At 34.8% G+C, this 72,089-nt stretch overlaps 1 protein-coding gene across 1 annotated transcript; it reads left to right on the top strand.

Annotated features, from left to right (window-relative positions):
- Positions 1-27,769: 27,769 nt before the first annotated feature.
- Positions 27,770-30,846, top strand: LOC131049466 (L-type lectin-domain containing receptor kinase SIT2-like). The gene is made up of 2 exons (XM_057983523.2): positions 27,770-27,918; positions 28,636-30,846. The coding sequence occupies exons 1-2, from the start codon at positions 27,893-27,895 to the stop codon at positions 30,614-30,616; spliced, it is 2,007 nt and encodes a 668-aa protein (XP_057839506.2). The 5' UTR covers positions 27,770-27,892; the 3' UTR covers positions 30,617-30,846.
- Positions 30,847-72,089: the final 41,243 nt, after the last annotated feature.

Below are 72,089 nucleotides of genomic sequence, written 5' to 3'. Positions count from 1 at the left end.
ATATATCGTTCCTACTAGACTTGGTTTTATCAAAATCATCATCATTGCACTCTGAACTAAGCTAGAAAAACTTACAAATCTATAAATACTTGAATTATCTTTTTGTGTCATATCACTCTGTCATATCTACGTTGTCAGTTGGTCAATTATTGAAACTCATTTTAGACCATCGAATCCTTGCACAATATTCAACACACGTGTATGCCAGTTTTAACTAGAGCGCAGAGACGTAAGATCGCAAAACTGGAAATAGAAAGATTTCAAATAGCTTAAGATCATAGCAACATGGAACACAACAACGAAATACAAGAAGAAGACATAACAGATCAATATATCAAAAAAATCAAACAAGATCCTAAATTCGATAAATTTATGGAGAAAATATTAGAGGGAGAAAAATAAAAAATACTTCCTAATGTTAGCCAAATATGGTGCTACACTCCCCAATATTTTGATGTGAGAAATTTAAGAAAAAAGAGAAGTGACCCTTTCCATAATAAGGAACAACACGAGGAGATTTCAGGTCACAAAAAAGATGACACATCAATTCCTGGTAACACAAGAACTAATGAGGAAACTTTCGTTCCCAAAAAGGATGACATAGAAATTCTCAACACTGCTAAATCTAATGAGGACACAAGAAAGAGTTGGAATGATATGAGAAGAGACCAAGATCATACTAGAACACAAACTCATGGTTATGCAAGAATAAATCATGTTAATAATCCTCTGACAACTCTTACACAACAAGTACAAACGCTGCAAACACAGATTCAAGATATGCAGAGAGGAACTGTTAGAAGATACTCGTTTCAAGATATCTATCCTTACCCATTTGACAGAACTCTAAACATGATACCATTTCCTACAGGTTGTGAAACTCCTAGATACGACAAATATAATAGAAGCACCAATCCTCGGGATCATATAAGGGAATTTTGCATGATGAGTATGGAGTTTGCACATGAGGATACATACCTGATGAGATTATTTCCAAAAAACTTAAAAGTGGACTAGCTATGGAATGGTTCTCCAAACTTCCACTTGGAATTATATCATTTGCAGAATTGGTGGATAAGTTTGTTTCACAATACTCTTACAACATGCAACATAACATCACAATGCTAGACCTATGTAATACCAAACAAAATAATGGAGAGCCTTTCATGATATTTATATAGAGACAGAGACGAATAGCTTCATGATATCCTCATATGGTTCCACAAAATGAGAAAATAGACATATTCATCGACAACCTAAATGAAAAAATTAGCTATCATCTAAAAATGCAATGTCATCAAAATTTTGAAAAGATGGTTGATAATGGAATCAAGATGGAGGAAGTCATGCTAAAGAAGGGTGAATGAAAGCTATGTAAAGAAGGAGTTAATCCTCATAACAACAATACTAGAAACAATAACAATGATAAGCCCAAATTTTGGAATAGAAATTGAAATATTGTCAATGATGGGATAGTTGATAACAACAATGTGAAACTAAAGAAACCGGTTTTCAATTTATCCAATCACTCAGTAGTGGTTCAACAAAACAACAATCACCACAAATCAGCTTTCAATGATTTCTTTCGCAGGAAATTTACAAACATTGGTGAACCACTTGGGTCAACATTAAAGACGCTTCTCACAAATAAGTTAATTACCTTTCCAGAAGGAAGAAATTTTGAATCCCAGGTAAAACCTTCTTGGTGGAATGACAACCATTATTGCAATTTTCATCGAAAAAAAGGAAATTAGACAAATAATTGTCAACGATTGCAACATGTCATCCAAGATTTAATTGATAATGGTGTAATAATCATAGATAGACATACGCCAAATAAATCTCATATGACTTTCAAAACTCTGCTTCCTAACTATGAGAAGGGTGAATCCTCAGCAACACATAATGGTAAGGGTAAAGAAAAGGTGAACTATGCTCATACATATGACAATGTGGTAAACGTGATTGTGGTTAAAGAAAAACAACAACAAGAACCCACTCATCCTATCACAAGAAGAAAGACAAAGTTATTTTGCCAGGAACTACAACTAGCACATCATCCACTTCAAAACAATATATTCTAGTGGATCAACTACAGAAAAATCCCACGCAAATATCCATCTTACAACTTTCGAAACTTTCACCTGCACACAAGAAATTATAGAAAGAGCATTAGTAGATATGACTGTGTCCAAAGATCTTGATGTAGATTAATTATAAACCATGGTGTGACACCTCACAACCACTCACTTCTTATCAGTCACAAAAGAAGATGACATGTCCATGCAACATCCCCACAACACTCCCTTTCATATTGAAGTCCTTATTCATAAGACACGCATTAAACGTGTCCTAATAGATGGGGGAGCTGGCTTAAACATTTGCTCATTAAGTCTTGTTCATGCTCTAGGTTATTCTGAAGATGTAATTGATCCTCGGAAAAAGATCACAATCAAAGCATATGATGAAGAAGAGCGTTCCTCCAAAGGAATTGTAGTATTACCCATCAAAGTGGGACCTTTGCGGAAAGACACTGCATGCCAAGTTCTAGACTTATATCTATCATACGACATACTCCTGGGAAGACCATGGATACATAACATACAAGCTATTCCATCAACATATCATCAATGACTAAAGTTTCCATATAATGGGCAGGAAATCACAATCTCAGGAGATTCAAATCCTTTCCAGTACTATAGTAATTTGAAACCAGCTCAAGAGGTCATTGTTCCTCATAACAAAGAGGCATCATCTTCAAGCACACAATCCAAGGAAAAATCATTTGCCTCAATCTTGTCAAGCATTGAAAAACAAATGCAGCTAAGAGATCGAGGGAACGAAGAATATTCACTGTCGTAGTTAACACTTTCTCCTAAATCCTATGGTAAACCATCAAACTCTAAACAACAACCAATTCTGAAACATCTTCCTATATTTGATGGAGCATTTGTTAGTGCTGGGACATTATCTAAAGAAATAGAGGACAAAGATGTGCTACAATGGCTATACAAGGATGAAGAAGTCCAACAAAAGATCAATAATGTCAGAATACCTACAGAAAAATATGGAAAAGGATTTAACATCCTTCAGAAAATGGGATACACTGGAATAGGTCCTATAGGAAAAAGGAAAGAAGGTATCTCATAACCCATCCAACCTCACACTCAACAGGCTACAGACAAATCAGGCTTAGGGTATGGACAAGTTACTCTTCAAGAGGACACATCTTCAAGGCAAAATAAGATGAACATGATAACAAATGAGAGAAACTTTCAATTGAAAGAGAAGAAATATCTACCAAACAACGAGGAAAAACAAACATAAAATGGCAAAAGAAGAAAGCTTCTAATCAATAGGAAAAACAAACTAAAGGCACTTTCCAAGCAAATTTAACTCCTAATCAAAACAAAGAAGAAGCTGATACAAATCAAGGAGAGCTAATAGCAAGGTTGATAGAACTTAATATTAGCCAAAAAGAGGTTGATTATGAGAGAAGAAAAGATATAGCAAGAAAAACAAACAAAACAAATCAAACACTATATAATGAAATCTACAGATTGCAAGCTATAAGTGAGACATATTCTAATGAATGGGAATGGGATTCCTATCATTTTGAACAGTCAGCTGAATAAACTTGCTTTGAAGAAGATGTAGGTGTTGATGTAGTTCATGCGTATGTAGGACAAACGTTAAGAACTAGTCCACTTGAATTAGAATCACATTTGGTTGACTTGGACTTAATCAAGGACGATCAGGAGCTACTTGCGAGAGGTCATTCTGACAAGAGTATCAATCTAGACATTGAAATACACATTAAAAATTTTTATGCTTCTATCATGACCCTTAATGCCTTTGAAGCATCTCAACCTAAGGACGCCTTACCTCTAATCCATCCTGAACTTATTGACTGGGAAAATGAAGGACATGTTGCCATTCATACCTTTCCTAATGACCATGCCATAGCCTTATATCTTAATGCAATCAAACCCACAACAAATTCCACCAGGGATTTCACCAACACATCTTCCAATCAAGTGGGTGCCCTCCCAATTGCAAAAGTAAAAATAAAGAAAACAATATCAAGTTTAATGCTGAAAACCATTTATTGACAACATTAGACCAAGAAAAAGTGAAAAGAAAGGATGCATCTAATGGTGAAAACCTCCTCGAGGCAACGAAAGATGTGAGATTTGATACCTTACATGAATACTATCAAGAAAGGTCATCCATATTGATCAAACCAACAAAGGCAGTTAACATTGGAAGAATAGAGCAACCAAAGATTCTACATCCAACAACCTCTCTATCAGAACAAGAAATGCCACAATATATGGAATTCTTCAAAAGATGACAAATCAATTTTGCCTGGTCATATGCAGACATGCCAGGGTTGGATCCAGATCTTATAATACATCATCTAAATGTCGCTCCAGGAGCCAAATGAGTCAAACAAAAATTGAGAAAGATGCATCCTCATATAGCTCTCCTTTTAAAAGTAGAACTGAAGAAATTACTGGACGTGGGATTTATCAGACATATAGCATATCCTCAATGGATATCAAACATTGTTCTACTTCCTAAGCCAGACAAAAGTATAAGAGTATGCACAAACTTCAAAGATCTTAATAATGCATGTCCAAAGGATGAATTTCCTTTACGAAATATTGACATCATTATTGATCTAACCGCTAGACATTCCATGTTCTCTCTAATGGATGGTTTCTCTAGATACAATCAGATTAAAATAGCACCTGAAGATCAAGAAAAGACAACCTTCACATGTCGATGGGGTAATTTATGCTATAATATCATGCCTTTTGGACTAAAGAATGTAGGTGCCACATATCAGAGAGCCATGACAATGATATTCCATGACATGATGCATACATTCATGGAAGACTATGTCGACAACATACTAGAAAAATCATATAGCAGAGAAGAACATATGGAAATACCAGAAAAGATCTTTGACCGGCTAGAACAGTACAAACTAAGGCTCAATCCTAAGAAATATGCCTTTGGAGTCCCTTTAGGTAAGATATTGGGATACATTGTTTCAGCTAGAGGTATAGAAGTAGATCCGGCTAAAGTTAAAGCAATCATATAAATGGCATCTCCCAAAAATATCAATCAACTCAGGTCACTTCAAGGAAGACTACAGTCAATTAGAATATTTGTTGCTTAGTTGGTAGATAAGTGTCAACCATTTACATATCTATTACACAAGAATGTTCATTTCAAATGGGACAATCAATGTGAAGAAGCATTCAACAAGATGAAGGAATATCTCATGCAACCACCAGTACTAATGTCACCAATTCAAGGAAAGTCATTGTTACTATATGTATTAGCCAAAAAAGTATCATTAGGAGTTCTGCTCGCACAACAAGATAATGAAGGAAAGGAATGAGTTATTTACTACATTAGTAGAACATTAGTGGGATATGAGCTCTATTACTCACCAATAGAAAAAGCATGCTTAGTAGTAGTGTTTGCTTCTCAAAAGCTGTGACACTATCTACTATCTTACCTAATCAAATTGATTGCTAAAATAGATCCATTAAAATATTTTCTCAATAAGATGACATTAATAGGATGATTAGACAAATGGATCGTGATCATGAGCGAATTTGATATTGAATATGTGGACAGAATAGATATCAAGGGACAAGTCATTGCAGACCAGCTAGCAGAGGCACCACTTCAAGATGATCGTCCTTTACACATTGAATTTTCATTTGCAGACATAGTCACAATAACCAAATGGACATGGTAGTTGTACTTTGATGGTTCATACAGCCAGTATGGATCAAGAGCAGACATTTTATTCATCACACCGCAAGGACACACAATTCCAAAGGCATATAAATTGAGTTTTCCATGCACTAACAATACAACAAAATATGAAGCTTTGGTAACAGGAATCAAGATGGCCATAGAATGGAACATCACACAACTATAATTTTTTGGAAACTCTCAGCTCATCATCAATCAAGTCAATGACAATTATCAAACAAAGGATGAAAAGTGAATGCCTTATAAAAAGATGGTAGATGATTTCAAGAAGTATTTTGTAGAAATCAGTTTTGAGAAGATTCTGAGGAATGACAACAAAGAAGTAGATGCCATGGAAACACTTTCTTCTCTCCTTCAGACATAGGAAAATCAAGAGCGTTACGAATTCCTGGTGGAAGAGTTGTTTTACCTTGCACAAAATTGTCTAGATTCCCAAATTATCTGTCACCTTGTTGGGCATGGTTCCTCCCACTATGGCCAAACTTACACATATCTGAAAAATAACACCCTTCCTCATGACTTGTCAAAGAACCAAAAGAGAAACTTCATTCACCAATCCTCCCATTATACTCTTGTCGCAGATACCCTCTTTAAACACGGTCTAGACAGTACTCTCCTAAGATGTCTTGAGAAAGAAGAATCTAAGAAGACCTTAAAATGAAGTCCATAACAAAATTTGTGGCACTCATTTAAGTGGTCTTACCCTTTCAAAAAAACTCATATGCTTAGGTTATTATTGGCTAACCATGGAACGAGATTCTTTTTAGATAGCTAAAACATACAAACAATGTCATATCCATGGAAATTTAATTCATGCACTAGCACAAGAGCTTCATGGTTTGGAAACATCTTGGCCTTTCTGCCAATTGGGTCTTGATCTAATGGGAAAGATACATACTGCTTCATCCAATGGTCACAATTTCATCCTGGTAGCTACAAAATATTTTACAAAATGGATTGAGGCAATACCTCTCACAAATATCATAGGAAAAAAATTGCTTCATTTATCTTGAATTACATCATGTGTCGCTATAGCATACCCATGACCATTATCACTGATAATGGGAGACTGTTCAAAAACCAAGATTTACAAGAGCTTTGTCAGAAATTCAAGATCCAACATAGATTCTTCACACCATACTATCCACAAGGGAATGGGCAAGCAGAAGCATAAAAAAAAATAATCTTGAAAATCCTCAAAAAGACAGTGAATGATGCTAGCAGAGATTGGCATGTTCAATTAAACCCTTCTCTATGGGCCTACTGTACCAGTATCCACACACCAATAGGAGCCACACCTTTCTCTCTTGTCTATGGATCAGAAGCAATATTGCCAATAGAAGTAGAGATACCTTATCTACGTGTATTGTTAAAAGGCCTTATACCAGATGAAGAACAAAGAGTATCCAAACTGCAAGAGCTAGAATTAATTCATGACCAATGACAAAATGCTTTTGAACAATTGAAGGTATATCAACAAAGAATGTGCCGCAATTATAATCACAAGGTTAAACCAAGAGCATTCCAAGTTGGAGAACTAGTGCTAAAGGAAAATCCATGCAACCAGGCAGATCGAGAAAAGAAAGAAAAATTTGAACCAAACTGGTTATGTCCATTTGTGGTCACAATAGTATTTGGGTCAGGAGCCTATCATCTATCAATGCTAGATGAAGATCAGCTCGAAGAACCCATCAATAGCATGCATCTGAAAAAAAATTATGTCTGAAAAAGATGAAAAATCCCAAAACAGGGAAAAAGCAGAAAAATCTAAAAATAGTGAAAAAGTAGAAAAATCCAAAAATAGTGAAAATGCAGAAAAATCCCAAAATAGTGGAAAATAAAAAACAAGCAAAAATAGTGAAAAATAAAAAATGAGAAAAATTGCAATAAAAATAGATGGTGAAGACCTAGCAACAGGCGCTATTTATCAGCTAGCTCTTCCATCTATTAGTTCATACATCCTTCTGCTTGCATTCATTTCCATCAGTGTTGTTCATATCCATAAATAAGCCTTTGTGCATATGTAGGCCTTACAGGGGATTTCTCACCATGGTTTGGATCATTGGGTATATCATAGTAAATTTGTTTCTAGGCCGAGGGCAAAATCGTGCACCTAGCTGGGGCAAAATTTTTGAATGTATTGAGCATAATCCAATAGGTAGAGCAATAGTTAGCCAACACTTGTCAAGCGAAAACTGAGACATGTCCAATGTTGAACACAACATCAAACTTATCAACCATCAAGCTATCACATGTCAATCTAAGTACATCACATGCTTTTTCATGGCTGATATCTTTTGACTACTGATTTTAACATTTTGGTTCAACTTTTATATCTTGATTTTTGCTATCATGATTACTAAGTGACTCTAGGATGTCTCTGACTAGAGAAACAAGGAAGGAACATGATATTTTTCTTGTTTGTTGTCTGCAAATTAATCATTAATATGTGCAAATTTGTCTTACGACATGATCATTGGGGTATCATCAAAGACATTCTCGATTTGCATATAAAAATGGTTAATACTACTTGTTTTATGCAAACAACACTCAGGTCATCTTGGTTCAATTATACCTTGATGCTTGTGCTAACTTGCAATATCAAAATCCAAGAAAGTAGTGCTTAGGTCATCATAGTTCAATTATACCATTGATGTTTGCACTCACTTCCCACGTTTAAAAAAAAATGACACAAAGGAATAACCCAGTGACTAGTCCGATCGCAGCATTGCATTTTATTTACATTTGCATTTACTTTTAGCTTGCATTTCATTCTTGTATAGGATCACAAAATCTCATCTTATCCAAGGCCAAATCTATTGCAAAAAACATCAATGTATCATCATAGGTGTATACACAATCTGAACAATGGCTCATCTCTTTCCAGATGTCAACCCAAAGTGAATCTTATGCTACTCCCTTGAATGTGCCAACATTGGCACATTTGAATCTTCCTGCAATAGGATATCAACAAAATGTTAGTTCTTTATCCAATCAATCTTATCAATCTATCAATCCATCTCATCTAATCCATTCTATCATGTCTTATACAGGATGTATCCTTTCTAGAACCAGACGTTTTGATCAAGTCTTATATAAGATATATCATTCTTGAAACCAGGCACTTTGATCATCTTTGTCTTATACAAGAGGTGTCATTCCTGAAACCAAAATTAATCTCAATCTTATCAGTTTTGATCAATCTCATCAATCTAATCAATCTTATCAATTCAATCAAACTCTATCAATCATCATCTCAAGAACCACATCAGTGATCAAAGAACTCACATTTTTATCAACCACAGTTGCAAGAATCATCCAATAATCTATCGGGAAATCAATTTCACAAAGATCCAAAAACTCCAAAGGTCAATTATCTCAATTGATCTCCCGAGGGGGCATCATCATATCACAATTTAGCAATCAATGGTCGGGGAATCCTATCGAACAAATATCCAATCAACATCATCAAAATGAAGATTATTATTTGAATCAATGTGTCATCACACCTCGCTTCAAAGCGGGGCAAAATGTATACACCTAAAAATGGTCTAAAAATAACTAATTAAATATACAATTATTTAATTAATCCCCCTTTCCAATTTAATTGAATTCACTAGGAATTTGATTAATTACCCATTCATCTACTTACCAATAAATCTAAGGATTTATTCATTAAGTTCATTTCAATAGTCCCCTTTGATTAATTAATCTAAATTGATTAATCCCTCCCCATTAAATTCATTTCTTCTAATCCCCTAATTAATTAAAACAAATCAATTTATGAGTTTGTTGAAAGTTAATTAGCCTTTTCCTATTATTTAAATTTTTAAATTCAAATTACCCACATGACTCCTAACTTCTAACCACCTAACCTAACTACCCCCTAACCTAACCCATTCCACCTAGTCCTCAGTTTAACTAACCCTATCCTATCTTGCACACCCTAACCTCCTATGGGTTGGATATTCTCCCCTTGAGACACATGACACTTTTGCCACATGTCTCCTCCCTTGGACACTTGCCCTCTTGTGAGAAAGATTCCTTAATGCTTGTCACCACATAGATGACAAGTGTCCCTCCCTCCAACCTCTTCTCCAACCTTCTCCAATTTGACCCTTGATATCTTTAGATTCAATCTTGACCGTTGATTCTTGCCACCTCACCCTTGACCTTGAAAATCCTATAAATATGCCCCATTTTGGAGCACAAAGGATCCCATCTCATTTTCATCTCAAGCATGGTTATTATAGGCATATCATTTCTTGCATTCTAGTTTAGCCTTGTTTATCATTTATTGCATCTTAGATCTAGCTTAATTTGATCATCTTCTAGCATAATTGTTGAATCATATAGCATAATCAATCTCTCATCTAACTTAATTGCATCATCATTTAGCATAATCATGCATATCGTTAGAATAATTGGCTTCTTGGATCAATCTAGCATAATCATATATTCATCTAGCTTGCACATTATATCATTTTAAATCCTCCATCTTGGTGTAGTCAAGTCACTGCAATTGCTCATCTAGATCTGAGAGCAAATCCACACTCGCATCTCTTAGGAGGCGATAGGTCGCTTTGTCATGGTTCATCTTTCATTTGATTTCAATTTGCTAACAATGCTTGTAATGATCTATTGAGTGTTTGTGTTACAGCTACAAATATTCTACTTCACACTCACGACAACAATCTTTCCTTTAACCATCCCCTACCATTTCAGTTAAAAAATAGTCAACATCATTATGATTTTCAGTGCTTTTTAACAACCGTAATTTTATTTTCACAATATATTAAATATCTAAGTTCCTTCAACAAATGATGATAGAAAGATAAAGAGATTTGAGGGTAAAAAGGAAAATAATGGGTGAAAGTAATAGGATTTTCCATGCTCATCATTCCCCCTAGTTATACATTTTGTACGTCCTCATGCAAAGGAAAAGTAACACAAACTAGTAAATTATAATCGGTCCAATTTACATCTCATATTTGTGCTCCTACTTTAGGGTGTCACATTTTCATTCCTCGTAGGGTTTTTTTGGCCCCATTTTGCTCCAACCCTGATGCCACTTGTTGACACCACTGCATCGGCCCCATCCTGGATCTGTCCTCCCTTAGGCTCCTAGTTTTTGGTCCTAATTTTGGAGGACCAGGGTGTCCCCAACACCTTATTCTTGGATTAGGGCACCTCCTGGTGCCCCAATCCTCCTTAATTAGGTCCTAATTTTGGACAGGGTAGGCACTCCCCTTCCCCAATGGCATTTGGTCCCCATGACTACACTTGACCATTGGAGGTCATCCTAATTGGTAATTTACCTAGGGAACCCTATATAAATATATCTTATCAATTTATTTTAGATCCACTAAGACTCTATACCTAGTATTCATGAATTCAAGCAATCATCATCAAGCATTTTTAGAGATTCAAGGCAACATTTTATCCTTCAAGCATTATGGAGAACAATTACAGGTGGCTGCAAGAAGTCGAGTCTCACTTTTGGGCAAAAAGTGGAATTGTTTTTCTTATTTTTCAAATTTTGTGTTGATTGATGTCAAAATTTGAGGCACTTAGAGATTGAATTTGAAAAAACTTTAGTAATAGAAAATGTAGTGCTCAGAGTCTATTTTTCAAATATGTAATTTATTTCAATATCCACATGCTAGAAATTTCTTTTTAGTAGGCATGTTTAAAAACCACTTTTTCAAAATGCTTGTTTCAGGACCATACCACACATGTGTACGACCACCATATTTTGACGTAAATAAATGAATTTTTGTAAATCCTTTTGGGAAAAGATACCTAAGACACCAAATATTGATGAGAATATTTTTTCTTTTTTTTTTATTGAATATATTTTTTAATTAATTTTTAATTGACTATAAAGTACATTTTAAAAACATCTAGTGTACGACCACCATAATTTGATGAAAATTTCATATTTTTTAATTTTTTTGTTAATATTCAAAAGAATTGTGTGTAGATTGATGTCATATAATTTATTTTCCAAAAAACCTAAAAAAAAAAAAAGTTATTAAAGTTTTACTAAACCTCACTATTTTACATTTAGGTACCACTTTTGATTAATAAATAATTCAAAAATAGTAAAAAAAATCATATCACTATGAAATTTACATTTTATAAATCAGGAAAGTGAGAACTCTAATGGGTTTTCATTTCATCAAAAATTAAGGCAAGGAAAAAATGTGGTATTCTAGTGCCTTAGCCATTTTTTGGAGGTCCAAGCATAGGCTTGGTCCCACCAAACCTAACCCAAAGCCAAAACCGAGGCATAGGTGTGTTTCCGACTCCATCTTTTATGAAACGAGCACCCATTTTGAAATTTGTAGTATTTTAAGAAACGTGTGACCGTTTTTAGAAATGTGTACCCATTTTTAGAAACGGGTAACGTGTACCCATTTTTAGAAACATGTGCCCGTTTTTAAAAATCGTGCACCCATTTCTCTACGGTGGTCCAATCCTAAATAGGCACCCATTTTATTTTTATGGGTCGAGGACTCGAAGCTAAACGGGTGTCCATTTCTTAAAAAATGAGCACTCGTTTCTAGCGGAAAACTTTTATGCTCGCAAACTTACACAGAATTGGGAGCCAACTTCTTGCACCCACCCTTACATCAATCTTCATGTAAGCATGTATTTTTTATAGGGTTTTCATGTTTATGTGTTTTTCATGCCATTGCATTCAATATTTGTGATTACATTCGAAGATAATTACATCATCAATCATTCTATCAACAATTGTAGATCTAAGGTATATCTCCTAGCATTTACTTTAGTATTTACATTATTTAATTTAAGGCTAATTCCTAAACCAAGGTTTAACCTAAGGCAAACCCCTATCCACAACACTTTCTTCTCTCTTTATGTGTGTAGGGAATAGACTCAAGAGTTGTATTGAAAGATTTTGACAAAGTTTATTACGATGAAAAGGTTTAGATTTTGATGGAGCAAAATTTAGAGGACCAGGGTGAATCTATATTACTTGGTCCCAAAAAATCAGGCCAAACTTCTGGGTATAGATTCTAAAAGTCTTATTTTGCCTAGATCCCAGTCTATGACTGTGGGACATCTCTAGCTTATTATCTTCATCAATTTACTTTGATTATCTTGTGTTTTGCCCTAGCTTCACAATTGATATCCAATCTTCAGTTAGAAAGAGGGAGACAACAAATTGGTAAATATTATCAGTAATCTTAGCCCAATCAAATTGAGGCTAGATCTAATGGATTTAGCCCCTTCTTTTGATGTATAGTTAATTTAATTAGTTCATGGTTTTATTATCTTAATTGGTAAAAACCTAATCCAAATTACATTATTATAGGTCTAAATCCACTTCAAGGTTTGTATCTATTGTATCAATTAGTATAGATCAATCTATGCAATATAAAAACCAGAAGCTTCGTAAAATCATTGAGATTGACAATGGATGATATTGCAAGTCTATTGAGTTTAAGTACAAAATTTACATGCCATCAAAAAGTCAAATTCAAATTTAAATTCAAGTTTGAGTCAGCTAGTTGTTTTCCAACAAGAAAGAATCATAACTGGTCGTTCTTTCATCTCCATTGTAGGAGTATTATTTCTTGTGGGGAAAAAACCACTTATGATTTATTTAAAAAAATGAAATCATTTAAAGAAAAAGATAAATCTAAGATTGATATAGTAACTTGCCTCTAACATACTCAATAAAATAGAAACTTATCTTTTAAAGGTAGTTTGATAGGATTTTATTAATATTAAATCTTGGTTTTTGAATATCCACTTTTAAAAGTTCTTTAAAATATGTTTTTTAGATATATGTACAAGTTTCTATATCCATCACAAATTTGGCAAATTTATATTAAAATAATATAGAAACTTGCACATCTATAAAAAAAATTAAACATTATCTAACTCAAATATAATATATTGAGACACCAAATTATATTAAAATAATATAGAAACTTCCACATATATCAAAAAATTTAAAATTATCTAATTCGAATGTAATATATTGAGAATTATATATTTCTATTAATGGTTATTTTAAAAATTCCATTCAAGAGATCCTTTAAAGGAGAAGTCAAATCTAAGATCCATAATAACTCGCCTCTAACATTCACAATAAAATATAAACTTATCTCTTAGAGCTAGTTTGAAAGGATTTCATTGAAATAGAAACTTGTCTTTTAAAGGTAGTTTAAAAAGATTTCATCCATATAAAAACTTGGGTTTTGAATATCTACTTTTAATTTTTTTGGAACATGCTTTTAAATATATGTTCCATCATGGATTTGGAAGATTTATATTAAGATATAGAAATATAATAAAAGACTAAGAGCTAAGAAATATAATAAAATATTGAGGACTAATCTTTTATATGTTAATTGAGTCTCTTCACCATATCTTGTTCAAATCTATGTTTATAAAACATTTTTTAAGTACAATATAATTCTTAATCATAAAGCATGGTAATTGCTACTCTAACTCTACTTTATGGCTTCTCTTTCAACTATGCACCTAATCGGGCTTCTTCTCTTGTCTCAATAAATCTGCAATATCTATTTTTAAAAGAATTCAAAAGATGAGTAAAAAATATTTTTTATAAGTAAATTATTATGTAAAATAATTGTATAGAAATAGCTTCTTGTCAGGTGTGCATTTACCCTCTCTTGTAAATAATTTCAAAATGAAATATACCAAGAAATTATTATTCACATTAGATATGAATTTTTGTTTATATTATATGTTTCATTGAAAAAGAAATTTATGACATTGTAGATTTTCTCACAAGTAATATTGAGTACTTTATAAATACGGAATGACTTAAATCTCACACATTAAGTTTATACTTCTAGACTTAAATCGCACACATTAAGTTTATACTTCTAAACTTAAAAGTGTTAAATACTCAAAATTAACTGATATTTTTTAGACTTAATATGTTGCTTAATGTATGTTGTCACACTAAAAATACACTTATAGACTTAATAGTGTTAAACACTAAAAATTGACTACCATCCTCTAAACTTAATATGTTTCTCAGTGTGTATGCTTTAAGGCTGGCCACACGAACACATCCATGCTTGGCCGGACTTTTCTTATAAACTTACAAAGAAAAAAAATTTAAAACCTACCTGGTCGTGTAGGAGCACCCGCGCAAATGAGAAATCAACACCATGAAAAAAATAATTTGTTCCCAGTTTGTTTGTTTTCTCCAGTTTCAGTTTAGTTGTTTGTTTTAGGATCTCTCTGTACAATCTTTGCAGAATTTTATTTTCACATTACTGTCAGCTATGAAAGTTAGTTGATGTCATTGTTTCTGAAAGGGATCCTTGCTTAAATCTGGAGAACTAATTCTTCCCTCTAACGAAAAGTCGTATTTACCTTCAAACACAAACTGAGATATTAAGCGTAAGAAAATCACAGTGCAGGAGTTGGAATCAGTTATAACAGAGTTTGTGTGACATCTATGATGAATACGCCTTCATTATGGTCTGATGTTACTTCTGAATCTATCATGGATTGACAGATATGTATAGCATGTGTGGAAGGAACGTGAACTGTTTGACAGAATGCCTGCAAGATATAAGCAAAATGGAGGCTTTAAACACTTTCAAACGATTGGCAGGCATAAAGTCAAATTCCATAACCTTTCTCAGCATCTTCGTAGATTATTAGAAGGTTTGAGACAGGATAATATCGATGTTTAAAATTGTTATGACAGCTATGTATGCAATTTCGGTAGAATTGACAATTTACAAGTCATTATTTATGAATGCAGATATGTCTGCATTGGAAAGGCTTTTGTTTTATTAGTATTTTCTTCTAAACATATCACAACGCATTATGCGATGAGATGAAGCTTGGAAAAATAGAGTAAGAATAGAGTCATAGTTTGGAGGTGATTGCGGAAGATTAGCAGAGAGAGGCCAAATGAAAGGCCATGTAATGTAACTTTGGTTTTGCAAGTTTGATATGAATAAATTAGAGGTTGTTTTTGTGGAAATTCCTATATGTATATGTGAAGAGCAGAGTCTCTGCATGTACATGTGTTTGTATTTTAAGAGTTTCAGGCAAGAGAGTTTATATCTATCTTGCATCACCTGGTTATTCGAAAGCTAAAAGCTATGTGGTTGTTCAACAATTAAATTAAAAAAAATATTTGTAGTGTTCACACGTTAAGTGACACTTTACGTTAATTGGCAAACAAGCATAGTGTAGGGAAGAAAGAGCAGAACGGAGCAATAAAAACGATTACAGTGGATTAACAGCAAATATGGTATTGCACAGAGATCAAGAGTTACATGCTTCATCAAAATTGGCTACGTCCCAAGGAAAAGTAGATTTTATTCATTTTAAAGATTTTCGAAATTGCAAGTTTTTATTGATTTCAAAGTTATTGGAAAACAAAGGATTCTCGAACAGGCCTCTGACCAAGAATAGATGGTTGACATAGATGAGATGGAGGATTTTTCTTCTAAATCCAATATCGGAGACATAAGCATAAGCATACTCATATAATGAATGGAAGGGCAAGAGCATGCCAATCGAATAAGACAAGAAGTCTAGTTTAAAGGAGAAAGCTTGGTGCAGGGCAGGGGAAGTTCCCGTGGATGAAAAATGTAGACCTTAGTGTAAGATAGAGTCGTGTTTGATTAAGCTATGCCATTGTCATTCGTTTGTTATTTGTGCTTTATGAAGTGATGTGACACTTGTTTAGACTTCACCTTGGACATTGATTTGGCGAGGAAGGAATCTGGAAAATCTCGTCATTCAACAGTATATTTTGATTAGTGGGCTTGTTTGAATTTCTAGAAATAAAAAAATTGATATGGGAATGATTCTGCAAACTTTTTACATGAGAGGTCTTAAGTTCAAATCTCAAAGTATTGTTCAATATTAAAAAAAACTGAGAAGAAGATGATTTGATAGGGCATTAAACAAAGAGGAGTAATAAAGAGGAGTAATAAAGATGACAATGATGAAGAAGGAATCAGGAAAAGTTAGTTATTCAGATTAATATTCCTACTATTTGAGAGGAAGATGATTTAACATTGCGGATTAAACGGAGAGGCACAATAAAGACGACACTAAGTGCTCAGTGGTCATCTGGTCAACAACCATCGATAACATTTCCAGTCAATGTCGTGTACATCCCATGGGAAAATTGTTAGCCTCTATTTTGAATTCTTCATACTTTACCTTGGTCGTTAATGGTGAGGAAGGATTCAGGAAAAGATGATCATTTAGCTGTATATTCTTATATTAGTGGGCTTGTTTGAACTTTTAGTAGAAAACTGAGAGGAAGATGATTTGATAGGGCATCGAACAAAGACACATCATTAGTATGATAAAGATGACAGTGAGGAAAGCGAGGTTCTAGTTATGGCATGTTATTTACATCTGTTAAGTTACTATTTATAATTATATTATGGGGTAGGTGCAAATAAGGGTTAGAGGAGCGTGGTCATTTTGTCAATCATTCGATAATATTTTTCTAGTCAACGCAGTGTCATTATATGTTATTGGAAAAAATTATCATTCTCTATGGAGCGTTCAAGATACATCTTTCCTATGTTTATTAACTAGCAGTTGCACTTTAGTGTGCAATGGGTATGCCAATGAGATATGGAAGGTCAATTAGAAAAAAGTTCAATCATTTTTTTGTATATACTTGTGTAGTACACGGGGCCAATTGGTAGGCCATTTAGATAGAGATAGAGAGAGATGGAAGAAGGAATATGGAGAGATAGAGAGAGAGTGAGAGAGATGGATGGATAGAGAGAGGAATACATGCTTAGAGATATTGGGGGAGAGAAGAAGATACAGGGAGAGAAATAGATAGAGAGATAGAGAGAGGTAGAGGGAGAGATAAAGATAGAGAGAGATAGGGAGATAGATAGGAAGAGATAGAGAGACAAAGAGGAAGAGAGAGATGAAAAATATAGAGATATAGATGGTGAGAATGGGTGATAGATAGATATAAATATAAGGCTATATTGAGAGAGGTAGAGGGAGAAAGAGAGATAGATAAAGTGATAGATAGACATAGAGAAGTAGAGATGGAAAAATATGGATGGAGAGGTGGAGAGATAAATAGGGAGAGATAGATAGAGATAAAAAAAGAGGGATAGATAGAGATATATAGAAAGAGAGAGAGTGGGGACATTATAGAGATCTATATAGAGGGATACATAAAGAGATTAAGATATAGAAAGAGAATTAGGGTAATATGGATATAGAGGTAGAGAAATATATGGATAAATAGAGAGAGAGATATGGAGAGATAGGGAGGGATACAAAGAGAGACAAAGGTGGATAGAGAGATAGAGATAGAGAGATAGATAGAAAAAAGATAGGGATATGTGTGTGTGTGTGTGTGTGTGTGTGTGTGTGTGTGTGTGTGTGTGTGTGTGTGTGTGTAAGAGTGGGAAAATATCTCACAAAATTAATTGATTTAAATAATATAGAAATGAGGAGAGGGAGAAATAGAGATATATGAGAACTAAACGAGAGATAGATAAAGAGATATGAGAGGAGAAAAGGAGAAATAGGTGTATATATATATATATATATATATATATATATATATATATAGAGAGAGAGAGAGAGAGAGAGAGAGAGAGAGAGAGAGAGAGAGAGAGAGAGAGAGAGAGAGAGAGAGGTGCATGTAACCTATATCTAGTTCATTTTGTGTTAAAAAATATTCTCTATTAAATTTTCATTTTTTGACTATGTGAATTAATTAAACATTGAATGCTTTTTAACACTAAAACATAACAATAATTTATAAAAGTACTTTATGCAAACCCTAACAACCCAAACAAAAAAGGAAACTCCATTGTAAATTTTGATGAAGCTAGAGTGGACCATTCATTATTACTCCATAAGTTGGTCAGAATCATATGTCTATCGAGATGCTAATTTTAACCACTATACTTGGTAGGTAGTTACATTCATTGATCTCTCTCGTTCCCATATTCATTATATGATATTTATTTTTCCATATTTATATTCTAAGTGTAATGTAATTAACTATAAAATTGAATCTCAAGTTAGAAGAAGCATTTTTTCCTCAAAAAAGGTTAAAATCTTAGTCAACTTGAGATATAAAGAAAGAAGTCAATATTAGCTAATATATGTGCCTAATATTAGCTATTCCCAAAAACTAGAAGGTAATTGGTCTCTTACCAAAGAATATAAATCAAACAAGTATTTATATAGAAAAAATGTTAGTTGTAATTTTGAAAGATAAATAAAATTTAATTTTTAAAATTAAATTAATCTCATTATTATTTAAAGGGATAATTTATAAATTCAAATTATTTTTATTATTATTATAAAATAATTTTTTCTATGAGTGGTCTTTGAATGTCCCACAAATATGCTATGAAGTGTCAAGTTTTGTCCGGTATAAAGACTCAATATTTTTTAAAGAATAAGATCATGATCATGCCTCTGGTGGATTTCTTTAACTTGTTATCTACCTCAAGTGATACTATTTTTTTATTTTTTTGGCATTCCAAGTCACCTACAACCTGTCCACAATCCACATAAATAATTACGAAATAAAGATATACCTTAATCCACATAAATAATTACGAAATAAAAATATACCTTAATTGATAATTAAGAACTTTAATCTCCACTCTAAATGAATTCATCTAGTGATTTCATATCATATTACATTCAGAATTTTTATGATTAGGTCTTATATTTAAGCTCTTTATTTATGATAGATTGAAATTCATGTGGATAAATGAAACCAGTGAAGTCTTAATTGAAATACTCAATCAAATCAATCACTGCCAATCCCAGATGGACCAAGTACACTAGGTGCCTCTCAGAGGCCTTAATTGGCGTCAACAGCTAGCCATGGCGTACAACTCAGTAAGGAAGAAATGGAACGCAAGATGAAGTTACTTAGTGAGGACAGGTGACTTGACACCCTCTAGTAATGGAACTTATCCTCTGAGCATTTGTTTGGTACATACTTTTTTGCACTGACCCTCCAGATAACAGTCTTTGATCTGCAAAAACAGATTTTAAATATCGTAATTAATATATAGATGTCAATTCTCTTTCATGTTTCGCGCATACACTCAATTTTATTGATTCAAATTGAGTTGGGAGAACTGCTTTCACAATGTGGAAGGTCTTGTAGAATTTCATCCGACTTTTCTGGTCTAGATGGATCTTGCGTGGTGACAACTTACACTAGTGCTTCCATTTTACTTTTTAGCCATGCAAATGTTTTTTATTTTTAAGCTTTACAATGATCATTAGTTCTTCGGCATCTCATATTCTGATTAGAAATTTGTAAGAAACTTATTTCCAAACCTGTGCCTTCATTCCTTGCCGCCCTAACTTCCAGCCATGACCATACAACAGCCTTTACAACCATTCATTCTTGGGTTTCTAGGGCAGTACAATCTAGGTTTTTCATAATTTCTTGCTCAAATCTGCAGTTCATGAGTGGATTTTAGTTATTATAATACTAAAAATATTGCTCCAGTATTTTGTAATTAGTTTCAACGACTACAACTAAATAAAATTCATCTTAAAGGGTTCCAAATTGGTGTTTATGTTTACTGAAATAATTCAAATCTGAGATTACTTTTCAACCTAGTTGTTTGTGGTGTGAATTCCAACCACTTATTATTCAGTTCATCTTCTTGTTGTTTGAGTCTAAAATCGGTTAAATACAAAAAAAAATCAAATATTTTATAAAAATCAAATTGGGGACAGTACATTGTTAGAGACCCTTTTGACCTGGTATGAAGGCAATTACCCTTGGGTTGATCTTGAATTCTCCTTCATTGTCTTGATCATACAAGGGTAACTCATTATGGATTGTTGTCAAGATTACAGAATCTCAGAACAAAGAAAAAGTATATGTTGTCTAATATATTCCTCTAATATCGTAGAAAGAAAATAGGAAATTTAAGAGCGAATGGATGTGAACAGGAGGACTGCATGTGGGCCAGAAAGTAGCTGAAATCCTGCTGCTAAAAGAGATACTGAACCTGCATTTTACTTGTGAGCATAACCTAGCAGAGTTGGAAATGGATAAGGCAACATTGTGAAAACAATCAATAAAACTCCTGCCTCCTGCTTGCTTTGAAGCAAGGAACATTGCACGTGAGCCAGAAATATTTCAAGGAAGGACAAGATAAGAGAATCGAGAACAAATAGAAAAACATAAGTTTACCTGGAAAGTCCTCTAAAACTGTAGAAAAAATATAGGAAACTTAACAGCAAGTGGGTTTGAACTGAATTGCACTCGGTGTTGAAAGTAGCTGAAAGCTAACCAGGACAGCCTTGATTTTTGAATCTGGACCTATTGAATTTGATCTAGATTACTGCCATGCCATATCGAGGCATGTATTGTATCCATATCCAGTATGAAATACGTTACATACGTGTATTAGGGCAGGGGAGAAAAAGTATCCCACAAATGTGGCAAAAACAGAAAACATCCATATTAACTTATTAAGAAAATTCCAAATTCGTATTTTTCAAGGCTTGGCAATACTTGAAGGACAACTCACAGTATAACCAAACAAGGTGAAGAAGCCCAACAGTAAAAGAAAAGACCTGGCCAGTCTAGTAATTGAAGATCAACAGTAAAAGCAAAGACCTAGCCAATCTTGTAATTGAATGGCACCTTGCAGTATAACCAAATAAGCTTAAGAGGACCAACAGTGAAAACAAGGTCCCTGCAAGTATTGTGTACTCGAGAGATGGTAAAAGCTGAGTACCAGTGGTGCAATAGGACAAAGACTACAATCATATCAGAACCAAAATGCAGTTTCAATCTTCAAGCAAGTGGAAGACAATAGAGATGTTATATATTTCCAGATTGTTTTCTAGCAGAAATCAAGAAATGTCAAATATAAATTTTTGAATACAGTCAAAGAGGCTGCCAAAGAGATCCACCTCTTGCTCTAATTTTAACCATGTCTTCTTCTGTCTATTTGAAAACCCTTGCAGGCATCAAAGCAACTGAAAGCCTGCTTGTTATTTTAATAAATCGATTCACTGGTCTGGTGAGATCATGGAGAAGTTCTCTGTCACACTAAAAGCAATTGTTTTGGGTCGAGAAAAAAGGACAGGTTGTTAGAGATAAATTTACAAAAATTTGGTGATTGCATTATTTGATTCGAGAGCAATGGCGATTAAAAATGTTTTGCAGGTGATTGGAAACTACGGCCTCACCTTCGTCTATAAATACTTAATTTCCATCTTGTCTTCGAAGCCCAAGAAAAAGCTACACAAAGAGCTGACAAGATTGACTACAAAGGGTCCCATCTATGGTCGTGCCTATTCTAGTTCCAAAACAGATCTTTCGTACAGCGTGTTAGTGACAGGTTAGTCAATCACAGTCGTTAATTGCAAAATCGACAATGTAAAACGCGCGACAAACACGCGTGTTAGTCAATTCGTACTGTCTTTTTGGAGCAAGAATAGATACGTCCCCCATCCATCAAGATTGATTGCAAAGGGTCCCATCCATAAACTTTCGCAAATAAAAAACAATGAAGATGCAACGGCTGCGATGTTATTGATCGTCTTGCATTCCATTTCCAACCGTTTCTACCGTCGATGTCTAAAATGAGTCCATCCATTTCATATAAAACACGCCTTCGACGTAATTATTTGAAAATCAGAATACAGTGAGTCTTTTATTTTTTGACATTTTGAGTGTTGCATACACATTGTTGTGACTAGATAAAACTTAAAAAAACATAGTTTAGTGTGAGTTTTGTAATTGATTTATGGTGTGATATATTCATAATAGTATATAATAATAAATTGTATATAAATTATGTTTTCTTTTTGTAATTTAGTAGTTGAAATTGCATATAAAATTGTGGATTGTAATAATTAGATGTTGTTTTAGGGTTTTTATAGAAGGTTTGTGTCAAATATATTAGATAGAAAATATTTATTATTTAGATACATCATTTTGTAAAAAATAAATGTGTATGGTCTTGTTACTAGATCTATTCAATATATAATGTTAAATATAGTAGAATTATTAATAGTCTAGATTAATCATAAGATCTTTGATTGAATTCATAAATTAAGTCTTATTTAATTATCTTAAGTATGATAGAAGAACTATTCATGGCTAAGGCAAATCTGTGTGTTTGTTTTGTAAGACAATGAGGCTGTCTATACTTCTTCTATGGCTTGTTGTTGTCTATGACTAAGGTATATGATAATGGTCACAATATGTCATTGCAAACAAGAAGAATTTATTGATGATAAGTAATCAACCTACCCCTATATGTTAATGGGATAATCCTACAAAAGATTATGGGATGTATATACTAAAATATGAAGCAAAATAATGGAGAGGTCTAATTTAAGATATCAAAGTGTTTTCATATAGGCTTGGCAAATTGGGAACTTGGCAAGTTTTTCACATCTTATAACTTATATTAAAAGAGGCTTTTGAAGTGCCCTTGTTTATTCTTAGATAAATATTTAACCTCATTGCAAGAAGAGGCGAAAATGAGTTGGACTGGTAAAAAAGAAACGAGAGACAAATGTAGAAGAGCATGGTTGCAAAATGGAAAATTCATCATCAATGATTATTTTTCTAAAAACACAACAAAGACAAGAGAATATCAAAGAAAAAGAAAGGTTAAAAAAGGGTGGTAACGTATGTAACAAAGAAATAACGGGTGGAAAAATTAGATACTTAAACCTTTGGCCCCAAACCAAATAGAAACTAGTTCCCTTCCCCCCAAGAGCACTTAAAACTAGTGTATTGGAACTATAGAGGTTACCCATGGAAAAGTGGATCTAGGTTAGGGCATACCACTAATGGTAGAGACATAATATGTCCCATGAAAACTCATGAGCATGATGGTTGAAAGACACCTACTTTTGAAGGCTACACAATTTATAATTTAGAAGAATGTAGGTAATAATGGCAAGGGATATAATTACATAAATATCATAATAAAAGAAGCATGGGAAAGAAACATTCAACTATAGAAAATAGTCCAAAATAAGCAATACATTTGATTTAAAATTTTTGATAATGGTAAACACACCAAAATTGTACCATGTTAAATTTTGCCATCTAAGTTTCAAATTTTTCTAGAAGAAATGGGTTAGGATGTAAGGACCACTTTATAGTCCTAAAAAATATATTTCATCTTTATCTCAATACAAGGAATTTCTTAAAACTGGCTAACCTCAATTTGAGGATAGCTGATGAATAAATTAGCATAGTATACAACAAAGAGGATAATAATCCTCTATGACTTATTGAAAAGGAAAACAAAAATAGTCAAGGTGTTAATGAAGAATGTCGAATTCAATCATTTTGGTGAAGGATTAATTATATTTTGTGGTATTTTTTATTTTGTTATTTGTAATAGTATGGGTAGATAAAGAACTCTAAAATTTATGCATACAAGACATATAACAAATCAAGTATCGTTGATTATGCTACTTGTTCATAAAGCTTGATTGATAAGATAATAAAGGTTGCAATGAAAAAAAACTTAATGTACCCATTGAAAGATTGAATATATCTACTAAAGCCTATATTTTCATATCCATTCAATTTAACCTACTTCTTCATTCACTTTTCTTGTGTCCAAACATATTACAATAGTGACATTTCCATTAAAGGATTGATTTTTGATCCGACTTCTACATTCACTAGCTCTAAATCCAAATTTATTGCATGAAAAAAAGTTATCATTAAAAGATGAGGAATACATCGAAAGAGTAGAAGGAGATCTCTTGAAGTTCTTCCAATTCTAGGAGTTGCAAAGGTTCCCAATCGAAATGAAATCATTGTGATTCTTTATTAGAGTTCTTCAATTCATTCTTGATCCTTTTCTTTCCTTTATCCTTCTTATTAGATTAATTACAATATTTACCACTTTCATAGGCAATCCCTCCTTTATCTTTACTATGTTTTTGAGAACTGGGCATTGCATCAAGTACTTCACTTCTACCTTTGATTTTTAGTCCATTTTAAAACTAATCATTAGCATCTTTTAGTTCCTTCTTAAGTCTAATCACTTCTTCTTCATGTCTTGAACATTCTTTATTCTTCTCATCAAGCTTTGTTTCAAAATCATCAATTACCTTCTTTCTTTTTCAAGCAAGCTTCTTAAATAAATAATCTTTTCAATTGCTTTGTTGTGTTTTTCTCTTCTTTCTTCGAAGTCTGCCAACACAGATCTTAATTCTTATTTCATATCAACAAAAATATAAACATAATCCCAATCACTCTAACTCATTAAATCCATATCATTCAGCTCTTCTCCAAACATAGTGTTAAAATTCCTAGATCTAACTCAATGGTTAAGCTATTTCTTTAGGTACCAAAGCTCTAATACCAAGTGTTGAACACTACTAGATGCTAAGAGGGGTGGTGAATCAACATACACTAAAACTTGATTAGATTAAACAAACTTAAACCATAATATTCATTCATCAAATGTGCATGAAAGTATTTAATAACTGAAAAAATAAATGTATCCACACAAGAACGCCAATATTTTTCCATGAAAAAAACAAATTGGGAAAAACCATGTTGAGAATCAAACTCACAATATATGTAATAAGTGTTTAAAATGAGTATAGGCCATAGGCTAGGGAGATCACTACTCTAAACTTGCAAGGTAAAGGACATAACTTTAGGAAAAGATACAAAAAAAAAGAGTTGCACAACCAAAGAACACTTCTTTAGGAAAAGATGCAAACTACTTGTCTAGATACAATAATGATAACAAATTGAATTGCAATAGAGAATAGCATCTACCAATATGCAGATAGGAGTTCACAACTTGATACTCATTTGACTCAACTTCTTTCTCTACAACATAACACATCCAGACCACTGCACTATTTTAAACTCGAATCACATCTTACATACTCATCTCCATTCCATACACCTACAATACACACCTCTACCACATGTCCCAACCCAATTGATCTATTTATTATATACCAACTGGATCAATAATAATCTCTACAAGGTTGGCCAGAAGAAGATGTAAAATGTATAATTTGCATCATTGACCCAAACACAATGAATGCAAAAGGAAAAAGAGACATGTGAGGGTTCACACCAAGTCGACACACCTCCCAAATATACCAAAAAGACTTTACATGCAATTGCTCAAATCAAAACACTTAAGATAGTTCATATTGATTTGTTTTACCAAAAACACTTAATCTGGACCTAAAAAAGTATATGTGGACCATCACAAAAGTATCATAATGTGATAGAAGTATGAATTGAATGATCCACAACACCCATAGAGAACTAGCAAGATGAGTAATGCATAACATTCTGAACATAGACAACTCTTATAGTCAACATCTATCAACTGAAAAATGAAATGTAGGAAGATCAATCCACGAAAACTATTCTATACCAATCTACAAGTCCATCTAATACATATCCAATGTAGCCATACATTAACAAACAAAGATACCAGTTACCATAATAATTTTTAGATTAAGCAAAAAATGCATCAGTCATTCAGAAACACAACATATTAATATACAAAACACTTTCAAATAGTTTCCATAGTATATCCACCAAATCCTAAAAGCACCACATCATTTTACATAAAGACTGTATACAACTTTGCATCATACTAATTAGTGATAGATATTTGGGCCAACAACCAGATATAACCAATATCAAAGGCTTAACCAAAATATTGTCAAACCATATACATTTGCATTGTGATACTTTCAAACCAATAGCCAGATCAACAATAAGACTCAACAATGCATAGACAAACCAATAGCACCAACAACTGAACCACTACTAAGTTTACCAACATTGACAACCAATACTTATATGTCAACAAAAACTCAATATGTTTGATAAATACTCATATATTTAACATCAATGACAACCAAGACTCACATGTTCAACAATTTAAACCACATTGGACCATCAGTATGAGGCCTATTTAGAGACCAATGTCCCATGAGGATAAAAAATTCTCATTGCCTATTTGAGGACTAACTTGCATCATCTTCAATGTGAAACTAGTAGATGGAAAAGGCCAAAAGAGAATTGAGGATAGAGGGTATGTATCTTTTATACTATTAGGATAGTAGAAACAAAAAGTATGCTCTAGATCATGTACAAAAGTAATATAGTAGCAACATTTTTTTATGATTTATTTTATAAGGAGAAGGTTGAGAGAATGGAGGAGTTCATTATCAAATTGAATATCAAAATATTAATAGTTCAAAAAACAAAAATAGTAGGGTCGAAGTAGCTTGATTACTACGAGCAAAGAGACTCTTGTCCCTCTGGTGCCAATGAGAAGGTGAGCAACCCTAAGAGGAGGAAAGAGATGAGCGAACTTTGACCAAAGGGATTGGTGTCACAAGAGTGTTTTGTGGTATATTTGATAATGCTCAACCTTGCTTCCCCCTCAAGGTGCTACTCTTGGGTGGCCCTTTGGGGGTGCTTTTGGGTGTCTTGCTAGTGCTGCTCCTAGGTGTTTGTCAGGGGATACTTCCAAATGATTTGTTTCTAGCAAGTTTCTTTAATTGGCATTGGCTATTTCTTAGACCTATGATGAAAATAAAGAAAAATATGATGAAGATGGAACCCCTGACATCACTTTGAACTTTATTGATATATGAAAGATGCTGAAGAATTAGAAACTATCACCTACACCTACTGCTACGGCTCTCACTATAAGAATTTTATATTTATGTAATGTTTTTTATATGAACCTTAACCTTGTTTGAACTAAAATGTGATTTTCTATCCACTTATTTTTTTTAATACATGTCCTTTTATTCTCTTACATATAGAAATGTTGACGATCATTAAAAATAGTAGAACCTATTGTCCTATTGACTATGTTAATCTTGTGAATCATATTAACTATCCTATTCCTCACGCCATTGACTATCATATTCCTCACGCCAATGACGAGGACAAACATATCCACCCAGCCCAACATGGGTCCAGTTAACCTGTGAACAATATGAAAGATGATTTTTCGTGTTTACATTTTAAAGGTGAATAACCAGAGAGCATTAGAGGCATAAGGGGGGAAACCACGTAAAAACTATGAAATTTCTGCAAGACACAAAAAGGTAAGTCTGCACCCTTTTGTAAGTTTGGATTATCATATTCATTTTATAGAACGAATTATTTTTCACAATTCATGGTAGCTGTTAGTTAATGTTTTTAGTTTTATTTGTGTATAATTTGTTTTGTATTTCAGATCATATTCTTGTTGGAATATTGTTTAGTAATTCCTCCTACTTGCATAGTTTTATGCTTTTAGTTTTTCAGTTTTGTTTGAGATGATTATGCATAAAAGTTGTTTTAGTTTTTTAGTTTTAGTTTTTTGCTTTATTTCTAATAATACAAGTTCTAGATGTATCTAAGACCTCTATATAATGAGGCAGTTGTAATTCATTCTCTATCAATTAGTCTGATCCTTGATCAGTTGATCAAGAAGTCTGATCTTTGATCAGTTGATCAAGAAGCTCTTGTAATTTCTTCAATTAATAGAATAGTTTATTTGTGTTCCAATTTTATATTTCTTTCAATTCTGTCATCCATCAACAGAATTAAAGAATACTCAATAATTGTTGATGGATCACATTTCTGATCCGAAACATTGATACAAAAAAATTATAGACAATCAAAATCAGAAACATTAACTAACAAATTCATTTTATGTTTATTGCATCCATTTCTACTTCAATTTTGTTTTCCTCTATGGCCAGTTGTATTTAAACCCGCCTTGAATTTTTCTTTTGCATGATGATATTTGTCAGTCATTATGTTTTATGTTGGAACAGAAAATGGAAGACGAGCTGGAGCTTGAAAATGGCAGGAGTGAGTGTGTTCCTTTTATTCTTCCCTTCCTCGCTTACTGCACAAGTGGATACAAGTTTTATCTTCAACCAATTCGATGCTTCGACCCTCGAATTGTTTGGGAATGCTTCAGTGCAGTCCAAAGCCATCTTCCTTACTAATCAATCCCAATACAGTATCGGCCGTGCTTTTTATGGACATCCTGTGAGTATGAAAGATAGTGGGTCTCTGAGTTCTGCTTTGTCTTTCAGCACAAGTTTTGTGTTTAAAATTATTAACGCCGGTTCATGTCTCTCACGAAGCGGGCATGGACTGGCGTTTATAATGACGCCGCACAGATCTCCAGAGGGTTTTTTACCTTCTGGGTATCTTGGCCTGTTGAAAAATATTTCAAGCATGGGAAAGGCCTCTAATCATCTCTTCGCGGTTGAGTTCGACACAGTAAAGAACTTGGAATTTTTGGACATTGACGACAATCACGTTGGTGTCGATTTGAACGACCTCACATCTGTAAAATCTGAGACTGCAGGCTACTGGAATGACAACAGCCAGTGGCGAGAATTGGATCTCAGCAATGGCCAGAATATTCAGGCTTGGATTGATTATGACCATCCTCTAAACGAGCTCAAAGTAACCATCGCAGAGGCATGTTCAAATCGCCCAGAGAAACCCCTGTTATATTTGAAAAATATATCTCTGTCCGACATTCTTGAAGAAGAAATCTACGTTGGTTTCTCAGCAGCTACAGGAGGCCTGGCTGGAGAGCATTACGTAGTCGCCTGGAGCTTTACTACAAACGGAGCAGCCTCGTTCCTGAATTTGGAGCTATGTGATGTTATTACACACAGAAAATCCAAGAGCTCAAATTCCAGATTGATAGCTGGCATTGCAATCTCTTGCATCCTCCCCCTCCTGGTGGTGGCGGCAGCAACGCTTATGCGGTGGAAAAGAAATCAGTACAGAGATATTATTGAAGAATGGGAGATGGAGTATTGGCCTCACAGATTTAAGTACAAAGACCTACATATTGCAACAAAGGGTTTCGGAGAGGAAGAACTTTTGGGATCCGGAGGCTTTGGTCGTGTGTACAGGGGAGTTCTGGCCACAAACGGCCTCCAAGTAGCGGTGAAATGCATCCTCAGAGAAACTGAGGAAGGGATGAGGGAGTTCATAGCAGAGATCTCCAGTCTTGGTCGCCTTCAACATCGAAATCTTGTGCAGATCAGAGGCTTCTGCAGGCGAATAAAGCGGTTATTCATAGTTTATGACTACATGCCAAGTGGCAGCCTGGACAAGATGATATTTGGAAAGCCAAAGAAGGTGTTCGAATGGATTCACAGGTACAAAGTCCTGAAAGATGTTGCCGCGGGTTTGCTCTATCTTCACGAAGGATGGGAGCAACGTGTAGTGCACAGAGACATCAAGTCCAGCAACGTTCTGCTGGACTCGGAGCTCAATGGAAAGCTTGGAGATTTCGGGCTTGCGCGTCTGTATGAGCATAACGAAAACTCTCATACTACTCGTGTGGTGGGAACGCTGGGGTACATTGCGCCGGAGCTCATACACACTGGAAAAGCCTGCCCAGCCACAGATGTGTTCAGCTTTGGTATTTTTCTGTTGGAGGTTGCTTGTGGAAGGAGACCTGTTGAGCCCACTCTCCAACCTGAACAAGTAGTTATGGTGGACTGGGTGAGAGAGTTGTATTCGGCGGGCAATCTCATGGATGCAGCCGACCCGAATCTTGGTGGGCAATATGATGAAGTTGAGATGGAGAGAGTGCTGAAACTGGGGCTGCTCTGTTCTAATCCACAGCCAGAAGGCAGAATCGGCATGAGGCAAGCTTTGCAAATACTTGAAGAAGAAGCTCCGATACCAGGCTTTTCTGATGAGTTTAATTTGGAGATGAATGCACCCAAAAGTAGTTTGAATTCTCCTTCGTACTCCACTTCCATGTCTCTTGATTGACGATAGACTCTACGCAGTCAGGGCAAAACATCAACCTTCAAAAACTTCTTTTCTGACACTGTATAAGATGGATTTTCTTGTGTTTTGCTATTGTTCTAGACTCGTGAATGTAAGGTTTTGTAGTACTTTTGGGTGCCTGTAGGATTCTGGAGCACCAATTTAGGTGTACGTAATCCCACCTGACCTGAATGTCTTACGTATATTTTTTTATTATTAATTTTTTATTTTTATCTTCATTTTAATTTTAATGTTACTGAATTGAGTATGATACAAATCCATAGTATGAAATAAATAATAATTTTCGGGATAAGAACAGACTGCTTAATGTTCAAGGTAAGAAGTGCCTGATCTAGTCACATCTAATCAATTTTGTGCTTGACTCAGTTATGATAAAAAATGTTTTATCATCCCTGTTGAAACCAACCAGAATCATCGAACAGGATCAAATTCCATTGAAACAAGAGCTGCAAAGCAGCAAAGATCCTGCCCAGGGATGCAGAGACTGAGTTTGCATAAAAGAGCTGGTCAATGTTTCGAACAATTGAAAACTGTAAAATGGTTTTGTATTCATGGGTACACATCTCTGCAATAAAGCAGTTATCAGCTTACTTGAAAGAGGAAAATCGAGAGTTTCAAAGAGGAAAATCGAATAATTTCTGCAGCCCAACATCCAGATAAGCAAAAAGTAAAACACTCGAATGATTTGCAATTTGAATGGCGAATTCTGAACTGAGACAAGATACCTTCGTCCCACAGAGATGTATCTACATGAACATATGTTACATATTTTGTTGGAATCGCACCACAAAGCTCTATCATCGGTACCTGGTCATGATTTGCATCTTCATCACCTTTACTAGGTTGTAATGGGCATTCTTAAGATTTCAAATGAGCATTGTGATCATTCCTCCTGGAGATGCTTGTAACTCAGATTTCCCTGAGTCAGTTCCACTGGTGCATTTTTCACATGGAGATTCTGTAACAACTTCAATTACATTGCAGGAAAATACTGTATGCCATTGATGTAGCCAAAAGCATTGTCATCTAGTTTTCTGGTAGAGTTGCTATTAAACTGTTCCCAACTATAATTGCACATGCTTGTCTCCATAATAATGGTTTTTTATTTACTAACAATGCGGGTTTCATCAGAAAATATTAGTGCAGGGTTTCATGGAAGATCGTAATGCCTTTATACAAAGCCTTTTAAGTAATAGCCACAATAATAATTAGGTCTAGCGAGTGAATTTGAATATCCGTTCTGTCCTAAAACTCAGAATTCGAAGTCCCCTAAAAATAAAAATTTCAGAAGACTACTCTTTGAGTAAATTGGAGAGAATCAGGAGGTATAGCATTTCTAATCATGTCATTGAAATTATTTCTACTACTAATGAATAAATAAGCACGGTGTCATGCTAGAAATCGTGAAACTTAATGCCTGAGAAAACAGTACTGTGACGAGTATCTTTTGTCAGATTTCAAAGCTACGACAGAAAACATAGGCCTAACAGAGTGGGCATTTTTAACTACTGATGATGCAGAGCAATACAATGACCCACCAAACTCTAGAGTTTTCTTTCATGATCATTGTTCAAACAACAGCTAGGGGAAATCTTCTTCTAGACTAATTATGATGCAGGAGCATTACAATGACCAACCAAATTCTAAACTTTTCTTTCATGATCATGGTTCTCATAAGGAAAAGCTTCTTCCCGCCTGATACTCAAATGTACTTTTGAGACGTGGAGAAGAAATTAGTAGGCCAAACAGAGTGGACATTTTCAACTAATGATGACGTAGGGCATTACAATGACCAACTAAATTTTGAAGTTTCCTATAATGATCTGATTAAAAAATGCGTTCTCTCCTATCGAATTACGGTGAATGCTTTGTATCATCGAATCAGAACCCCCAGGATTGATTTTTGACAGTTAATTGTTAAATGCCGATCAATTTTCACATTGCATAAGGGAGAAATCCTCAAATGATAGTGAATTGAAAAGTCAGTTTAATCACTATTTAGTGCATGTGCCCCCCGCTATAGTTCCATATGATTTTTCTTACATATTTTATTGATGTCTAATAAAAAATTGACTTGATTTGATTTTCACAGTATTATGGACGATCTTTTTGATTGATTTGGACTGAAATGGTTTAAATCTTGCGTTTGGAATATTTTGCTATTTATGAATGTAATACAATTAATGATGTTTTTTTGGTTTTTTTCTTTTCAAAAGACATGATTATTTTATGGTGATATTTAAAACAATTAGTTGATTTGATTTCTTAAATTTTACCAAATGACTTTTAATTGTTCATAAGTTGTGGGTTGGTGGTGTTGCATGCAACTTCTTGTTCTCGAGCTAAAATATATGTTTGTACAAAAGAGAATTTTTTAGTAGAAAGTCAATGGTTCATGAATATTTTTTAAGCTTTCATTTATTATTTCAATTTTGTCTTGTGTCGAGGTGATTTAAGAAGGATAGATTCATAATCAATGTGAGGCTTATTAAATGATCGAATTTTGGATGTGTCACATTAATCATTGGCATGGTCAATTTTATCATCGCATCAAAGATATGATTAAAAATTATCACTTAAAATAACAAAAACTATAAATATTGTTGGGCAAAATAAACAACAATATAACCAATGCTCACTTCTTGCATAAGTAGATTTAATGTGTGCATTGAAGACCTAAACATTATAATTAGATATTGTTTATAAGCTATTCAATATTATTTGTGAGGAAATCTACAATGGCCTAGAATTCGACAGTCATGCCTACCTATCATATGATATTTTTTATGGTGGTTTGGTGATTTCAATGTCTTTTATTTGACGTCAACGCCAAAGGGGAAGTTTGTTGAGTTTGACGATTTTGTCATTGATGTCAATAAGTGTGCTTGTAGAACAAGATCTGTAAGTGATAGAAAAACTTTAAAGACATAGCAATCTGTGTTTGTTGTTGATGTTACAAGGTGACTAAGGCACGAATACACGTTGATAGCACTTCATTTTGATTTCATTCTTCTTTTATTCTGATTGCATCAATCAATTATGACACAATGAATAAAAGTCTCTTGGTGTGAGTTGTAGTTGTATTTAAGATAATGAAGTATATTGTGGTTGTCATCTTCTGGTCATCATCTTTTGACAATGTCAATGCTTACTTATTTGTAAAGCACATGAGCATGAAGATTAATTTGTGAATGTTGCTTAGAATCTATACTAAATATTTGATGCTCTTCCTTCATAGTGATAGAAACTTGAATCTGCAATGTTATAGAATGAGAAGTTGAGAATTCTTGGGCAATAGAAAGAACAAAGACCAGCGATAGAAAGACAAATGACACAATTTTGTCAAAATAACTGAAGAATTTTAACTAGTGTTAATCATTTGTTATCAAATTGTACTTGAAGGTTGTTATTAAGGTTGAATTCTTAATATTATTCTATGCATGGATTTAGAAGATAGTTTAACGTTTAATAGATAGCTACCCTTTTGGTCAATAGGTTTTGTGATTGCTTTCTTCTCAATACTGACTATGAAATATTTGTTGTTTTGAGATTGTATTGATAATAAAAAAAAGAGGCCAACAAAAAATGTGTGAGGAGTTTGTGAGTACACAACAATATGATTTGAGAAATATAATGAATAATAATTTTTAAATGAAATAGAACATCATTCTTAATAACGGTTACAGAAGTTGATTTTGAAGAATAGTGTTGATCGGTGTCAATGTTATTTTTCTTTTTCTAATTTCATAATGCAATGATGTTTGTTGATATAGTGAGATTTTTATAACAGTGAGTTAGACTTTTGTTTAAAAAAAGAATTGTATAAGTTGATATATTTGATTGGTTATATAGTTAGTCATGGAGATGAAGAATTTGTGATAAAATAATGAATGCAAAAATATTCTTGAAGGGAAGTTGGGTAATGTCATAAGTTGTAGAATAGAGACTTGATCTTTGAGTCAATTTGATTGTCAATGATTTGAGGAATGGTAGTGTATCACATTTTTTGTATGGAAATAGAGTAATCCTCTGAGATATGCAATTTGTGAATCTGTAAGGAGTGGATGCTTCTTCATATTGGAGTTGATATTCCTAAAGTTGCAAGGGGTTGGTGCTCTAAACTTTTTGCCAATGAGGCTTGCCGTTGCTACTCCTAATTTGTAACCAATGAGGTTTGGCTATTGAGGCCTAATATAAATCTTGTTTACAGTGGTTTTTTACCCTTTAAGGGTTTTCCACTCAAATATTGGTTTCATGGTGTTATACTCGTGTATTGAATCTCTTGATTGACTTATCCAATGATGTTGATACTACCTTATAATCTTTTGAAAATGTTAATATCATTGTGGTAAATTTTTTCATTGATTAAGAGACTTTTTGTATAGATCACTGATTCACCACCCCCCCCCCCCCCCCCCTCTCAGTGATCCTAGTAATCCAACTGATGGTGTCAAAAACATAGGTTCCTTGTAGAGGTTTACCAGGCCAAGATTGGTCCTAATAGTGGAATATATATAGCTATGGAACAAGAAGGGTCTTCAATTGCTAAAGCCCCTTTGTTTGATGGAAATGATTATGCTTTTTGGAAAGTGAGAATGCAAACCTTTTTTGTTTCTCTAGTAGTAGATGTTTGGTGTTCAGTTGTAAATGGTTATAGTGTTCCTAACACTATACCTATTGATATTGATGGTAAAAGACAATATGAAATAGATGCGAGAGAAAAGCATGTCATACTTTGTTGGCTATGAAAATATATTTTTGTTAAAGTCATGCAATGTAAATCCTCCAAAGAAGTATGGGATAGATTAAACAATATTAATCATGAAAATGATAGCGTTAAGAAAGAAAAGATCCAAACTCTTAGAGGGAAGTATGAGGAATTAAAGATGCGTGAAGAAGAAAAGGTTGTAGAAGATTAGATTTGATGAAATAGTGAATTCTATTCATGGGTCTGGAGAAGAAATAAAAGACAAGGTTGTTGTAAAGAAGGTTTTAAGATCTTTGCCATCCAAATTTGACTCTAAAATATCTTCCATAGAATAAGTAAGAGATACTAATAAGTATGCCATGAATGATCTACATAGAACACTTTAAACATATAAAATGAGGACTTTTAAAGAAGAATCCTCAAGTAGAGAGGCATAATTCAAGGTTGATAAAAAGAGTAAGGCACCTTTTGATTCTGAATACTTTGAAGTTATTAAATCTTATCTTGCAAGAAAACAAAAGAAGGGTTCAAGAAAGAATAAGGATAAACTTCCTTTCAAATTATTTAACTATGGGAGAATGGGACACTTTGTAGCCAAATGCCCTTATGGTGAATCCAATGATGATGAAGATAAGAATAATAGACAAGGTAAAAAGAAGTTCTTTAACAATAGAAGAAATATTTTCTCCAAAAAGAAGAAGAGTTTATTTGTAGATGTTTCTGATAGTGAATCTAAAGATTTTGCAAGTGAGGAAGGTGAGGTTTTTCTCATGGCAATTGGAAGTACTAATGTGGATCAAGGTTTTGTGTTTTAAATGGATAGTGAATCAAAGATGGTGGATGTTGACCTTGAGGGTGAACTGATATGTGCACACAAGGAGATTAAAAGATTAAGAAAGGAGACTTTTATTCAAAAAGACCAAGGTTTGAAAGAGAAGGAGAGCTTGATTAAAAAAAGCAAAATTTTGGAACCATTGGTTTCTAACTTGAAAATACAACTTGAAGAGAAAAAGAGTAAATGGTAGTAATGACAAAGTTTGATTTGACATCCAAGGATGAAGAGTGTAAAAAATTAGAAGTTAAAATTGTAAAGTTTAGAAAGAAACTAGAAAAATATGAAAACACCAGATTAGAAGACATGTTGAGCAAACAAGGAAGGTCCAATAATGTGACTAGTCTGGGTTTTGAAGTTGGACAGAGTTCAAATACTTATGATATTAAATAATTGCATGACATATTCAAATTTGAAAGCAAAAATGCAGATTTAGATGGTCAAGTAAAGGACAACAAAAATTCTCAAAATCCTTCAAAGTCTAATAAAAATCTCTCATTCAAAAGGACAGATATCTAAGACACCAAATGAACATGTTCAAAAGTTCGTCATCAATAAAAGGTCTTTTTAGAGGCCAATATCCTATGTGAATAAAATAAATTATTTCTTAGTTGTGGACTAAATTGCATCATCTTTAGTGTGAAACAAGTAGATGGAAAAGGCCAAAAGAGGTTTGGGACAACAAAGTGTGTATTATACATAGCTTTAGGATAGTGGAAACAAATAATCACCTTTAAGTCAAGTGCATAAGTAATATAGTAGCAACAATTTTTCATGATTTATTTAGTGAGGAGAATGTTGAGAGAATAAAAAAGTTCATTACCAAACTGAATAGAAAAATTTCAACACTTTGCAAAATAAAAAAATTAGGGTCTAAGCAACTTGATTACCATGTTCTAAGAGACTCATACCTCTTTGGCAAGGGCAAGAAGGTGAGCGACTCCAAGTGGAGGAAGAAGATTCTGGCCAAAGGGATCAGTGTTAGAAGACTGCATCATAGCTTGTTCGATAATAATCATCCTCACCTCCCCTCAATGTTTTTCTACTAGGTGGTCTCTTGGGAGAACTTTTGGGTGGCTTGATGGTGGTGCTCTTGGGTATTCATCTAGTGATGCTTTCGAATGGTTTGTTTCCAAAAAATTTCCATGGTTGGCACTGGTTATTTCTAGGACCTTTGATGAAGATGAAGAAGGATAAGATGATGTGTGGGACCCCTTGATCTCACTCTAGGCCCCAATGATGTATGGGTAGGTCAACCAATTGAGATCCACCACCTCCACCTAGTGCTACTTCTCTCACCACGTAGAATTTTTTATGTTTATCTATTTTTTTGATGTAAACCTTTACCCCATTTTGAAAATTAGAGTGTGATATTATCTGGACATCAATCATTTTTTGAATATATATTATTTATGTCCTTTATAAATAGAATTCTCATATGTATTGATACAAAAAATAATAGTCTATTTTATCATTGACTATCTTATGTTTGAAGATTAAGTCATTCTATTCTTAAAAATATCTAATTGGTCACACCATTGATTAATGTTATGATCAATGGGCATGATGGTTTCACTTGTTCCACTATAGGCTCCATCACTTTTCCTACTAAGGTTGGCACTAAGTTCTTAGATGCTACCTTTGCTATTATCCCTAATTCTGACCAATTTCATGTGAAATTGGAGCATTGGCTCTCTTCCATGAAAGGTATTCATTATACCATCCCTAAATAGTTGAATTTCCCTCATGATGAGTGTAGTATCGAAATCAACCATTTTCTTTACAAGACCTTAGCAAAAAATGGAAAATTCACCTTAGATAGCTTTTGGCCTCAGAAACTTGAACCTTCGAAGCCCTAAGAAGATCTCCTTTTCTTATCCTATCAAAAGTTCAAACATGATCAGCCTTGAGTAAACCTAAGGATCCTTCAACCATAGATATTCCTCCTCCTCAACCTAAACCTAAACTTATTCCTACTCCTTCTATTCCTCCCATATATGTTGTCGCCCCACCTCCTACATCATAGAGAGGAAAGTAGCTAGCATCCTACATTTCTCAACCTAGTGAGGTTTATTTTGTTCCTCCCCCTCCAAGGGAAGCAAATAAGAATATGTTGATTGATAGATCTAAACCTTTGTGAGTTTCAAGCTGAACCAAGAGAAATTATATTGTGAGAAAACACTGATGAAGACATCATGCCTAGGCTCATGAACTTGCTTCCCAAACCATTTCCTCCCCTAAAACGGGAAGTGTTGACTTGATCTCATTTTCCAAACCTTTTCGTAGCCCAAGGAGAGAATTTGATCTTAATCAACCATGCCAAAAATTAAAATTGTCTATGCAAAATGATGATTTATTTCCAATGTGCATTAAATATCCTATTATGATTAATTTGGATGATGATGTTGATGATAATAATGTTATTTATTTTAAATTTTTTGATGATATGTATGAGGTTATTGAGATTAATCTTGAGCTCTCTTAAATATATGTATGAGGTTATTGAGATTAATCATGAGCTCTCTTCAAGATTTTTAAAAGCATTAATCCTAGGTCCTAGTCACAAAAATAGTGACTCATCATTAGTGCATGGTCCTTGTTTGGAACTTGTCATAGCCCCATATACCATTCTTTTTATGGCTTCTCTTGCATCTTGTCAACCATCCCTAAATGGTGTTGATCAAGATTGGGAGGTAGATGACTTGCTAGTCTAGCATCACTTGTGTGGTAGATTCACTTTTGTGTGCTTGCCTGTATGTGATGTACTTCCACTGTGTTATGCTTCTTGATACTTCTTTATGTTATATTAGGGTCTCTTTGGATCCCTTGTTGCTCTATTGGCACAAGGTAATAAAGAGGCCAAACTTGTTGTAACATTCTCCTATTTGTATCTCAATTCTTTTATACATTGTATTCATGTTATGTTGTAAATGTGCTATTGTAGTAAATGTTTTTTTGTACTAACTAATTGGGAATGATGTAAAGTTTTGAGATCTCTCTTTTTGGTCTCTACAATGTTGACCCAAAAATACCTTTTTTTGTTTATCTTATGTGCTCTTCCTCTATTGTGTTTGTAGTTCCACTACCTTTTGGCGATGAGTTTAATTTAATGCAATCATACTTGATATACATGATTTATCAAATGTGCATACTGACTCCAATTAGTGGATCCCTTATGTTCTCTCTTTTGTCTTGTGCTCCATTGTTCTTGATTTGTTGTTGCTTGAGGCATATCATTGTGGAAATGTGCTTGTCTTTTGGATGCATGTATGCTACCTTAAAGTAATTGCTCCCAATAAGGTGTTGGCTATAGATTTGACATTAGAGAATGAACTCTTCTCTTTTTTACACTTTGTGCATAAATCTCAAGATTTTGTTTGTACACTTTTATCACACACCATGACATGTTTTAGATTATCTCACAAAATGAGCCTTTTCCCTATGATCTTTGCCCTGATTTTTTAGTTCAATTTTGTTTATTTTGTGACATGACTCGTAGTAAGCATTATCCTTACTAGGGAAGCTAGTCATACTCTCTCTCTTCTCCATGTGTTTCTCATTTTCTCTTAATATTAGATTGATAATATCCTAAGTCCTTGGGGGCTTGTTATTTCTTTCCTCTATTATATCTTGATGAAATGTTTTCAATGCTATTATGTACTTTAACGAGAGTATGGGTGTAGGCTCATACTCTTTCTTTAGTGGAGACTAAATGTAGCATTGTAAATTGTATCCCTATATAATTTTCACCCCCTCTTAGGCCTCACCTCATAACTCAGCCTTCCATGTTTTAACCATGTTTTATCATTCTCACACCAACTTCAAATCTTAATCTTCACCTAGCACCTCATTTTGTCGTCTCAAATTTAACCCTATTAGGCTGGAAAAGAATGTTAGAGATGTCCTCATTCTAGGACAAGGGCATCCTCGACTAGCTTAAAGGAGTCCAATTTTGGTCTCAACAATAGTCATAAGGTTTGAACGAGAATTTCATTCATGTGTAAGCCTATTTTAAAATTTAACACATGTTTGGTGAGGTGAGGTATAAAACAAAGTCTTACCCTATCATTTGAACATCTACATGATTCAAGTATCAATTCAATTCTTATCAAACAAATTCAAGTGAGCAAGGAATCAATCATTTTCAAGGCATTAACAGAGAGGTCGTGCATTCAGATTTCAAGCATTCAAGATTGCATCCATGATCAATATTATATGAAGAAATCCTACATGACAACATCAGCCTTTGCATAAAACTTCTAGATAAGTTTTATCAAGGTATCACATTCCAAGTTCAACATTTCAATTCAAATTTAGCCTCTGCGCTCAAAAGGCACACTTTGCACTTTCATTCTATTTGAATTTCAATTTCAATTATAGGGTTAATTCAATACCTAGAGTTTGACATAAGAGAGCCCTATAAAAAAAAATCCTCTTCTTTTGTGTGCAAGTTATAGGTTCAAAAGATGCAATTGTAGAATCAAGTAGAGTAGATAGAGACATTCAGATACAATCCTTGTAGATGCTAAAAATGAAGGAAAAGGTTCCCCCACACCTTCATGTTTGACAAAATTTTGATGAATATTTTGGGATAGATTCTAAGTAGCATTCTGATCCCAAAAAGGTCTGTTGTAACCTAAATCTAGCACTTTGAGGACAAGGTCACCCAAAGCATCATGTCCTGCACTTTCAAGCCCAAATTCGACATAGAATCCATTTAGCTCCTTAATTCCAGATCTGAAATTAATTTTGCATATCAAATCTAAAACTAATTGTTTATGTTAATTTATGTTAATTTTACATTTTTATCCCTAGATCTAGCATTCAACCTACATCTTTACATGTAGTCAACTTTCAACTCTAACCAAGGAGAACTCAAATCCACCATGTGTTCTTAGTCCTTCTAATCATATTTCTAATTGAACCAAGTGAATTCATCTTTCCTCTTCTTGGAATGTAACGCCTTTATGGATATAGGTCTTGTTCTTAGTTTACATGCATAAACTTGTGAACACCCCCATTTTCCTACATTACTTATATTTATTCACTTTGTTGAATTGAATATGCAAACTAATAAAATTCATGAGACTGCTAGCTTCTACAAATTTCAAAGCTTGGTTTATAAAGATTAAAATATATTAAAAAATCTATGGGAATGCCCACTTTAAAATATTCCTAAAAATATTTTCAACTCCCATTGAAATTTTCAAAGAATACTCCATCCATGACAGTCCACCTAAATCAAACATATGCATAGTAAGTTGAGACACACCTATAACAACTTCATCAATTTTCTAGCAATTTATATTTGTAGATCGAGTTCCTTTTTGTATGCTAATTTTAATTTTGCAAGCATGAATACTAGTTTTGTAGGCATTGATTTGAATGTGGGCAAGAAGCAATCAATCTACATATTCTAAGGTATTCAACTAATAATAAAGTACTTTTTACTTGAATCAATTCCTATCATCATTAGTAGTATCCTCTTCCAACTTCATTTCAATATGTCTCACATTCAATTTTTCATATTTAATAATTAAATTTATATTTATTATTTTAAGTTCCAACTCTAAAATCACTAAAATCCTATGATTTTATTTTGTTTAATTATTTTCTCTAGATGACATTATGAGTAAGCCTAATTATTCCTACACATTATTTAACAAACCTAATATTCTTACACAACCTAATGGTTTGGGGATGAAGTTCTCTTAATAAATTTGAGGATAGGAATCCACAATCTCTATTATTCATAATGTCATCTAGAGAAAATGATATAATACTCACTACATGCTCATTTCTTTAGAGAGAAGAAGCGATCATGTTAGTGTCATAATCTTGTCAAGGTAACAGGGAGTGACCTCTATAGAATCAGAACAATGTTGAGGAAAAGTGTCTATATAGATCTTTAGGTTTTGATTTAGTCTCTCTATGAACTTAATGATTTTGTCATTTGCACCAAACTGTTGGATTACATAATATTCTTTAGATATAAATATCACTTTATGTCAATTCCAAGCACTTTATAAAATTGACAAAAGGCCTTCAATTCATAAGAAGGTGGCAGATGATACTTAGTATCTAAAGGATGATAGGAGTTATCTATGCTACATTATTTTTAAGGAGCTTTGAGAGTGTAAAATGAAGAGTCTCACATAATTTAGTAGAATGTCCATTTCTCTTGGGAGGAGCAATGGAAGTAGGTAAGGTAAAAGGTGCCATGGTAGAAGTATTATTAACCATAGAAATATTATTCATAATTTTTAGTTGTTAACTCTTCTACTGCCAATTGCAGTTTCTTGAAGGCTTCTCTTTCCATCTTTGTATGCCTACCTCAATGGTTGGGACTCAATGTGACAGGCCATAGTGACTACATCGACGTATGTGTCAAATATTCTACTATCTAATTCCTTTTGAATTCCATCAAATTTTCCTGTGCCCCGCTGTTCCCTAAAAAGTTGTCGATCGTTGACGAGACGACCACCGACACCAAATATCATTGGCATACCTTAATCATACACGACCAGTGGAAGTAAAGTCTAAACTGTTGTCAAATTACTTCGAAAAACACAAATGACAGAGCTTAATCGTACACGACTTTATCTTACAAGAAAGCCCTATATGTTTGATCCAAGAAGCTTCCCCTGCCCTGCACCAAGCTTTTTCCCTTTAAAATAGACTTCTGGTTTCATTCACATTTATTTAAACTATTGAAATATGGAAATGTTGTAGGTAGACTGAGTGGTGCTAAGCTTGTTTGCGATCAATTAACGCGTGAGCAATACATATATATGATTGTTTAGTCTTTTCTTTCTAATTTTTTATTTGAACAACCAGAAAGCTTGTAATTTTCGAATGACCAGAGCGCTGTAGAGACGTGAGAAGGGACCCCGACAAAACCGGTGAAGATTTTGCAAGAAATAAAAAGGTAAATCTGCTGCCTGGTTTACTCAAGTTAATTATTTTTCTTGGGTGTATTTATATTTCAATTTTGATGGAAGATTTTATATTATTTAGAAAGAATTTTTTGTAATTTAATATAAGAGTTCAAGTTTTTAAGTTAAAATTTGAGAATCGAGAATTGAATGATATCTATTTCATCAAATTTATTTGAGGTGTGATTTTGATCTCTTTTCTTATAATGTCAAGATCTTATGATTCCCCTCAACTCATTTAAAATCATTCAATTTCATCAGTTTTTTACCTCTATAATGTTCAATTTTGGTTTCTATGGCCCTCCGCCTTTGAATTTTTCTTTTGCATTTTCATATATATTGGTTATTATGTTTAATGTTGGAACAGAAAATCGAAGTGGACCTGGAGGTCAACAATGGCAGGGGTGGGGGTGATCTTCTTACTGCTCTTTCCTTTGGTTACTGCACAAGCCTATACAAGATTATCCTTCAACCAATTCAATGCCTCGACCCTCGAATTGTTTGGGACTGCTTCAGTGCAGTCCAAAGCCATCTCTCTTAATAATCAGTCCCGTTTCAGTATAGACATACTAATTTTTTTGTTTTAAGTATAGCTTACTGAAATAGAACATTAAATATGTAGGTTCATGTTTATAAATCATTCATGGGAATATTAAAATTGATTACAAAACATATGATATCTCATTAGCTTTTTCTTGTCTCTTATTAGTGGTTGTCAATATATTTCATATTTTATGTACATTTTCTTTGATATTCAATAATTGCCAAAAAAAAAAAAAAGTGTAAGCTATTTGGTTGCATAGTCCTAAGAAAAGCCTAATACATACAATTTCTCAAACAAAACAAAAAAACAATCAATTTCAAATTAAAAACATCCAAACAATGAAGTACAAACATCACACAAAGAAATGAAAGTTGGTTTCACATTTATCCATACAAATTCTAAGTATGTTTGAAAAGAAATCAACTAGAACCTGCATTTGCTCATGCAATTGTTGTAGTATTTATAACATCATAATAAAAATAGCATGGATGTCTAGATTTGTTTCTAGCATCATATTATTGTAGTATTCACTTTTTGCATCACAATGATGTAGAAGACTAATTTCAGAATGATTCTATCGTGTCTATGTAAATTGATGGTTGTTACATGTATATTAGAATTTACAATACATCTGAAATTGTCGTGCGTGGTTTAAACAGTATAATACACATCATATGGTTGTAGTATGTTTTTCATAATTTTTCTTTGACTAAAAAAATTATAGTCTGCAAATAAATTATCATTTATAAACATATTTATTCACCAAAGAGCTTTTAAATATATTTATTTTTTATATAATTAATTTTATAATATTTAAATAAAAGTCTTACTTTTACTTTTGTATCAACAAACACCTTGAACCTCCTATAAATATAAATACTAGTTTTACAAGCTTGAAAATTACCCATTCACATATTCTAAGCTATTCATTAATATGAATTCTTTATTCTATTATAAATAAAAATGCTGACATCATAGAAATAATAATCTATTGTCCCTTTGACTATCTTAATGTCCTTCAACATTAAAAGACTTATATTCTATTCTTGAAAATATCGAATTACTCATGCCGTTGACTGACTTGTGCACTAAATAATCAATTACAGTACGGTCAAGCGACGAACTTGTGCATAGAACAAACGTATACACGTACTCCCAACATTAGTACAGTTTACGTGTCCCTCCTTGGAGAGCATTACATAGGCGCCTCGTTCGTTAATTTGAAACCATGTGATCTCATTACACACAATGGCACGAGTGAGTTTATTCTTTTTACTCTTGCCTCACTCTCTTACTGCACAAGTCTATTCAAGTTTTACCTTCAACCAATTTTATGCTTCGACCCTTGAATTATTTGGGAATGCTTCAGTGCAGTCCGAAGCCATCGCCCTTCTGATCAATCTCAAAGGAGTATTGGCCGTGCTTTTTATCGAGATCCCATGGGTATGAAAGATCTCAGATCTCTGAATTCTACTTTGTCTTTCAGCACAAGTTTTGTGTTCAAAATTATGAACAGCAGTCTATGTCTCTCACCAAGCAGGCATGGACTAGCGTTTATAATGACGCCGCATAGATCTCCAGAGGGATTTTGATTAGCTCCAGCCGCTGCCTCGGAGGAAGATGCCCCAATTCCCCAGAATCAAGAGACATCTGAGCCTAAGAAACTCACATATTAGACTGAGGCTAGAATCATCAAATTGGAGGAGAATGTAAAGCGACAAGATATGATTATTTGATGGCTCCTCTCCCAGTTTGATGTGGCAATCAGGAGAATAAACAATCTCGAAGCGGTAGATGAGGCAAGGGCAAGGGCAGATAAGTGGGTCATGCGGTTCAAAGATGAACGGTCTGGGAAGTAGAAGCAGCAAGTGATATGGACGGGAAGCTGGACAATTGGAAGAAAATGTAGAGGAGATTGAACGAGCTGTTTGAGAAGGTGACTCGAGAAAAAGAGAACACGATTGTTCAAGAATTGAAAGAGAAACAGGAGCTCCTATTAGGCAAGGTCGAGGAGATGGACACATGCAGTCAAGAAATGGTGATGAAAAATTCTGCCCCCTTCAAAGCCATACAGGATGAGATCGATTAGAGGAAAGTCAAGCGCAAGCAATATGTGTTGTTTCTTTATGCGTCGGTGGAGCCCCTTGCTTCTATGATCAATGACACCTTGGATTTCGGTACCTCTAACTCTATTCAAGAATCATTGAAGAAATTTTCCTTCTTTGATAAATTCCTGGGTAGGAAGGCAATGCTTCTGCTCAGTAAGTCATTTCTTTGTGTCTTTGGTGGTTAGCTATTTTTTGAACCTACTTTATTTTTTTTCTTTGTTCGGTAATATGGATTTTTAGCTTGGTACAATCGCCAGATCACAAATCGGGAGCTTCATTCTCGAATTCATATATGAAATATAAACACCTCTATGCATTAATCTTATCATCTTGTCCTATATCTGAAAGTACACCTTATCTCTCCACTCTTTATCACTCTACTAGCCCACCACCATCATTGTTGACTACTGGTGACCAAACAGACCACACACCACCATCATAACATGAGAGAGCCTGCAACCATTGAAAGCCATTGAAGACGAGATTTGAACAAGGGATTTCCCTATCATGACAACCATCACGTTGCAGAGTGAACCCCTATTATACTTTTTATTAATTAGAACAACCTTAATTAATAATTATTTAATTAAAACATTAAAAACAATTATTAATTAGGATTAAAGTTAAAATATAACATATTAAAAAAAATCATAATTATTTTAATTATTAAATATTAAATTAATAGGAATTATGTTTTATATATGTTCTAACTCTAAAATTAAATAGTATATATAATTTTAATTTTAGTTCTAATTATAATTCTTAAAAGATATATCTTAAATAAATTAAATATTATGTAATTATTTCTAATCTTTATTCTAATTTAGTTAAAAAATATTAAATATTATTATTTTAATTTTATTTATGTAATCATAATTATAACCCTGTCCTTAATAGTATTAATTATAATATAATATAATATAATAAAAATAATATAATGAAAATAAATGATTTTTTTAATGATTAAATGCATAACATTTCAATTTATAATTAAAAAATTAATTAAATTATTTTTAATATTAAAATAATTTTAAAAAATAAAAATTAATTTAAAAAAATATTCAAATTATAAGATTATACTAGAAAGAATGATTTTATAAAAAATATTAGAAATACGTTACAATTTTAAAATATTCTATAGGATATCAAGATAATATAAAAATATGTCTTCGGATATGTAATGTCGCGGTTAAAATACTTCGTTGGTGAAGTGGCCACTAAGGTCCAAATCCATGTTGGGCAATTGTGCTTTCGTTGGGTTGTTGTGCTCGCGGATTTGAACAAGTGAAGTGTGGGGTTGAGGGCCCTCATTTGTGGCCTCATCGGGTCAAAAGTGTTCACATGGAGCTAGAAAGCGTGTCATGCTAACATCACCAATCACATTAAAAAGTTTACTAGACATTTAAAAAAAAAAGAAAATAATTTAAAATTATTATATTATATTATTATGTTATATAATTTTGCTTATGTAAAATATAACACACAATATATAGTATAGTATAATAAAATATAATATTATTATTTAATTATATTATATATTCTTGAATTGCAGGAATCAATAGTACATGGAATAAAAAATTTAATGTGATAGATTACTTTAACACACCATGCCCTCCAATAATACTACATAGATGAGTGGATTGGATCTTGATGTGATATAATATGATATGATATTATTATAAATATCATTATTTTATAAAATATTTTTTTATTAAACATTATTAGACTCTCCACATCTATATGAAGACTAATGTTTTAGTTGATAGTTTGTGCATTATTTTGCATTGAAAGGAGTATCAATTCAAAAACCTAGAGATATTTCTCATTCTATAGTAGATTTAATCCAAGAATTCTATGCTAACTTTAAAACTAATAACTAGGTTTAAGCATTTCAATGAAAACAAGAAGATTACAAACTATAGTAAGCTCTTCCCTTTTAGAGTATGACACAAGTTTATATATAAGGGGCTATGCTTGGTGGTAGCTCTCTTAAATAGTTTATGTTCCTTGAATATGATTACATACTTTACTTAGATGTGTGCTAGGGCTAAGATGTCTTCTCCACAAAAGAGGCATGCACATTTTTATTATTGAAGAGAGAAACAAAAATTATAATTTATAAAGAAAAAGTAGAGCTAAAAATATTGAGTTTTAAGAGTTATTAGATTATTTAGTAGGAGATAATTTGTTTCTAATCTTTAGAGAAAAATATTGGATATGAATTATAATTTATTTTCAAGCAAAGGATCAACATATACATTTTTGAAACCTACTAGAAAGTCTATCCCATCGAGTATGTAACATCTATTATCAATATTATAACATTTATACTGTTGGTTTTTAAATTTCAAAACACACTAATTTTCTCAAATAACATGAAGGTACTATGATTAATCAAAACTTTCCAACCAATCACATTATTAGTTCCTATCAGGGCTGATACTGGTGCAGTCATCTAATTTGTATTTTCTTTAATTTATCCAATGATTACAAAGAATAAAATTGTTGAACAAAATTTCTAAAGTCTATATTTAATTTCTATTTAAAATCATTGAAAAAATTCCTTTTTCTTTCTTTTCATTGATGCATGCAAATGTAAAATTCAAATTTTCCAAAAAAAAAAAAGGACAACTTACTGCGTCATCTTACTCATACCGTATGTGAAGGATAAGGTAGTAGGACATATTGCATATTTTAATTTTTTATATTTTTAATATGCTATAGGATGGATTGCATGTTTTAATTTTTTAATACATTAATATGGTACGATTCCAGCTCCGCTTTGAATTTTTTATCTACCATGTTGGATTGAGGTTCATGTTTTTTCTTACATTGCAATTTTTAATTGAACATAGTTATATTATTGAAAATAATAATAGAATATTTTTAAGATATTAAATATAATTATTTTTTGGATTGACGGGCTCGATGGCGCTGCGCGAGGCTATCTCTGTGTTCGGCTAGATGAAACCCTAGCCAACGTTCTTCTTGTGGCTAAGTTTGGGGGAGATCTGCGAGTGGGGTGGGGTTTCGCTAGGTGCCGAGGGTGACGTTGGGTGCTGCAAGGGTTGTGGACGACCCTCGTTTGATTTGTGGTGGAGATATTTTCGTTTGTTGTTGTCGTAGCTTGGTTTGGCATTTGGGTGTGGCGTGGTGACAACTTTGTTTGGGTTGCTTTGCCTGGGCCGATTTATGTGGTTGGCTTTCTTTGTTTGCCTCGGTGGGTGTATGCCCTTTTTTCTTTTGGTATGGCAGATCAAGGGGCTTCTGAGGGTGAGTCTATCCCTGAGTCAATGGTTTCTTTAGATCCTCCTTTGTTGCATGCATATGATGCTAATGTTCAATCCAAACCCTTTATTGATGATTCTTCCAAAGGGTGCTTTTAAAATCAAGAAGGTTAATGGGTGTTTAGAAAGGAGCTCCGATTGTCTAGTCTTGGTGATTCAACTTGATACTATCTCTGAGGATGTCGTATATTGGAGCAATCATGCTCTAATTTGTAAGTTTTTGGGGCTACACCTATCTTTACCAGTTTTAGAGTCATGGGCTTGAAAGGTCTGGAACCTAGAAGGAGACTTTGAGATCTTTGTTGCCGCAAATAATTATGTTTAGTTGTCTTCTCATGCATGGCAGATTGAAACAAAGTTTTTAAAGGAGGTCCATATTTCTTCAATCAAGTTGGATTGTTCATCAGAAGCTGGCATGTGGGGTTTAATTCTTCTGAGGAGTTTCCCTAGCAAGTTCCAGTGTGGGTCCATCTCCCTTGGCTTCCATTAGAATTTTAGAGAAGTATTCTTCACTTAGTCGCTCTTTTGATCGATAAACTTCTTGGATCTGCATCTCAAACTGCGGATCGCAAGGTAATTTCTTTTGCACACATATGTGCTGAAGTTGATTTGAAAAAACCTTTTCCAAATTCAGTTGAGATATGTTTAGGAGCTTCTTCTTGGGTCAAGTAGTCAGGCTATGAAAGGTTACCCTTTACATGTGCGGATTCTGTCATGAGTATGGACATTTGCAAAAGAAATGCCCCCATTTTAATTAGTCAAGGGTGACACCTAGTGACCCTTCCAATTCTTCTCCAAAGGTGGATAATGGGAAGGTTCCTATGCATGTTGAGCCTTCAGACAAGGATGGTTATATTCCTATAAAGTCTTGAAACAAGGGTAGGGCTTAGAAGAGGACTTTGAGAGACATATAGAATGATGAGATCTTTAACCAATTTGATGTGTTGAATGATTTCTATTAGCAAACAAGTTGTTTCTCCAATAATGGGGACCCTTGACTCAGGGAAGAATAGCAAGGCACCTCAAGTTTTTGGTTTGTAACAAAAATCTTTAAAGAAGGGACCTGCAGAGAAGTCTCTAAAGGTAGGCCATAAAACAGACCATGAGAAAGTGAAGTTAATGGGTGATACGTTGGTGGAATCTGGGTTAGTTAAAACCATTGACTCACATTTCTCCCAAGCTCATAAATGATTGTACTATCCTGGAATGTGAGGGGTATGAATAGTGTTCCTAGACAAAATCTTGTTCAAGGTTTAATTGTGGCTCATTCTTTGAATATTATTTTTATCCAAGAGATTAAATTAACTGTAGAAGGTATGATGGATAGAGATCCTAGAATATGGGCTCATGGCTCCTATCAAAGAATTGGGGCTCATGGTAGTTTAAGCAGCTTGGCTTGCTTCTAGGATCCAAGGAAGGTGGCTCCTCTCTCGTGGATTTCAAGTTGCTCATTTATTTCTTTGATTTCTTCTAGTCTAGGGATAGGTGAAATTTTTCTATTCACTGATGTCTATGCTCCTGCTGATTTAGTGGGTAAATCTCAATTGTGGGACCATAAATATGTTGGATCTCTGGCACCCTTCCTTCCTTCGATCTTGGCAGGAGACTTCAATGTTATTTGTAGCCTAGAGGAAAAAAGAGGTGGTGTTTCCTAGCTTGAACCCTCTGCTCTCCTTCTGAATACTAATATGTAATGGTGGTTTCACTTGGAATAACAGACAATTTGGTGAGGAGGCAATAGACGAGAGGTTGGATAGATTTCTGGTTTCTTACTTTTGGATGGGAGTTACTTGGTCCACTAGTTTGAGATTTTGGATTGGAGAGGTTCGGACCACTAGCCTATCAAAATCTCAGCAGTTACCATCAGAGCTTCGAATAACCCTTCCTTCAAATTCCAACTTATGTGGCTGTGACATCCATCTCTCCAGGAGTTGACGTCTATTTGGCGACATGAAGGGAGGCCTATGCATGGTAGGGCTACGTACTCTTTTGTTGAAAGATAGCAATATTTCAAATAATATATGCTTAAGCAATGGAATAAGAATTAATTCAGCAATCTTCACTCTAATTAATTGAAGGCTCAAGCCCAGTTAGATAGTGTTACTCACTTGAGTAGAGATCAGGGGCTCACCTTGGATACACTTAGAGAGGAGACATCTATTGTTAAGGATTTGGAGGAATGAGAGTTTAGGGAGGAGATTTTCTAGAAGCAAAAGTCTCATATTGATTGGCTCTAGGAGGGTGATAGGAATACTACCTTTTTCATAATTTAGTTAAGGCTTGACAGAATGGCAATCAAATCTCTTCTCTTGAGTCTGCAAAAGGTGTTCTTCTTTCCTCCATAGGAGATATCCCATGAAGCTTCCTGTACTTTCAAGCTTTGTTTACAGAGGATTCTCTCCCTACAGTTAAAGAGGAAAGATCTATTTTGACATGTATTACATCCTTGTTATCTACAAAGATGAATGGAGCTCTCACTCAGTATGTCACTCTTCAACAACTTAAGCATGTTGTTTTTCATATGATAAAAGGTAAAGCCGTAGGCCGTGATGATTTTCCTATTGATTTTTTTCAAGAATTTTGGGAGATTATCAAACTAGATTTATCAAAGGTTATTCAAGAACCTCATAGAAACAAGCAAATGCTGAGAGCCATGAATTCCACTATCATTTCTCTTATTCCTAAAATGGAGGGTGCATTCAAACTTGATCAGTTTCATCCTATTAGCCTTTGTAATGTTGTCTATAAAATTCTCAGTAAATTGGTTGCTGACCATCTCAAGGTGTGTCTTAATGCTTTGATCTTAGCTGAACAAGGGAGATTTCTTATTGATAATTTTTTTTTTGATGGGATTGTGATTGCTGCATAAGCTATTAATTCTATGGAAAATTCTAAAGAGAAGATCATGTTCATCAAACTTGACATGGCAAATGCTTATGACACAGTTAAATGGTCGTTCCTTCAAAAGATTTTACTGGCCTTTGGTTTTAGTGTGGATTGGGTGGGCTGAGTTTTTAGTTGTGTTTCCTTTACTTCTTTTTCTATTATGATCAATAGTGAGCCTTCTGATTTGTTCAGTTCTTCAAGGGGCCTTAGAAAGGAAGACCCTCTATCCCTTTATTTGTTCATAATCATGGTTGAGGGGCTTGGTAGATTCATCTAGACCCGTGTTCAGTAGGGCTTCATTTAGGGGTGTAGATGGACAAAAATATTTACCTCCTCTATCTCACCTCCAATTTGTTGATGACAATGCGCTTATGGGTGTGGCTATAATTATTGAGGCCACTAATTTTAGAACTCTAGATATGTATTTTGCTGCTTCAAGACAAAATTAATGAGGATAAGTCATTGGCTGATCCAAGCTAGAATAGCCCACATTCTTAATTTTTAAATTGGTTTTCTCCCTCTAGTTTATCTTGGGATCTCTCTTGAGTTGGGAGCCCATTGGAGAGAGTTTTTGCAAGAGATCATAGATAAATTTAGCAAGAAGGTCAATCATTGGACCCATAGATGGCTTTCCACTATTGGTAGAGTGTCTCTTCTTGAAGTTGTTGTTCAAGCTATGCCCTTATATGGATTCTTTGTTCAGGTGGCTCCTTCTAGTTTCATAAAAGATTTTGATGCTCTTTATCGTCAGTTCCTTTGGTCAGGTAATCTTTCTTCTTCCAAGTGGAGCTTAGTTTGTTGGGACTTGTTTTGTAGGCCAAAGTAGGAAGGTGGTCTTGGGTTTTGATCAATTTGGTTGGTTTGTCAAACTTAGCTGCTAGACTATATTGGAGGTGGTGCACTTGTCAAAATTAGTTTTGGGCCAAACTTCTTACTCATAAGTACCTTCTGAGGGTTTGTGGCTCTAAGGTGTCTTGATGCAGTTGGGTGTAAAAGGGATCTATGATATGGGATACCCTTAAAAAATGGGCTAACCTCATCAAAGATGGGTTATTTTGGATTTGCAATCAGGGGTCTTTGGCTTTGTTTTGGCAGGATTCTTGGGATGGTCATCCCCCAATCATATGTGAATTCCCCCATCTTCAATCCCTATATAATATTATGATGGATGCTGGATAGAGTAAGGTGGAGCATGTTAAGACTGTTTAGGTTAAGGGTCAGATTGAAGTGACTTGCTGGAAAGACCCTCAAATGTGGCCTTTGGGCGATGCTATACAGGATCATCTTGAATTTGCTAGGATTTTAGCCAGCACACCTTGTAGCTCTCTTAAAGATGAGGATACTCTTTCTTGGGGTCCAAACCCAAAAGAGAAGTTCTCAGTGTCCTCCGGGTGTTTAGAATTGGATAGGCAAATACATGGTTCAAAGAGTGTTTCTTGGTGGAAGCAAGTTTGGAATGGATTTTCTTGGCCTAAGTGTAATTTTTTCATTTGGTTGGTTGTCTAGAATAAGTGCCTCACCTAGGAGAATTTTTACAAGCGTGATTTCTAGTTTCCTTCCATCTGTGTTTTATGTAACAGGAATGAGGAGTGCATCTCCCACCTCTTCTTTCAGTGTCAGTATTCAAGAGAGGTTTGACATCATTGGTGGGCAACGTGGAAGCATGTTTGTATCCATGCTACCTCTATTGTTGAGTTATGGGAAAGGATAGTAGACCACCAGTCATGACTTCCTTCCTTCAAGTTGCTTAGGCTATTGTCCCCTCTATCATCATCTTAAATATTTGGTTGGAAAGAAATCCTCAATTTTTTTAGGAGTCTTGCATAGGTTGTGATCACTTATGGAGGAAGATTGTTTGCAGACTCCAAGAGACTATTTCAGCTAAGTGTGATCTTTCAATGACTATGGATCCTACTGATCTAGACATTATTAAGAATTTGATGCTAGTGAATGATAGGCTATTGCATAGCCTTTGGGTGGCTGAGTCAAGCAAGACAAAAGATTCATAGGGAGGGTTGTTGCCTCCCTCCTTTTGGAGTTTTGAAAGTTAATACTTATGGTTCATCTAAGGGGAATCTTGGGCATGTTGGTGTTGGGTAAATCGAGCACGATAGCGATGGTAGTGTTGTGTTCCTTTTTTTTACCTATATGGGCCAACATTCTAATAATCTTATGGAGGCTTATGCTATCCTTCATGGGATTGAAAGAAGATGCTCTTTGGGTTGGTGAAGGATTGTCTATGAGTTTGACTCTCAGTGTGATATACTCGCTAAATGATCAGTGATTGGATAGAGTTAATTAGCAGCTAGCTTCTTTGATTAAGCAGATATTGATCTTGTGTGTTGGGGTTGATCAGATTTGTTTTTGTCATATTCCTCAAGAGTGGAATAAGGTGGTTGAATGTTTGTCTAAATGGGCCTCTGAGATCTTGGATAGGTGGGATATTCATAATCGGGGTTCCTCCCCCCTGAGTACTAAGAGATTCTTGATAGATTAGTCATGAAGGACAAGCCTAGTTATGTGCTCTTCTCTAGGATCTCTTTGGTCCCTTGTTTGGTTGTTTGTTGGTGGTTTTGGTGGGGCTTAAGGCCTTTATCTTTGTATTTTTTGTTTCTTTCTAAATAAATTTTTAACCCTCTTTTTCAAAAAAAATAAAAAAATCAATTATTTCAAATTTAATAAATAAAGTAATATTTAAATTATTTGTATTTTCTTAATATCAATGAGTTTTTAAATATTTAGTAAATGAAATAATATTTTAAAAATTTAATAATGATTGAAATATTATATGATTATATTTTATATCATAATACAACAAAAATAATAATTAATAATAATAATTTTATTTAATATATTTTGTATTTATAGTTGTTTTGATTAATAAAAGCGAGATAGGCCCATACCTTACATATCCGCAAAGCAACACCAAGAGTGCATGAGGGATGTGCAACCAACAAGAAAAACCACTACCAAAGGACAACAAAAACCCAACTAGGAAAACAGAGAAGAACTAAAACAACCAAAAACATATAAGAACCATCCAGGAGATGGTCCATTATATTTTATATTTATAGTTGTTTATTTAATATATTTTATATTGAATATATTTAATTTAAAGCAATTATTAAAAAAAATATTTTTATAAAAGTATATCAAGGTGTTATTTGTTTTTTCAAGTTTTTTCATTTCATTTTTTACTTAGACTTATATTTTGTTAATTTTTTTAGTAAAGAGTATTAATTACACGAAATCTCCAAACACTTTATTGATTAAAAAATGATAAATAGAATTTTTTTTTTAACTTTTACACACACATACATAAAGAATGAAAAATAACTACTTGATTTTATTAAGGAATTATTGAATTACTAATATAAAAGATTAAGTCAACTCTCTGTAATATCATATTCAGTAAACTATTACACATAATTATTACAAGGTTTCATGTCAACTCTAGATAATTATCAACTATCTCTATAGATTATAAAGTGACATATGTTGAAAAAAATTATAATACTCTTATATTATTTATTAGTCTACTATGTTTATTCCCCTTGAAAATTAAGATTTTATCTATTTTTATGAACACTATATATTAGTTTTTAATTTCAAGATTATTTTTTCCTATTTTAAACTTAGGAATGTATTTTTTCTTAATCTCAAGGTTATTTTTTTTCTTTTCTAAACTTAGGAATTTGAATTCCATTTATGTTGTCATGTTATGTAAATAGAAGGTTACTATGGTTTAATAATGTTTAGCAAACATAAACAAATGATATTCGTACAATGCTAAGAGGTAAGTACCCGTCACTAAACAAAGTAAATTTGCAATTATTAGCCAATTAAAGGATCTCATTTGCTATTCCAACTAATTAAAAGTTAGTTTAGACTATAATTTCAAACATTTAAATTTCAATTTGTAAAATTTAAATGAGTTTTAATAAATGCATAATCTTATTTCAACTTATAATTTGAATTATCATTTTTTTGCATATACTCTTAAGCCAATATTGAAGTAAAATTTTAATAGTAAATACACTCAAGAACAAAGATCCTAGGAAAATTGGCTTAATAAACTATTTCTTCTACGATAACAAAGATTCACAATAAATTTACAAACTAAAGCATAATTTTAATATACTAATTGTAGCCTGTCATAAATGCTCCTCCCACTAGAACTTAATATTAATCTAAAGCATCATGCTATTGGCAAGAAACTTGAGTTTGATTTGCATTTTCAACCAGTTGCTTTCCCTTGAAGAAGTTTAACTAAAATAATATTTTTTTATCTCTCACCCTTCCCCCCTCTATCTCTTTCTTCAAATATCCCTATGAGATTTTGCCAAGATCAAGGGCACAATGAAAAGCATAAAAAAGAGACAATAGTATGACAAGAACAAACTGTATTCTCATCAGTTTACAAATCATCAACTAGATTAACCAATACAATGAATATGGGCCTGCTTATATAGGTAAGGGAAAATGGATATCTGAGCACACAATCATGACATGTGGCTCAATGAGAAACAAGAGCAGGTAAGAAAAAGTAGGGGTAGGTAGGAGAAATAATATAATATTCCACAAGACGTGGATGACCCACCAAATCTGGAGTGTAACAACAAGATAAGACCACAAAAGGTGGAATTTATACTACAAGCTACATCCCTATGTGCACACTTCCCTAAGTGTCTCATATCCAAACTAAAATGAGATGCATTATTCTAAGTTAACTTAAGTAAAGTGTAATTATATCCTATAAGAATAAATAATTACACCAGCAGCCCCCATTAAGTGCAACTTAGGGGAATGAAGACTCAAGTCAACAATGCAAGATGGGTCTTGGCTACTAGGCCATGATAGGTACCCATGTATAATATGTAAATGCAAGAAAACCTATGCAAAGAAATCTCTCACAAACGGAGAAAACCCAATGGGAAAAAACTCCCCCCAAAAGAGAGAAAAATGTACAAAAGACTCTCAAAGAAGAAGGACAAAATCTCAAAGAGGAAAAAGTCCCCCCCATAAGAGAGGAAGGAGAAGTCGCACCCCCAAGAGAGCTCACAACTACTAGAACTTACTATCTGTGAAGGGTTTGGTGAATATGTCTGCAACCTGCTCCGTTGTAGGACAATACTGCAAATCAATGACCTGCTCCTGAATTAGCTCTCGGATGTAGTGCATATGAGTCACGATGTGTTTTGTCTATTGATGCTGAATCGGGTTCTTCGAGATTGCAATAACACTCTGATTGTCACAATGTAGGACTTTCGGATGTGGAGTGGAGAACCCAAACTCTTTGAGAATATGCTGAAGCCAAATAGTCTGAATCACTACATTAACAAACCCTCGATACTCAACCTCAGTCCAAGAGAGAGAAATAGCATGCTGCTTCTTTCTTTGCCAAAAAATGGGGCCCAAACCAAGGTGGAAGCAGTAACCAGAAGTAGACTTATGATCATCAAGATCGCTAGCCCAATTAGAGTATGTGTATCCAACCAAGTGAAGTCTTGTGCCTACTGCATAGTGAATCCCATAATGATGTGTACCCTGGATGTAGTGTAGGATGCATTTGGTGGCTTTCCAATGAAGCTCATGTGGTTCCTGCATGAAGAGGGAAACCATACCAACCGCAAATGAAATTTCAGGGCGTGTGTGAGTCAAGTAGATGAGACTACCCACAAGATGACGATACAATGTGGCATCGACTGGTGGAGAAGAGCACCTAGCATCAAGCTTGACTCTTAAAAGAAAGAGAGTCGATGCAGGATTATAATCAGTAATATGAATGCGTGCAAGTAGATCAAGTGCACACTTGTGCTGCGAAAGAGTAATCCCGAAAGATGACTGTAAAATCTCTATCGAGAGAAAGTAGTACTAAAGACTTAAGTCAGTCATAGAAAATCTATCATGCAAAACATATTTGACACTGCTAATGATGGATGTGGTGCTGCTTGTGATGATTAAATCATCAACATAGAGCACAAGTATCAAGTGTGAGTCATCCTATTGCAAAATGTAGACATTCAGATCAGAATGACACCTGGTGAACCCTACTGAGAGAAGGAAGGAATCCATCTTGGCATACCAATCCCTTGGGGCTTGCTTAAGGCCATAGAGAGATTTCCTCAGTTTGCAAACCAAGGAAGAATCTTGGATGAAACCTTGTGGTTGCTCCATATATATCTCCTCATCAAGATCCCCATGAAGAAAATCACTCTTCACATCCATCTAATGTACAACCCAACTATGAGTTGTAGCAATAGCAAGTGTCAAGTGAATGGAGTTCATCTTGGCTATGGGCACAAAGGTCTCAGTATAGTCAAAACCTGGAACCTGAGAGAAACCTTTCGTAATAATTTGTGCCTTATACTTATCCACACTACCATCCGCTACAAACTTGGTTCAATAGATCCACTTACATCGAACCATCTTTCTCCCCTTAGGGAGAGGGACTAACTCCCAACTGTTGTTCCTCATCAAGGAACTATACTCTTCCTCCATAGCTTGGTCCCACTCATGAACCCCTGATGCTTCCTAAAATGTCGGTGGATCAGAAGCGGTAGCAATGTATGCATGTGGAAGGTCCTGATGCTGTGATCGGGTCCTCTGTGTATCTGAAGGATCCCCAACATGAGAACTCATTGACTCAAGTGTCTCTCAAGCCCAACGAGGTCTATGTGGAGGTGGAGAATCAAGCTCCTCAACTGCAAGTGGACCTTGCAGAGGTGTAACACTGCGAGTTGGAGTTGAAGGAGTCTCACCATATGAATCACTCCCATCACTATCCACAATGGAGGAAGGTAGAGGAGGAAGAGAGGCTAAGCTAGGAGAGCCTCCCTCAAAATGAACACACCTCTCAATAAACACCTCATGTGTTTCTGGATCCATCAATCGATATACCTTAACACCCTTAGGATATCTAACAAAAATATAAGGCCTACTCTGAGGCTCTAATGCCTTGGGTTTCTGCGGAGGAATGCGAGCCCATGTTGGACACCCAAAGACTCATAAATGTCTCACAATCGGTTTCCTACCAGCCCAAGCCTCAAAAGGATTAATACCTGACAAATATTTGTGAGGAACCTGATTTTGGATGTGTGTGGCACAACTAATAGCCTCTGCCCAAAAGGCGGGATCAAGAGAACGTGCATGTATCATACAGCTAGCCATTTCTTTGAGAGTTCTATTCTTGCGTTCTACAACTCCATTCTGTTGTGGAGTGTAGGCAATAGAATGCTGAAGATAAATCCCCTCAAATGTATAAAAATCCTCAAGTCTTTTGTTCACATATTTCCTTCCATTATCTGTGCAAAGAATCTTGACCACTTTTCCTGATTACTTCTCCACATGAGCCTTGAAGTCTAGAAATTTGTCAAACACTTCACTCTTATGAACAAGAAAATAGACCCAAGTGAACTAAGAGAAGTCATCAATGAAGGTGATGGAAATGGACCCGCTACATCACTGTGAACAAGTTGAATAACTTCCAAAGCTCTCCAAGCTTTCCCCTTATCAAACTTCTCCTCGGGATGCATGCCCATGGAACATCCTGAACATAGACCCTCTGAAAAATTGATTCGAGGTAGACTTATGACTGTGTCTTTAGTGCTAAGCTGCTTAAGATAGCGATAGTTTAGGTGACCAAACCGCTCATGCCATAGCTTACTTTTTGAATTTGAATGAGTAAGCAAGGCCCTAGAAGGAGAACTTGGCACAAAGTGGGAGGATGAATAAAGTCTTGAGTTGTCATTGACTTGTCCCACTGCTACCAAAGCATCATTATCAAGTTCCTTTACCACAACTGAATCAGGTGTAAACTCAACCTTTTTCCCATTCCCATAGTGAGTGATTTGGTAGATAGAGAGGAGATTGGTAGACAAGTTAGGAACATAAAGAACATTCTCAAATGTTCCATCATCCATGTCAACCAAACCTTTCCCTTTAACCTCAACTTGTGTATCATCTCCTATGTAAATGTGAGGTACTTTTGATGGCCCCTATGAAGAAAAACTACTCCTTTGTAGAATCCATGTGATAAGAGGCACCTGAGTCAAGTATCCGCTGCTGTGAAGAACTTGTTTTAGCCACAAATGCTTTCCCTTTTCCCTTAGACTGTGAGGAAGAAGAAGATGATTCCTTCTTGTTGTAGGCGGAAGGAAAATTGATGTTCTTCTTCTTAAGGAGATGTGTCAAGTCATCAACTTGCTTGGTGTGGCATCGATGCTCATCATGACCATACTTCTTACAATAAGCACAAGTTGGTTTATCCTTCTTAGGTGGATTCCCCTTCTTGGAAGAGGATGAAAAATTGCCTTGTGATGGAGAGGATGATTGTCCTTTTTTCTATTATGGCTTTGACTTAGATTGCTTCTTCTTCTTGTTGGAATCTTTGCCTTGACTCCCTTGACTCCCTTGATTAGCCACCAAAGCCTTGGACTTTGAAGACTTGAGAATCCCCATGTTCAACAACTTAGATTGTTTCAACATCAACATTTCTACGAAAGCATCAAATGAAGGCATAGTGTAGGAACTCCTAACTGTCAAACGATGAGTTTGGAAGCTAGAAACAAATGCTGCATATTTAGGTGAAATATTGTCCAACAAGTTGAGTATCAACTGAGCATCATTTTTTTCAATTCCACAATCCTTAATCTTTTCTCTTAGCTCATTTGCTTTGGTGACATAATCTTGGATTGTATCAAAACTCTTGGGATCCAAGTTGGTGAGCTCATTGTCAATCTTGTAACCTCTGATTTCATCAACTTGACCATACAATTTCTAAAATATATCCCAAGCTTCTTTGATTGTAGAACGCTTCTTAATATGAAAAATGAGGTTATCTGATACATACTTATGCAAAGTTTCAAGAGCCATGAAATTCTTAGTGAGCCATTCTAAGTGAGCATTAGGATTAGCCTTAGGATCTGGTGGTGTTGCTATTGTTCCATATATGTAATGCGTGAGTCCTTTTTCCATTACTTTGCTCCATGCTTTAATTTTCCAAGATGCATAATTATGTGGAGTTAAAGGTGGAAATTGATGAGGACTCATAGCAACAAAATGAAAGATCACAAGGAAAGAGAGGCAAAATCACACAAGACACCCCCCAAATTCACTCAATCAAAGAACCTCCCCCAAAATGATGATTTGACACTTTATACTTAAGGCGTGTACAATGGACCACTTGCAAAAAATGGCAAAGTGGACTTCTGATTTCAACTTTACAACTGCCTCAAAGAGGCCAAAGGAGACTCAAACTTAAAATGCAAGAGATCTAAAGTAAGATCCAAGAAAATTACAAGTAACAAGTAGGCCAAAAAAGACCAATATCTGAAAGTACAATATCCACTCAAAATATCTGAAAACTGATCCAATATTATGAAAGTAGACAAAAAAATATGCACTTTAAAAAAAAATGGCACCTGAAAAGGAGGTCGTATGAGCCCAAATGAAGCCTTTCAAGTTGCAAAATTGAGGATTGGACAGGTACTGCTGAGAGAATCTAAAAATTATGAAACACTTGTGCACCAAAATCAGAAAATAACTACACCACTACAGAGAGTACAAAAAATTAGCCCAAATTAAAAAAAATACTCCCAAAAAGGAGCAAAATTGAGCAAGTTATGAGCCTCCAAAGTTCACCCAAAAAAAAGTTTTGCTCAATGGAGAGGGGTCTAAAATTTTCAAAAAGGCACTGACACAGGCTAATGTCAACAAATCACTATGTTAAATTTGATGGTTATATGACTGTCAAAATGGTTGTTTTACCCCTGACTGACTGTACGGAAATGCTGACTGGGTGTTGACTGTACAGATGATGTGGCACTATTTTTCCATGGGCCAATGGCCTCCTACCATGTGGCAGATGTGGATTCATTGTAGAATTGTTGGTGTTTTGCTACGGGAGGTTGCCAGCAGTCAGTGACTTGGCCGGTGACTGGCCGACAGTGAGCGGGGTTGTCAGAGCTGGTGGCTGGTGGCGGTGTCGGGGCTGCCATCGCTGGTGGCTAAAGCTGCTGGGAGCCGAAGCTGGCGGGCGATGGAATGGTTGTGACGAGCTGCGAAACGATCACAATGGGCTGTGGAGACCGGGAAGCCGACGGGAGGTGCAGTCAATGCCACTGAGTGAAGAGGATACTACCGCAGAGGAGGTACGACCTGTGGCATGATGCCTATAGGTGGTATGGCCTTGCGTGCTGTGCAAGGTATAGCCCCTGCCAAAACTCCTTTGCTGCAAAAATTTAATTTATTTGCTTTCAAATAAATAAAAAAGAATTTTTGCTGAGTACAATGGACCACTTGCAAAAATTGGCAAAGTGGACTTTTGATTTCAACTTTACAACTGCCTCAAAGAGGCCAAAGGAGACTCAAACTTAAAATGCAAGAGATCTAAAGTAAGATCCAAGAAAATTACAAGTAACAAGTAGGCCAAAAAGGACCAATATCTGAAAGTACAATATCCACTCAAAATCTCTAAAAACTGATCCAATATTATGAAAGTAGACAAAAAAATATGCACTTTAAAAAAAAATGGCACCTAAAAAGGAGGTCATATGAGCCCAAATGAAGCCTTTCAAGTTGCAAAATTGAGGATTGGACAGGTACTGCTGAGAGAATCTGAAAATTACGAAACACCTGTGCACCAAAATCAAAAAATAACTACACCACTGCAGAGAGTAAAAAAAATTAGCCCAAATTAAAAAAAAATACTCCCAAAAAGGAGCAAAATTGAGCAAGTTATGAGCCTCCAAAGTTCACCCAAAAAAAATAATTGTTCAATGGAGAGGGGTCTAAAATTTTCAAAAAGGCGCTGACGCAGGCTAATGTCAACAAATCACTATGTTAAATTTGATGGTTATATGACCATCAAAATGGTTGTTTTACCCCTGACTGACTGTACGGAAATGCTGATTGGGTGTTGACTTTACAGATGATGTGGCACTATTTTTCCACAGACCAGTGGCCTCCTGCCATGTGGCGGACGTGGATTCATCACAAAATTGTTGGTGTTTCTCTACAGGAGGTTGCTAGCAGTCAGTGACTTGGCCGGTGATTGGCTGACAGTGAGCGAGGTTGTCAGAGTCGATGGCTGGTGGCGATGTCGGGGCCGCCATCGCCGGTGGCCGGAGCTGCTGGGAGCCGAACCTGGTGGGCGACAGAACGGTCATGGCGAGCTGCGAAATGGTCGCAATGGGCTGTGGAGACCGGGAAGACGACGGGAGGTGCAGTCAATGCCACCGAGTGAAGAGGATACTACCGCAGAGGAGGTACGGCCTGTGGCACGATGCCTACAGGTGGTACGGCCCTGCGTGTTGTGCAAGGTACAGCCCCTGCAAAAACTCCTTTGCTACAAAAATTTAATTTATTTGTTTTCAAATAAATTAAAAGGAATTTTCACTGAGTAAAAAAATATTTTTCAAAAATCCATACCGTACTGCCCAAATTGGGCCAAAAATTCCTCCAACACCCAAAATTCAACTTTCGCCAAAATAGTTCGAGTTTATACTTTATTTTTATGGAAACGGTGTCCGAACGCAATGGTGAGGTCGAAAACGCTCTAGTTCCGCCTTCAAAATGCGCAGTACCTCATATCCCAAAATAGAAGCCTTCCAAGATGTCTCCTGCAACCAATCAATGAAGCCACAATGGCTCTGATACCATGTGATATTTTCCCAAGATCAAGTGCACAATGAAAAGCATAAAAAAGAGACAATAGTATGACAAAAACAAACTGTATTCTCATCAATATACAAATGATCAACTGGATTAACCAATACAATGAATATGGGTCTGCTTATATAGGCAAGGCCAAATGGATATGTGAGCACACAATCATGACAGGTGGCTCAATGAGAGACAAGGGTAGGTAAGAAAAAGTAGGGGTAGGTAAGAGAAATAATATAATATTCCACAAGAGGTGGATTACCCACCGAATGTGGAGTGTAACAGCAAGATAAGACAACAAAAGGTGGAATTTCTCCTACAAGCTACATCCCTATGTGCACACTTCCCTAAGTGTCTCATATCCAAACTATGAGAAGATGAATTATCCTAAGTTAACTTAATTAAAGTGTAATTATATCCTATAAGAACAAATAATTACACCAACAATCCCTTCTCCTTCTCTATCTATATCTCATTATCTAGATATGTCTCTTATTCACTCCTCCCTTGCCTTTCTAACACTATTGGAAGGAACTTGATGCATTTTGTCCCTTGTTGATAAATCATTTTAAAATATTTTTAGTTAAAAAATTTACAAGTTTATTTTTGAAAAGATAGAAATTTGTTTTAGTTTTAAAATTTCAAGGAATTGATTGGTTAATAAAGACAACTATTAATCACTATTTAAAATAATCATCAATAATATATTTTCAAGGGAAGAATTAATAATAATTAATAAGGTTATAATATAATAATATTTTATTAGATTTATCTATATACTATGATGTAATACATTTGTAACTATTTTTTTAATGATGGAAATCATATATTTATCAACTTTAATATTTTGTGTCTATTTCAATTAGATTTTTTTTATACATTAACAAGTTTATAAGTGGCATATTCTTATGTTAAACATAGTTTATGATCTTATCTTAGCATATCTATACCATTATCTTATTTCTAGGATTCTTTTTTGATCTAGAGATTTTCTTTTAAGCATCTTAGTTTAGTTTTGTAATTTAAAATTGACCTAGGTTATTGTGCTGTTCACAAACACAAAACTTGAAATTTAAATATCAAATTTTAAATTTGTGGTTTGATGTCAGTAGTACAAAAACAACAATAAATGACTAAAAAACCTGCTAAAAATCGCATATAAATGACTAATCTTGGTCATGTGACCATTAGTAGTTTATTGCTAATCTTTTATAACGCAACCAAATTTATGACTAAACCATTTTGGTCATTCTTTGTTTGTTTTGATTGATCAATTTTGTAGTATATTTAGGCATTGATTATTGTTAATTGGTAATTTATTTAGTCATGGTAGTTATTTATTTAGTCATTGTAATTAATTGCCATCAATTGGTAGTATATTTAGTCATTTTTATCAAAACAGTTAGGACAATGACTGTTATTCATAAGTTTGGATGTCATCTAGATATGAAATGTTAGTTAAATTCATCTTTAATTAAATGGGTATTGTAATATTGTTACTTAAATACCCACTATTATTTATTTTTGAGAAAAAAAAACTGGTTGAATATAAAGTAATTATATCCATATGGATCTTTATATTATCAAACTCAGGTAAATTACACACACATACACACACACAATAGAAAGATCAAAATCACTATTTTTTTCTTTTACTTGTAAATAAAAAAAAATCATTTTGATCTTCTTATTGTGCATATATATATATATATATTTGTTTGTTTGTTTGTTTTTTAAAAAAATTAAAAAATAAAAATTGGGGAGGTCGTGGGCCTCAACACCCACAGTAGTGGGGGATGCATCATCCATGGGGGCTGAAACACCCATGATTGTAGGGGTTGCAACCTGATGACAGGGCCACAATGGGGGGAGGGGAAGTTCCAAACCCCTCCCTCCAAAACAAAAAGAAAAAAAACTAGTAAATTACTAAATATTTTAAGTAAATAAAAAATATATATTTTTTTTTATTCAAAAGAAGTGGGTAAGTGCACAAAGATGGTGGTCAGAAAAGTGGACACACCCAAAAAAAAAATGAAAAACACCAAAACGCGAATGGGGTATTTCAAATTTAAAGAACCCCGTATGTGTTTAGGCTTATTTTGATGAGCCTAACCAAAGTTAAACCGCGTGCGCAGTTTAAAACATACTAACCACGTATGCGGTTTAAAGAATACTAACCTGGTATGCAGTTTAAAGCATACTAACCGCGTACGCAGTTTAAAAACTAAAACCGCGTACGCGGTTCTACCTGTCAATAAAATGCAATTCACTTAGCATTCCATTAGGTTTTTCAGTAGGATAAATACATAAAATATAACGTTTAACTATAAGTGACATTTCTCTTTGACTTTTATCTTTCTTATACTTTAAGTTATATTTTATGTATTTATTGTCAGGATGTTTGAGAGTGGTTGCAGATCTCTAAGAGTTATAATGTAGATTCTAGTGTTTTGAGTATTCTTATAAATTTTAGACTTAGTCAAATTTCAGTAATCAGTATGCTCATATCAGCATTATGTCTCTCATCTCTTCCCTACATTCCCCCCCCTCTCTTCCTTAACCCCTACCTTTTTGTCTCTTAGACATCTCCCTCTCTACTTTCTCCCCTCTCTTGGGTATCTCTCCATCTCTTTCTCATCTCCCTCACCCTCTTTCTCTCTTTCATATATCCCTCTCTTTCTCTCCCTCTCTCAAATATCTCTATCTCTCACTCTCTCCCCCTCTCTTAAGTGTCTCTCTCTCTCATTCTCTCCCTCTCCCTCCCCCTCCCTTTCTCTTCCTTTGTCAATTATCTCTTTCCCTCTAACTCTCTTTCTCTCTCCCCCTCTCGCTCCATTTCTCTTTCTCTCAAGTCTCTCTCATTATCTCTATCACATCTATGGCTATCAACCTCTCTCTCTCTCTCTCTCTCTCTCTCTCTCTCTCTCTCTCTCTCTCTCCCTTTCTTTCTCTCTTAAGTCTCTCTCCCTATCTGCCTCTATCTCTCTATCTCACTATCTCACTCTCCTCCTCTATCAAGTGTATCTCTTTCCCACTCTCTCTCTACCTCCCCACCTCTCTCTCTCTCTCTCTCCCATTCTTTATCTTTGAAGTCTCTCCCTCTCATCCTCATTCTCTCTATCTCACTCTCTCCTTCTCTTAGGTGTCTCTCTCTCATTCTCTCCCTCTCCCTCTCCCCTCTCCCTCCCTCTCTCCCTTTCTCATTACCTCTCTTTCTCACTCTCTCCCTCTCTCCCTCTCTTTGCACCTCTCTCTCTCTCTAGTCTCTTGTAATATCCTTCCACCCCTTCCTCCCTCTCACTCAGACTCTCTCTATCTCTCACACTCTCTTTCTCTCTCTCACCTTTTCTCCCTTCACCTCTTAGGTCTCTCTTCCTCTCTCAATCCCTCTCTCTCTCTCTCTCTCTCTCTCTCTCTCTCTCTCTCTCTCATTTATCTCTTGTCTCTCCTCTCAATCTCTATCTCTCTGTCTCACTCTCCTCCTCTCTTAGGTGTATCTCTCTCCCATTGCCTACCTCTCCTCCCCCTCTCTCCCTCTCTAGGGTCAAAAGGTAATCTCAGGGGTCATATGGTATCCTAGGGATCCATGCATGTGTCCTAAGGGGTCATAGGACACCATACGACCCATAATGACACATAAAAGGTCATATGGAGTCCTAAGGGGTCATAGGACACCATATGACCCCTTAGCACACCATACGACCCATAATGACACCAAATGGTATCCTAAGGGGTCATAAAACACTATATGACCTCTTTGAACACCATATGGCCGATAACGACACCATATGGAGTCCTAAGGGGTCAAATAGTGTCGTAAGGGGTTGTAGGAGACCATATGACCCCTTAGGACACCATATTACCCCTAATGACACTATATGGTGTCCTAAGTGGTCATAAGGTGTCCTAGGGGTCATACGACACCATAAGACACATAACGATACCATATGGTGTCCAAAGGGTCATTGGAAACCATATGACCCTTAGAATGTAATACGACCCCTAACAACATCTAAGGGGTCATAGGACACTATATGATCCCTTAGAATACCATAGGACCTATAATGATGCTAAATAGTGTCCTGAGGGTCATAGAACACCATATGACCCTTTTGGGCACCATATGGTGGTGTTATGGGTCGTATGGTATCCTGAGGGGTCATATGGAATACTATGACCCCTTAGGACACCACATGATGTCGTTATGGGTTGTATGGTGTCTTAATGGATCATATGGTGTCCTCAAGGGTCATAGGACACCTTATGACCTCTTAGGAAACAATATGACCTCAAATGACACCTAAGGGATCATATGGTGTCCTAGGAGGTCGTAGAATACCATATGACCCTTTAGGACACCATACGACCCATAATGATACCATATGGAGTCCTAAGGGATCATATGGTGTCCTAAGGGATCATAGAACACCATATGACATGTTAGAACACCATATGACCCATAACGACATGTAAGAGGTCATATGGAGTCCTAAGGGGTTATAAGACACCATATGACCCCTTAGCACACCATACAACCCATAATGACACCAAATGGTGTCCTAAGGGGTCATAAAACACTTTATGACCTCTTAGGATACCATACAACCCATAATGACACCATATGGAGTCCTAAGGGGTCGTAGGAGACCATATGACCCCTTAGGACACCATATGACCCCTAATGACACCATATGGTGTCCTAAGTGGTCATAAGGTGTCCTAGGGGTCATACAACAACATAAGACACATAACTATACCATATGGTGTCCTAATGGCTCATAGGACACCATATGACCCTTAGAACACAATACGACCCCTAACAACATCTAAGGGGTCATATGAAACTATATGATCCATTAGAACACCATAGGACCTATAATGATGTCAAATAGTATCCTAAGGGGTCATAGAACACCATATGACCCTTTAGGGAACCATATGGTGTTGTTATGGGTCGTATGGTATCTTGAGGGGTCATATGGCATCCTATGACCCCTTAGGATACCATATGATGTCGTTATGGGTCATATGGTGTCTTAAGGGGTCATATGGTGTCCTAAGGGGTCATATGACACCATATGATCTCTTAGGAAACAATATGACCTCTAATGACACCTAAGGGATCATTTGGTGTCCTAAGAGGTCATAGAATACCATATGACCCTTTAGGACACCATACGACCCATAACGACACCATATGGAGTCCTAAGGGATCATATGGTGTCCTAAGGGATCATAGAACACCATATGACCCATAACGACATGTAAGAGGTCATATGGAGTCCTAAGGGGTCACAAGACACCATATGACCCCTTAGCACACCATACAACCCATAAGGACACCAAATGGTGTCCTAAGGGGTCATAAAACACTATATGACCTCTTAGGACACCGTACGACCCATAATGATAGCATATGGTGTCCTAAGGGGTCAAATAGTGTCCTAAGGGGTCGTAGGAGACCATGTGACCCCTTAGGACACAATATGACCCCTAATGACACCATATGGTGTCCTAGGGGTCATACGAATATGGTGTCATTAGGGGTCATACGACAACATAAGACACATAACGATACCATATGGTGTCCTAATGGGTCATAGGACACCATATGACCCTTAGAACACAATACGACCCCTAACAACATCTAAGGGGTCATATGGAATCCTAAGGGGTCATAGGACACTATATGATCCCTTAACACACCATAGGACCTATAATGATGCCAAATAGTGTCCTAAGGGGTCATAAAACACTAGGCGTCATACGAATATGGTGTCATTAGGGGTCATACGACAACATAAGACACATAACGATACCATATGGTGTCCTAATGGGTCATAGGACACCATATGACCCTTAGAACACAATATGACCCCTAACAACATCTAAGGGGTCATATGGTATCCTAAGGGGTCATAGGACACTATATGATCCCTTAACACACCATAGGACCTATAATGATGCCAAATAGTGTCCTAAGGGGTCATAAAACACCAAATGACCCTTTAGGACACCATATGGTGTTGTTATGGGTTGTATGGTGTCCTGAGGGGTCATATGGCATCCTATGACCCCTTAGGACACCATATGGTGTCGTTATGGGTTGTATGGTGTGTTAAGGAGTCATATGGTGTCCTAAGCAGTCATAGGACACCATATGACCTCTTAGGAAACAATATGACCTCTAATGACATGTAAGGGATCATATGGTATCCTAAGGGGTCATAGAATACCATATGACCCTTTAGGACACCATATGACCCATAACGACACCATATGGAGTCCTAAGGGGTCATATGGTGTCCTAAGGGATCATAGAACACCATATGATGCATAACGACACCTAAGGGGTCATAATACACCATATGATCCCTTAGTACACCATACGACCCATAAATATTATCCAACCAATACATCCACACGATCCAAAGAAACCAATATGTTCATTTTCTTCAAACGTTCTACTTTATATCCTATCTTCTTTAAAAAAAAAAGAAAACTGACCACCTTGTCAATCTTCTTATCACCTTATATATATGCAAACAAAAAGAAGATATATTGGAGGGAGAGGAAGAGAGAGGGGATGGAGGGAGGTAGAGAGGGAGAGGAAGAGAGAGGGAAGGGAGAGAGAGAGAGAGAGAGGGTACGCATATTATTTTTTATATTATATATAAATTATATATTTTATGTATATACACATATTATATATATATACAATAGCATATTATACACACTCCCAAAATTTAAACAAACTTAGCCCATACATGCTATTTATAGTAAAAATAGCTCGTACACCCTTTTTATAGTACAAATAGCGCGTACGTGCTTTTTATAGTACAAATAGCACGCACGCACTTTTTATAGTAAAAATAGCGCGTACACACTTTTTTATAGTTAAGATAGAACGTACGTGCTTCTTACACCATAAGTATCTCGTACGCGCTTTTTATACCATAAGTACCCCGTACGCGCTTTTGTCTGTTTAGGCTTGGAAATAGGCTTGGATAACAAAGCTACAGTTTGGAAGTTTGATTTCACTCCATTTCCCTCCTTTTTGGTGTGTTTTATTTTATCAACTTGGTTTCTCGACTTTGTCATCATCAGGTTTACACATCATCAAGTGGTTATTTCTAAAATTTCCACCATATTTTTACCCATCTTCTGAGCTTTCTAACCATATAATTTTTTTAAAATTTGAACAACAATAATACATTATTATTGAATTTCTTTTACCAGTGTCTCCATACTTCTCATGGACATACTTGCACCATTTTTTTAATAACTTTTGATATAATTATCCAAATTTAAAAAAAATTATATATTATTGTAGTGAACTTAATTCTTTACAATTAAAAAAAAAAATGCATTTTCATTTTTTTAAGTGTAACTTATGCTTCGTGCACGACCAGGTACCTGATTTTCAGGATGTGCTTAATTGGAAAAATCATTAAAAGAAAATACTCAACAAAAAATTACAAAAAAATATACATCTTCTAGTACTCCCTCTTAACCATCTTTCTGCGAAAGGATTTGTCAAAATACTAAATCTAAATATGAATTTTTTGATGCGCACGTCAGACACTATGTTATGTTTTTCTGAAAAAATCAGCGTCTGTTTTTCGTGTGCGAAGGATTTGACCCCCTTAATCTTATCCAATTTTGAAAAAGTTTAGTAGTTTGGAAACTAGATTTAGAGTAATACATTATTTGTTGTTTGATTATCTTCATATCTTGAGTGGATGACTTTCAAATTTTGCCTCCAAGTTCAGGTTCACCCGATTTCAGAAAAAAAGTGTCCTCTTATACCCCCCTTTTTTACCACCATCTTTGTGCACTTACCCAAGTGACACCCTTCTAAAAACATGAAATGGGGTTTGAAACCTAGTAAAATTTTCTTGGTCGTCACTCTTTCCCAATCCATATATAAGATATCTACAAAATAAAACAAAGGAAAAATGCATTAGATCTCTTTGGGAAAATAAGAGATGGGGTTTAGAACCCTTGAGAATGCAAATGGCTGCCATTCCTCCTCTTCTCTCATCTAAATCTATAAGGAAAGCAAGCATAAAATACAGTTAGATCTAGGGTAATCATGAGAAAACAAGAGGGAAAAAAAATGAAAATCTTGATTAAAAGGAATAAGCAAGCAAGAACACATTGGGAAAATATTTTATATCTTCATGGCTTCTTTGAAGTAGGCCACACATCCTTGAGAAACCTACAACAATGGCTTCCATGGAGGAGGCTAGGGTTAGAGAACTTGAGAAAATGTTCAAATGAGAGAATAGGGTTAAAAATTTATTTCTTTCCATCATAATAGATGTTACGATTTCCATTGAAGCCTTAAGATCCAATGGTAGAGATTAAAATAATCTAGAATGGATGGGATTCTTTGCACAACCCATTAGGGTTGTGATTGGAATTTTTTAAATGGGAATTAAAAGTGTGTGTGTGTGTGTGTGTGTGTGTGTGGATATACATATATATG

This window comes from Cryptomeria japonica, chromosome 11, assembly GCF_030272615.1.
Source record: "Cryptomeria japonica chromosome 11, Sugi_1.0, whole genome shotgun sequence".
NCBI lineage: Eukaryota > Viridiplantae > Streptophyta > Pinopsida > Cupressales > Cupressaceae > Cryptomeria > Cryptomeria japonica.
This window is presented reverse-complemented; position numbering and strand designations above follow the sequence as displayed.

What these genes read in the sequence shown, in the direction of transcription:
- LOC131049466 (XM_057983523.2), top strand. Translation starts at nt 27,893, where the DNA reads ATGAAATTTCTGCAAGACACAAAAAG. An exon ending in TTTCTGCAAGACACAAAAAG is followed by an intron (nt 27,919 to 28,635) that starts GTAAGTCTGCAC and finishes ATGTTGGAACAG; the next exon opens with AAAATGGAAGACGAGCTGGA.